This window comes from Melanaphis sacchari, unplaced genomic scaffold (assembly GCF_002803265.2).
Source record: "Melanaphis sacchari strain LSU unplaced genomic scaffold, SCAv2.0 Contig8_pilon_pilon, whole genome shotgun sequence".
Lineage (NCBI taxonomy): Eukaryota > Metazoa > Arthropoda > Insecta > Hemiptera > Aphididae > Melanaphis > Melanaphis sacchari.
This window is the reverse complement of record NW_020271635.1, coordinates 6,422,064-6,494,152: the sequence shown is the minus strand read 5'-3', so window position 1 is coordinate 6,494,152 and position 72,089 is coordinate 6,422,064. Positions and strand designations below refer to the sequence as shown.

The 72,089-nt window shown below is 26.3% G+C and overlaps 3 protein-coding genes and 1 long non-coding RNA gene across 15 annotated transcripts; 3 read left to right on the top strand and 1 right to left on the bottom strand.

Annotated features, from left to right (window-relative positions):
* Positions 1-2,570: 2,570 nt before the first annotated feature.
* On the top strand, positions 2,571-6,190 carry LOC112602692 (protein sel-1 homolog 1). 4 transcript variants are annotated; one of them, XM_025350902.1, is made up of 14 exons: positions 2,572-2,848; positions 2,918-3,006; positions 3,066-3,297; positions 3,361-3,598; positions 3,663-3,886; positions 3,951-4,146; positions 4,211-4,365; positions 4,433-4,558; positions 4,624-4,852; positions 4,912-5,060; positions 5,143-5,308; positions 5,420-5,670; positions 5,732-5,854; positions 5,933-6,082. In XM_025350902.1, exons 3-14 carry the CDS (start codon positions 3,088-3,090, stop codon positions 6,080-6,082), a joined length of 2,217 nt encoding a protein of 738 aa, XP_025206687.1. In that variant the 5' UTR covers positions 2,572-2,848; positions 2,918-3,006; positions 3,066-3,087. The 4 variants fall into 4 exon arrangements, with proteins under 4 accessions (XP_025206689.1, XP_025206687.1, XP_025206686.1 ...); XM_025350904.1 differs by having other exon boundaries at positions 2,571-3,006; positions 3,080-3,297; XM_025350901.1 differs by having other exon boundaries at positions 2,572-3,006.
* A 10,221-nt stretch (positions 6,191-16,411) lies between these two features.
* LOC112602590 (serine/threonine-protein phosphatase 6 catalytic subunit) lies at positions 16,412-20,013 on the top strand. The gene is made up of 7 exons (XM_025350755.1): positions 16,412-16,643; positions 16,704-16,799; positions 16,863-17,070; positions 18,285-18,364; positions 18,436-18,541; positions 18,636-18,797; positions 19,757-20,013. The coding sequence occupies exons 1-7, from the start codon at positions 16,575-16,577 to the stop codon at positions 19,945-19,947; spliced, it is 912 nt and encodes a 303-aa protein (XP_025206540.1). The 5' UTR covers positions 16,412-16,574; the 3' UTR covers positions 19,948-20,013.
* Positions 20,014-35,826: 15,813 nt separating this feature from the next.
* On the top strand, positions 35,827-53,493 carry LOC112602707 (dynamin). Of its 9 annotated transcripts, none has more exons than XM_025350927.1 (19): positions 35,829-36,386; positions 39,041-39,114; positions 39,660-39,809; positions 40,197-40,400; positions 41,648-41,840; positions 41,923-42,043; positions 42,102-42,190; positions 42,258-42,457; positions 42,523-42,668; positions 42,749-42,906; positions 42,982-43,147; positions 43,220-43,342; positions 43,570-43,689; positions 43,790-43,801; positions 43,874-44,080; positions 45,754-45,932; positions 46,000-46,215; positions 47,877-48,025; positions 48,463-48,520. In XM_025350927.1, exons 1-18 carry the CDS (start codon positions 36,223-36,225, stop codon positions 47,986-47,988), a joined length of 2,634 nt encoding a protein of 877 aa, XP_025206712.1. In that variant the 5' UTR covers positions 35,829-36,222; the 3' UTR covers positions 47,989-48,025; positions 48,463-48,520. The 9 variants fall into 9 exon arrangements, with proteins under 9 accessions (XP_025206709.1, XP_025206708.1, XP_025206710.1 ...); XM_025350926.1 differs by lacking the exon at positions 40,197-40,400 and adding an exon at positions 40,718-40,921 and having other exon boundaries at positions 35,830-36,386; XM_025350924.1 differs by lacking the exons at positions 40,197-40,400; positions 48,463-48,520 and adding exons at positions 40,718-40,921; positions 52,858-53,493 and having other exon boundaries at positions 35,827-36,386; positions 42,749-43,147.
* An 11,973-nt stretch (positions 53,494-65,466) lies between these two features.
* Positions 65,467-66,084, bottom strand: LOC112602741. The gene is made up of 3 exons (XR_003115124.1): positions 65,851-66,084; positions 65,585-65,777; positions 65,467-65,488 (listed from the first exon to the last, which is right to left on the bottom strand). It is a non-coding gene; the product is annotated as an uncharacterized LOC112602741 (long non-coding RNA).
* Positions 66,085-72,089: the final 6,005 nt, after the last annotated feature.

Here is a 72,089-nt window from a genome sequence, read left to right as displayed (position 1 = left end):
GGTATTCGTGTACCGTCTAAAAGTTGTGCAGACGAATCACCATCACAGTAACGGTTGTGTTACGGTGACAACTGATTTACCGCGATTTAAAATATATTTATTATAGTATACCAATATTAAGCCGTTAAATCAACCACAGTCCACGATTATAATTTACTATATTATATCGCATAATCACTGAGTTAAACCAGTCTAACCTTTAAAACTGTTGACAAAATATAATTTTACTACGTGAAAACTTCAACGAAAACTCGTGTTAATTTATTTGACTTGGTTGAAGAGTGAATAAAAAAGTGGAAAATAAAATGCATCCTAACGAAAAAAAATCGTATTATAACAAAATTATTTTACTAAAACTACAAACATTATACAGAGGTGCTAGTAATGAAATTGTTACTTTAGATAAAAATATAAATAATGTGTTATTTTTTCTTAATTAACTACAATGAGATATATATATTAAAATACCCCTCCCCCATACAAAATTCCTGTCTACGACACTGATTTTAAATTTCAATTTCGGTCAGATAAATCATTAAGTAGTGATTAAAAGTAAGTATTCACACCACTACCGATGTTTCTGAAATTACATAAATTACATCAGCGCTGAAAAAAATAGGTTTTACCATAAGACGAGTGACAAACATTAAACATCATAAATATAGAGTTAAATGTGAGAAAAATGCTATAAAAACTCCAAAAAAATTAACTTAAAATGACCAAAAAATCTATTAGGTATTTAAATGAAAAAAATTAATTTAAAAACAATAATTTTTATTAGAGATATGGGTATTATAATGATGGGTGTCAGAGTAATTTAATATTAAAAGTCTGAATTCATATTTAATATACAATAGTATACATTTAAATATTAAGTATTAGATATATTATAATATTATTAAAAAGTAAAATGGAAATAAAAAAAAAAATTACATTAAAAATATTCTGATTGATTTTCATGTTGCATTGTTTCACTGTACAAATAAAATATGTCTGATGTTTTCAAACAAAATACGACGACGTCGATTAGTTAATAAAATATTGGGTGCATATCAGACTCGGATCCAGAACATATTTACGTTGGAGGGAGGAGCATTTAGAATACAATTTCACCCAAGTCTAATAAAAACCGTGTAAATACTATGTAAGCTATAATAGGTAAATATTATTATTAAAATTCCAGTGTATTTGTACAATAAAATAAAAGATGAATAATTCTTAGATTAAATTAATTTTACAAAAAATGTAAAACATTTTATATAAAAAAATTTAAAAATTAGAGTCTACGATAGACGGGATAGGTCCTTTCTCCCCTTAGATCCACACCTAGTGAATACTTGAAGTAAATCATGTCATTGGTAGTTAGATCTTAGATTTCGCTTTCGGCATGTTTAAAATCGTTAAAATATAAAATTAAAAAATTTCGATTAAATAGTGGACGCCAGATCACTACTGAATATAGTTCCTTTTATTGCAATCAATATGTCGATCAATACGTTCATGTTAATTTAATCTTGTTTATCGGATTTATATTTCATATAATTTATAAATATAATACTTAATAAATGTGTATATGTAAAAAATCAATTGTTTTATTAATGTATAACACGCATACGGTAAAGTAAATTGTATCGGTATGCAATAAATTTAATCGCAATTAAAACCTCACAATAGTAAAATTATCTTTTTGAATAACATACAATTTTTCTTTAAAATCTAAAATTTGAGTAAAATGCCCCCGCATTGCACTAAAACTACAAAAAATTACTTAAAACATGAAAAAAGGACATAAAAATATAAAAAAAGGACGTTAAAAAATAAACATTTTTATCTAACAATTCAAAAAAATGCAAAATAAAATTAGTTAATTCAGAAACAATGAAGCATGAAACATGAAACAAATTTTTAGCTAAAATAACATTGTTCAGAATGAAAGAAAAAAAATTTAGAAGTCATCAACATTCTAACTCTAATCACAAAACTAAAATATCACTACTTACCTACCTCTATTTTTCGTTGATCTAGCTCCCGAAATTATTATTAAAGAAATATTTAACATATTTTTTCTGTTCGACACAAAAATCAAAGTTAGAAGAGCCACACAAACGCCATGATATTTCTCAATATCAAAACTGCCAGACTTATAAGCATTCAAAAGACTTCTGTTCGTATTCACCACGCTGTGTCAAATATGGAAAGTTCCCCATTCTACAAAAATGTGCTTAAAATCACCTAATTACAGAACTTATTCCTTACAAATGATAATAATTAATACCTACACCAATATTTTGTTTTGTATCTGTTTGTGCACTTGCTATCAAATGACAAATATCAATGCGCTTTGGTTGAGTGGTTTTTTTTAAAATTTTTGAAATCCTATTTTACTGTTTTTTGTGGAAATTGTAGTATTTATGGTCACACTGCGGTGTTTGCTGTAATGATAAATACGAATAATATGAAAATATTAAATAGCAATACTGGTGAGAATATCACTGTTATCAAATCCTATAGCGCCCGTCCACGTAGTGCATTGCAGTCGATAAGCGATAGCCTATAGCCACTTAAGGTATAGAAATTGGAACGTTGAAAACAATTTGTTTCGTTTTTGATTTTTCATTTATTTCACTTATAACGCACCATTGTGATTACATTACCAAATAATTTAACCCGAGTAAAAGTCCAAGACATCATTAATGCCTTGTACCAATTGATCACAATAATAATTTCCCCATCTAGTTGATTGTCAGCATACTAAAATCATAATAGCCAGTGAACATCTTATCAATGATATAGAATACAGATAAGGATTATGAATAATTTGAGATCTTACCATTTGGAAATTGGTGATGTAATGAATTTGATTTAAATTTTTTTATCATATTCATTACTCGAAATTCACGTATTATTTACTATATAGTATTTAGACTACACTGCTTCAATCACAGTCTGTAGTGTCGGCGCAACAATCAGGGATTTGGTCGTTTGTGCATTTATTTGACATAAATGGTATGCATTTGAACATTTTTAGAACATATGCAGTAAATTATGATCAATATGTTTGTTAGTGTATTGTTGCTAGATCCATCAATGAAGGAACGATTGTTACAATGGTTCATTTTTGTAATGGTAATTTCCTCTGCTGTTGGCGGAGAGAAAAGCAATTCTAAAGACGATGAGGATGACAGCTATGATTTAAGGACTAATGATGTAGATGAACATGATGATGCTACCACCCGTATGCTGCAGCTTATCAATAATGCTGCTATGAAAATTGTTGATGCTCCTGATTTATCAAAGGTAATAAACCTATTTAATTCTGTTGTAATGTTTTCATTGTTCTAAATATGAAAATTGTTTTAGGAAAAACCTTCAGATCAGTCTCAAGAACAACTTAAAACAGAAGATTTTGATGCTGGTGATAATTTACAGTTGGTTAAATTTCCAACAGTTGGTTTATTTAACTACTGGGCAGATATGTCAAATGATGACATTAGTATACAACATATGAAAAGTGATGATGATGTTGATGATGACATTGATGTTACTGATTGGAAAGAACCAATTAAAAATCCTCCGAGTTCGTCTAGAGAAGAAGAAGGTAGGTTATTTACTTATTTATTTCTTCTGTAAGCTTAATTAACAGCATACCTTAATATTTTTAGCTGAGCAATTATATCAGGCTGGTTTGAAAAAATTGAAATCAACCCTTGGAGATCATTTAGATGCTTATGAATACTTCTACAGAGCTCATACTTTGGACCATGAAGAAGCAAGAGCAAAATTTGCTTTTGCTCTATTATTTGGTTTGAAATACACTCAAGATATCCCTAAAGCATATGAAATATTCAATGAATTATCAAAAAAAGGAAATCCAGATGCTCATTTAGTAATTATTAGATTCAAATTTTTTATAATAATGTTTCTAGTAATATTATTTTTATTCATTTTAGGGCATGGGTTTCTTATATGCTGTTGGATTACACCTACCTGTTAGTCAGCCAAAAGCACTTGTACATTATGTTATGGCTGCAGTTGGTGGTAATGTATTGGCTCAATTAGCATTGGGATACCGATATTTTGCTGGAGCCACTGTGGCATATAGCTGTGAAAAGTCATTAGAATACTATCGGGCAGTTGCAAATAATGGTAATTGAATACTAACAGTACATATATTCTATTTTAAATAATTGTTTTTAATTTTGACTTTTAGTGGCAAATGAGTTATCTTTATCTGGTGGACCCCTTGTACAACGTATAAAGCTAATGGAGGAGCTGGATAATCCAAATTATAACAGTGGAATTGTAGATTCTGATTTGTTAGACTATTATAAAATGTTAGCTAATAAAGGAGATGCTCAAGCACAAGTACAGATTAATAACAATATGATTCCTAAATATGTGCATTAACACATTAATATTGTAATTTAAATAGGTTGGATTAGGTCAGTTATATTTACAAGGTGGTAGAGGTGTACCAATCGATATACAAACCGCATATTATTATTTTCAAAAAGCTGCCGAGAATGGTAATGGTCTTGCATATGGTTTTCTTGGAAAGGTAAAAATATTGTTTTTATTATTTTAGTCTATAAATCATGTATTAATAAGATTATTTGTTCATAGATATTTTTGGAAGAACGTGATGATGTTAAACCAGATTATGAAAAAGCTCTTGAATATTTTTATAAAGCAGCAAAATTAAAAAATCCAGTTGGTCAAAGTGGTCTTGGTTATATGTATTTACATGGACTCAATGTAGCCCAGGATTATTCAGAAGCCTTAAATTGGTTCACTCTTGCTGCTGAGCAAGGTTGGGTTGAAGGACATTTATACGTGGGAATCATCTATTACAGTAAGTTTAGTGCACAATTTAATTGTTTAAAAACTATTAAAATTGTTATTTAATTTCAGAGGGATTGGGTGTAAAACGTGATTATAAACTAGCCGTTAAAAACTTTGGTTTGGCATCTAAATCTGGTAATCTGTTGGCTTATTTCAATATGGCACAAATGCATGCATCTGGTATTGGTGTACTGCGGTCCTGTACAACTGCTTTAGAGGTACACTCATTATTATTTGGTTGTTCAAATTATTAAATTTAATAATATATAACAATTCTTAAAAAATATTCTATTCTTTAAGTTGTTCAAAAATGTTGCGGAACGTGGTAAATGGGGTGGATATTTAATGCATGCTTATAATTCATATAAAGAAAATCAATTTGAAGAGTCTTTTGTTTTATACTCTTTTTTGGCTGAAATGGGGTATGAAGTGGCACAAAGCAATACTGGATTCATATTAGATAGAGGTAAATTTTGTTTATTAAATATATTTTTATTATGTGTAATTGTTTAATATATTATATTAAAAAAATAAAAATATATTTGATAAATTCTTATGTTTGACGTTTGACGTTTAGGAGATGTTAACATTTGGGAAACTGATAAAGAACGCTATGTCCGTGCAATGATGTATTGGAGTAGATCAGCTGCTCAAGGGTATGCTGCAGCACAGTTAAAACTAGGAGATTATCATTATTATGGTCTTGGGACTAAAATAGACTTTGAGCTAGCTGCTAATCATTATCGACAGGCTTCTGAGCAACATCACAATGCCCAAGCAATGTTTAATTTGGGTTACATGCACGAAATGGGCTTAGGAATGGAACAAGTAAAACTATTTTATTTTTTGTAAAATGCATATTATTATAAATGGATTTTTTTTTCTGAAGGACATCCATTTGGCAAAACGTTGTTATGATATGGCTGCAGAAGCAAGCCTAGATGCAAAAGTGCCTGTATTTTTAGCTTTAACTAAACTTAATCTATTTCACATGGTAAAAGATTATTACACTGTAAGAATTTATTATAACTAATATAATTTTATTATAGTTTTAATATTGTCATTAATTTTAATGTATTTTTTATTGCAGGAATTTTTAAATTTTATTAATGTTCTTACAAATGATGTTGCCGAGCCGATGGGTTTCAATTGGGATTTATATCTAATAGCTATACTGTTTGCATTACTTTCCTACATAATTTATTTGCGAAGACCTAATAGGCAACCACAAAATGTGTGAAAACACAATAATATATATTATTTAATTTATACACAAAATAATAATTATTGAAAAACCTTGGAAGACTGTACAGTACTTGTTAAAATAAAAATATATGTATTAACTATATTTTTGTTCTCTGTTACTTTCAAAACTGATACAATTATGTGTTTAACTATTATTTTGGTAGACTAATGATATAAAATTTAAGTCCATTAACCAAATGTATAAGATCAGAAGAATTGATAAAATCTTATTAATTATTCGTGATACCATATTATTTTGCCAATATTGGTTGTATAGTAATTATTATTTATTAATTTTATTTGTTGAAAATTCGTTATTATTTCCATTTTAGTGATTTATAAAATATTTAAATGCTGTAAAATTATAATTTTAAATTATTATTTTTGTTTGAGGTAACTGAATTGTTATTATTTGTGTGTTAATTATTCTTGAAAATTTTACATTCCTGTTCTGTGAATATTTTATGATGCATTAATTTATTCTAAATTGAATTATTACCATACATTTAAAATACTGATCAACAATGCACATTTAATTAGTATTATACAATTTGTGATTAGGTTATATTTTAAACTGAAACTATTGTATCTAGTCTAGAAGCAAGATACATTAGTTGAAACAGAATCTTTACATTTTTTCATATAACGCAAATGAAATATACTTTTTTCTATGGTATAATTATATATTAAAAATTGCCTATTGATTTATATTCACAATGTTATCAAATCATTTTCAATGAATAGTTGATATTAAATTCACATACAATATGTCATGGGTATTAAGTGTTAAAATATTCTGCATATTCTGCAATCAAAAGCCTTTATTGGTCAAAAATTGTGCTACATTGAATTTAATTATTTGAATTTGAATGTATTTTATTATTTAATAAATTAATATTATATCTAGGATTTGTAAATATGCTTAAATGTTGTACATATATGAGTCATGATATTTTATTGTGTATTAAACTAATATTAAATTTATAGAGTGTTTATTTATCCCTAACTTAGAATGGTTTTGTAATAGATACAATGGATAGGTATAGCTATGCAGAAAACAAAAATAATAAATGATTACTGGCTATTAAAAGAAAAAAGTATTACCTATGAATATGAATTAATGTCTGTAAGTAAAAAAGTAAATTTATGTTAAATAATTATGTTATGAAGAAATATATAAGAACATTTTATATTTAGTTGCATATTCTAGATGCTTAAATGCTTAATATAAAATATAGATTTAATAAACATTAAAAAAAAATTATATTCACTATGTGAATTAAAAGTAAAAACAAATAAATTATAAATATGCAGAATGAAGATTTATAATTACAAAAAAAAATTTGGTCACTTTATGTAGGTAATAAACCATATAAGTAAGTTATGAAAATATAACAACTTGATTAAACTTTTGTTTACGGTTTGATTTGGAAAATTTTGTAAATACCACAAAAGCGGCTTCGGGTATTTCTTTATTTTCTGACTGGAGTATCCTGGTAATAACTTTTTTGCGATGCCTGACTTAAAGAAAATGTAATTTAACTATCTTTACTGAAATGTATCAAGTAATTATTTTATTTTTCAATTCATTTTTTTCTGTTAAAACTTTTACACTTTAAATCGGTGATGAGTAATGTATAACCTATGATTTTATTTGTTCAAGTGTAGGGATAAGGCAAATGTGTACTTCTCAAGTTAGTTCGTAAAATCAATGTTTTTTTTCGTATGAATTTTCACAACCTTTTCTTCGTCTGTAAATAAAAAATTAATAAAAACAATAATGTACGTACTTATTATAAACTTTATAAATTTTCAACTTTGATTATATAGTCGAACTTGGTTGACTCGAAGTTGAAGGGACCGAAAAAAAATTCGAGTTAAACAAAATTTTTTTACATTGTTTAAATAAAAAATTTTAGGGACCGAAGAAAAAGTTCGAGGTATCGACGACTTCAAGTTAAAGAAGTTCGAGATAACCAAGTTCAACTGTATAAGTAAAAAAAATCTAAATAAAAAACGTAAGAATAATAAACCTCGATAGTAATTTATGACAATCATTGTATTTAGGTTATCATTTATTGTTAACAGGAGCGTAACTTAGGGGGGTCCGGGTCTAGAACCTCACCCCCTCCCATTGATTAACTGATTGCTTAAGGTGCATACCACAGATTTTACTAGTAAATTAGATTTATATTAAAATAAATGTAATATTAAACATTTCGTTTAATTTTTAAGTTAATAAATCAATATATTTGTTATTTTTTTTAATCACATAATTAATTAATATTTTAAAAATGTGGACCCCTCTTTAAAAAATTTCTGGGTACATCCCTGGTTGTTAATATAGATAATAGATTAACTGTAGGTGATGCCTATCAACTTATTTTATAAAAATTTATCATTTTATTTATTCAACCTATAAGTATCTAGGTATGTAATATTTATAGAGCTATATCTGAACGCCTGAACATTTGACTTTTATTTTACATAGGTAATATAATGTATCGCACAATTTAATGATATTTGTACTGTTAAAATCTCGATTTTTCAAACTAAACATAAATAATAAAAGTTAATAATGAACATACAACAATGCTAATATAATAATAAATACCTACCTTATAGTATACCTATAGGTAAAAAGATAATGACCAACGAAAAGGTAGATAAATACTAAGTATACAACAAAATTTGGAAACTACCTATATAATAATTTGAAATAAAACACACAATATTAAAGATAATATTCGTTGATATGTTTCAATAAATCTATAATAAGTTTAAAAAATATATTAAAAAGTCAATAATACAACTTGGGAAACTTAGTTAATCGGTCAAATGCCAAAGTACTTAATAAAGAAGTAAACACATTAGGTAGTTATTATTCTCATTTCTCAATAAAGGTAACTTTTATTTCATCTATTGTCTATTGATCTAAATTTAAATAATAGTATAATCCAAGAATATCGACTGTTTTTCGTTTACATAATACAAATATATCCGTTTGTGTAATATACTAATATATACATACAATTTATTAATATTTAAGTAAATTTAAGTAGATACCTTTCTTTAATAAATACGAATTAAATTTTAAATTTAAAAAAAAAAAAAATTCTTATTTTATCCCTTACCCATGCTCACAATTGAATTCAAGTTTGAAATAAATTACATACCTAGAGGTTAGGCACCGAAAATAACTATTTATATTTTTAACTTCAGATATTTAAATATTCTTGGAATTTAGAAATATAGTATAACAAGTCGTCTTCGCTCAAAATCGTATTTAGTATAAATAGGTACAATAATTTATTGAATTGTATTCAAATTTGACAATTCATTACAGTGCGTACCCTGTTGATACTTAAAATATACAATAAAACCACTTTTCCTGTTATTTTTATTTTTTTTTTATCAAGAATATTTGCGTTAATTAAATGCATCGCCGTATAAACAAGTAAAAAAGTAATAACTTAATTGATGTATAATTTACATTTTATTTAAAACTAATATGTTAAAAAAGTAAATGAACCAATATGGAGTTATACCAATTCATTAATCAAAAACGTTTACATAAAAAAAATCACGAGTTTTTTCTTACTTTATAATATTGTTGAAATATTATGTCTGTGTGCTATTACAAAGTTTCAAGAATAAAAAATTATGTATGCTATGTAGTTTTATTTAAATTAAAATATACCTACTTAAACAACTGAATTCGATTTCTGACCCTCGTTTATACTTATGTCAATAAAAATAACTAAAATCAATTTGGCGTAGCATTGGTGAAATATTGAAAATAGTCATAACATTTTAAATTGCAGTTAAAGAGTAACAATCGTACGAAACCAAAAATAAAACAAAATTTTACGAGTATAATTATAAATTATTATTATCTTAATCTGTATTGCTACCTATTATTGGCTATCAATTCTAGTATACTTACGTTTTCGGTTGGAATGAACAATCGGATTTTGTACTCGTATAATTATTATTATGCATTTATATACACCATACACGATAATCAATTCTAAAGTACTTACTTGTTTATTAAAACAATAAATAATATTAAAAATATGTATAGTATATACATATAAGTATATAACCCAACAGTTATTATTATAAAGTTCAAAATTGATAATAAATTTAATGTTAAATAAAAATATAATATATAATATTATAACGTACTATAGGTTATAAGAACCATCATCACCCATCCAAATCATGTGTTCAGTGTCATTACTGACTATCATACACAAATTACAAGTAGGTATAACAACTTATGTTAGGTACTGAAAATGTATACGTTTTTATAATAAGATGTAAAATTTTATTTTCATATATTTTTTGTATTGTTTTTTAAATTTTAATTTATTCAAACAAATTATTATAATGTTAAAAAAAAAAAAATAAAATAATTAACAATTTAAAAATAAATAATTTTAAAAATACGCATCTCAAAGATGTTTAAATAATATAAAAAGAATATATAAGTACCTAACCTATTTAAAACATATGAATTACAATACATTTTTTTTTATTTATAAAGTCTTTAGACGTTTATGAAAATCGTTTATCATTTCTTTAACATCATTTAATTTTCTTTTGTGCCGACAATTAGAATTTGTTGAAACATTATTAATACATTTTTGATAAACAGCACGAACGATACATTTATGACGATCATGGTGGCCTTTTGAATTTGATTTTTTTTTGCTTAGCACAGTTTCATTTGAATTTTCATTAGTAGTTGTTTTTGGTTTTTTGAATCCAGCTGTGGTGTTAAAAAAACTAAAATGCAAAATAAAATATTTGAATTAGCCATCCAACATTACTGATATTTTTACTAAAATATTGCAGAGATTTATTAACTGAATATGATATAAATAAAATAACATATTTGTTTCCATCATTGATTGGCCTCCCTCTTCATATGATTTCACAATTACAATTTATAGTAATTAATAACACAATTATCATATTTGCTTATTGTGCTATTTCAACACAGACTGAAAATATTTTATTTATAAATGATAAAAAAAAATAACTTCAATAATCATTTAAAATTTTTAACTTTTTAAATTTTGATTGCAAAGCTTGATGGAACTTCAAAAATCAAATTATTGAAAATTTAATATAAGTTCCAACTTTGATAACTAATAAAAAAGTAAGGTGGGCAAGTGTGGGCACCGTTCTGCTGTACATTAGATTCTAATGTACAGGATTAGATATCCATTAAGTCACTTAAATAGTTAAATGGATATATTATGAGTATACAGTATGTCCCACAAGTCCCTTATCACCCTTAATATCTCCATGAAAAATCAATATATTTAAACGCGGTTTTTTTACAGTACTAAGTAGGTATGGAAATTCTGATTGAATGGCATAAAATTAAATTTTTTTTTTTAAAAATTCAAATATTTTCAAAAATTTTTTTATGCATTTAAGAATTTTAAATGTTTAAGATAGCCATTTGTTGAACATATTTTTTAAAACAGTTCAAAAAAAAAATAATAATAAAATAAAATAAAATATTAAAATTGAATAAAAATTGACTAAGTTAAAGCAAATTATGTTTTTTAATAGGTAATTATAATAAAAAAAAAAATAATTTCATATTTCAATAATAAAATAACTATTTTAGCATAACAATACTTTTACATACCTAATTTAAATTTTGATTTGAATAGAAATAAAAATAGCTGAGTCTTATTTTAACTCTACATAAATAGTATTTATACTTACTTCATTTTCAGTAAGTCCTCCCTCATTGTTATCTGGTAATTTAGAAAACTTTTTTTCAATGTTTTGAGTGCGTTGTTTTTGATTGGATCCTACTATTTTAATTTCTGTGCTTTTTTTTGTTTCAAATTGATTTTCAGCACTTATTAATTGGTTACGTACTTTTAAAATAGGCTTCTCTTTGGGTTTATTTTGTTCATTATCAAACTTTTTGCTTGTTTTTTCAACTGGTTTTTCTTTATTTTTCATTATATCTTTTAAATTTACTGTACAATTTTTAAAATTTGTTAATTTTTTTAAATTTTTGTTTTCGGTATCATTTTTTTCTGAAATAATTATTTACGCATAATAATTATAAATTTATATTTACCATATTATGTAATATAATTTGTGAAAATTATCAGTAATGAATCTTGAATTTTTATTTATAAAAGATTATCAAATAAAATTGTATAAGCTAAACAAATGATTTTGTTCTTTTAGTTGAATGTATTTTAAATAAAAAATAAAATTGTATCACTGCCTATTTGGTTTTATGTCTTTATTATTTTTAAAGATGACTTATATTATAGTTTTCATAAACTGAAACAAGTATATGATTCATATTTAAATATTTTTACTACAATTTCAAGGTATTTAAACATTAAAATAATATAGGATTAAAAATAAGTACCTATTTATTAAGACATCACAGTGTCATACCCACTATAGTATTGTAGAAGATTATCTGTATTTGTATACCTACTGGGTTTTTATAATCATTAAATTTTTAAATAAGTTATAAATATTTTTTTTAATTATAATATTTTACATACTCTTAAGTCTTAAGTCATAACTTGCTTAAAAATAAAAATACCGCAAATAATCCATATGAAAAAATAGATAATTTCCTTACTTTTAAGTTTCATAATTTATTCATTTAATCTAGTGTTTAGTCTAATAAGATTAAATTCTATTACAGAAAGCAATTTTACGATTTGCTATAATGTACGTTTATAAGATGGAAATAACACATTTAGATGAGACATTGTCATAAACTTAATATTTTTTAATATTGATAATATGAGTAATGAGTAATATCTTTCTTACCTTTTATATCTAAAATATTTGGTATACCCTTGAGATAATTTTGTTTTGAGTTTGGTTTATTTTTATTTTTCAAAATTGTACTTGAATTTTTAGTGTGGGAATCTATTTTTGTTTTTTTATGCTTCATGACTAAAAAACTAAAATGCAAAAATAAAATATTTGAATTACATTAAAAATACACGATATAATACTTATATAATATCTAGTATAGTATAGTATACAATGAAATTAATTTATCATGTTTAACCTATACTATTTGTTATAAATGTATATCTATTAAACAAATTATAAATTATTTCAATTAACTTTTAAAATTGTTAATAAGTTCGAAACAATTTCAAAATTTGAATTATTATTTGATAAAAATAAGCAATTCTATACGATACGCATAAATTGTATTAAATTTCTAATTAATTTTATACTTACATACAAATAAACGTATTTTAAACCAGGTATATTATTTTTTAAATTATATGTTGGATGGAACTCGGGAGAGTGAACAGTGAATGATTAGATTCCTGGCACGTCGAAAAGTGTGCAATGAAATAGATTTTAATATTATGTGATGACTGGAAATTAACTAAACTGCAAACTCAAAAAGCTTATAATTTATACTTTAGTGCGAAGTCACCGTATGGACATTTGATCCATATGAACATAATACGATTATAAAAAAACCCCACCATAAATTCCGAGCTTCGATCAACTTTGATTGGCTGGCTCGTTTAATGTGTTACAGTTAGCGCTGTCACCAAAGCAATTGTGTATACCTATTATTATAAGTAATAAGTAAGTAATATGTAATAACTAATAACTATAATATCATTATTAATAAAATATTATTAAATGTGTTAATTAATTATCGGCTGTATATTGTGTGTATAATATAATATTCATACGTCATGGATATCCTCAATTCTATAAGTTCATTTACAATATAAAAGACGGTTTAAACGAACCGTCTTGGTATAACTAGTTAAGATTAGTCAGTCTCAATACATAAGTAGATTCTTATATACAGAATATTTGTGTGTAATTAGATACAAACCATCAACCAGAGAGAAAAATTAATTGGAAAGCTTGTATGATAGTTTTTAATTTAGATGGTTTGCCACAACCCTAAAGTCCAAACGTGAGCTCTGTGTGCCTGTTTATTAACATAATCAATGGTTTATTACAGTTTTAACCATTAAAAATTTTGTTTTCATTGATATGTATTTTGGATGGACGAAACTTTTTATCCTAACTGTAACCTGCAATTACATATAACCGATTTCGCATAGGTAACACTATTTATTGAAATCTGTTACTAAAGCAGTAAAGCGATTGAATACCCATCGTTCTTGGGCGATCTAAATATTGATTTAAAATCTATTCGTGGCCAAGATTTCATACGGTTCATGATTTATACCCATTAACATATCTATGATTCCTCAATTTTTCTTGTTGAGGAAAATATATCTAGTAGTATGCGACTACTACCTTACTACTACTTTTAAATTTAAAATAAACAAAAAATTACATTAATGGTACATAATTACATATTATAACTATTTATGAAATAAATAAATAAATAAAATTTATTTAAAATTACTTTTTTCAATTAACTTAATCATTAATTAGGTATAAAAATAAACAATTTATGGTTATTGAGCCCATGTTCCAGGTACCCTAATATCCTATGGATTTGTTCAAGGATATGGCTAGAAATATATGTGTGAATTTAAAAGTATAGTAAATAATAAATATGGTTATTAGTAAAATTGCCTGTATTTTTATTTTAATACGTATGAATCGTTTGGTAAATGGTTATAGTATAGAGATTATGATATTACCTCAGGTCAGTAACCTTAACTTTTCTATTTCTAAATATACAATGTTAGACGCAATAATTTAATTATTGAAGATAAAACTAATAAAAATTCATTTTTAAGCCAAAAATAGTAATTTATACCTATAGGTATATTATATTTTCTCGAGAATAAACGAAAACTTTGAGTTCAAAGTCCGCAAGATTATAGTCATATCAGACATTGTCATTTGCCACATTATCTAGGTTCCAACTACAATATTGATTTTTCAAATTTTAACATCAGTTTCGTAAAATGTTTAGTAAGTCCATACCTACTTACTTATATAAAATATACTTAACATGATTTTTATATTGTTTTTAAAAATTATTTAAAATAGAACAATTATAATTTAGAACTAGATGATGATTCTTATTTTAACATTGTTCAAAGATAAAATATTTTTTAATTTTTAAACAAAATCTGAATGATCTGATAGCACAGCTGATATATAAGTTAGTTACAAGCTAGTAGCTACGTTGCTAATTGTTGAGTTTTGGGAATTAATTTAGCTTGATTCGTCTTGGTACAATATAGTGGTGTATCATAATATTATGAATTTAAAAAACAATGAGAAATTGATAAGTGTCAGAATTTCGAAACTAATCGACTAGTGACTGCTAAATATTACTTTTACAATCGTTTATCTACATAGTATATTCTACATAATATGTTAAAAAAATTTGCTTCTATAAAAGGTGTCTACTGTCTGGTAAAGCACAAAATAGAAATATATCCAATCGACTAACGAAATATATTTCGTTAGTCATTACTAGAGAGGTTAGAATAATATTCTTTTAAAATAGCCAAAATAAGATGCTAATATCCCCTAAAAAGTTAATAATATTTTTCTAATATTCTTAAAATACTGTATTTAAATATACAAAAAATATGCTTTTATAGTAATATATTCTCCTAAATTCAAAAAATGCTTTTATATTTAAAAAAATACAATCTAGTATACACAATATCTATATGACATAAAGGTCATTAATTATGATAAAATTTTATGTTTACTGAAATATATTTATTTTTTTTTTTTATTTAAATAAGCAATTGTAGGTTGTAGATAGGTATCTAATAATTTAGCTTTAAAAAAATGTTAACTTAACATTTTATTTAACTCATTCTATATTGTTATTCCATTTATAGTTAGCTCAATAATAACGGATTAAAAACTTATTTAATATTATTAATAATTTTCGTCCCTACGTCACAAAATATCCAAATTCTATAAAATTAATCGGTATATTCTATAATATTCTTTTTTATACAAAATATTCTCAAATATGCAAAAACAACTTTTGCCATTGAATTATATGATTCATAATTTTTATAGATTTCAAACCGACATTTAATTGCATAGACTCAAAAAAAATATGCTTAATAATATTATTCCGACCTCTGTCATTACTTATTACTTATTAACTATGTTTTTGTGGATAGCTAGGTATTTTCATTTGTCATTCATCAGTTCATCACTCACCAACCATTCATGAAATGTAGAATAATTATTGTATAATATAAAATAAAGATAGGTATTACTGGTATTACATCACCTGTACTTCAATGATTTTTTTCTTAAGTGTCAGACAACACTGTATGCAATGTAAAAACAACAAGATAATAGTGATAAAAATTCTTTGAAAATTGTTTTATTATTATTTAATTTTTTTCAAGCGTTTTTAACAACAGACCGAGCCCCCTTTTTTGAAATAATTTGTTTAATATACCCTAGTCGGGTTCTTATTATTGATGACTAATGTAATCAAGCAGTGTTAGAATTATTTTTAAAAACTTGAAATGTCCGAGTGGGAAAACTGGTTCGAGATCGCCAAACAGTGCAAATATTTGCCAGAAAACGATTTAAAGGCAAGATTCTCCCTCAACGAATTCTAAGCCATTATTAATTTAATGTGTCTGTTTGTTTAGAAATTGTGTCAGATTGTATGTGATTTGTTAATTGAAGAAGCTAACATTCAGCCTGTCAGTACCCCGGTAACTGTTTGTGGGGACATCCATGGACAAGTAAATATTGCAATATGTCATGTGTTGGGATTTCACTGTTGAAAATATCTGTTGTTTTTTTAGTTCTATGATTTAGAAGAATTATTTAGAAATGGAGGTCAAGTCCCCGATACCAATTATGTGTTTATGGGTGATTTCGTTGACCGTGGATACTACAGCCTGGAATCTTTAACTAGACTTTTAACTTTAAAAGCAAAATGGCCACATCGCATCACATTACTTAGAGGCAATCATGAATCCAGACAAATTACACAAGTTTATGGATTTTATGGTAGGTATTAAAATCTATATTAATAGTTACCAATAAATTTATTTTAAAACTGAATATTAGCTAATATTTTATTCATATACATACTTAAACAATGCCTATATGCATCGAATTATTTATCTGTTTTGTATTTTATAGTGACTCAAATAGTATGAAATCTAATTTCGAGATTAAAATTACATTTTTAATAACATCAATAGTATTAACTTTTTATAAACTATTTAATTTATGTTTAAACAATTAAGTTTTTATAATATTATTTATGGTTTGTTAGCATTTTTTTGATAAGTTTTTTAAGTACAATAATGAAATATATAGTAATGTAAACATGAAATAAATAAGTTTAGAATAATAACATATTAATTACATTGAAGTAAAAAAGATAAACAATAAAAATAAATTTTAAAGTCATTTATTATGTTATATAATTTATAACTACTTAAGCATAATAAATAAAACTGTATTATTATACATTAGGTATATTTTTAATTTTTAATTTAATATAATTTTTAACATATTAAGTTAATGTAAATATAGTTTTTGCAGATTGTATGTGGTATTTATTAATACATTACTTAGACGTAAAAAGAGGTGCCAAGTTTACAAAATTTCATATGACATATAGTTACGTCACTGACTTTGTGAATTCAAGACTCATGGATATAGGTTGTAGGTTCAATTATTTTCTATAAAATCCCATATTATACTCTGTTTTCTGAAAGTATGTAGTTACGCACAAACTAAAACATGCATCCGCTACAAATCTCCACTCTTCTAGTCGTATGTGTAAAACCACATTTTCTTATCTTAGTATAGTTTACTTAGAAGTATAACATAGCTTAGTTAATTTTTACAATGTTTTGTGCAGTTTTCCTGATAGCCAACTACAATTTATGTTATGAATTTGAATTTTTATTTCATATAAGATGGTTATTTTATAACAGAAGATAAAATTTCAACACTTAAATCTATATACATGTACTTAGGGACTTTGGTCCCAGTTTTAGGTTGAGCTCTCATAGTAGTACAAACATACAATTTGTAAAATTATTATATGTAATAATAATAATATAGAATTAACCTAAAATTTATTAAAACTATAAAATAAATATAATATTTTTAAATAATAAATCTTACTTAAAGATAGTTAAATTTATTACTATAAAAAATATTATTGGAAAATAAAAATTTATGGAAAATATTGTTTTAATTTTCAGATGAATGTATGAACAAGTATGGAAATGCAAATGTATGGAAAGAATGTTGTAAAGTTTTTGATTTATTGTCAGTTGCAGCGGTATGATTTCTTCTACTAAACAATTAAACCCATTGAAGTTCTTAATTTTTTTAACTTTATAATTTTAATAGTTAATAGATGAAGAAGTATTTTGTGTACATGGTGGTTTATCTCCAGATATTTCAACATTAGATCAAATCAGAGTAATTGAACGCAATCAAGAAATTCCTTATAAAGGTAAACCAAACATGATATTTAATTAAAATATATTATATATTTTTAAATTATTTTTATAATTTTCATTAATTTTCTGTTTTTTTTTTTTTTTTAGGTGCATTCTGTGATTTAGTATGGTCTGATCCAGAAGACATTGAAAAATGGACAATTAGCCCACGCGGAGCAGGCTGGTTATTTGGATCTAAAGTCACTGAGGAATTCATGGAAAAAAATCAATTAGAACTGATTTGTAGGGCACATCAATTGGTTAATGAAGGTATTAAATGTTTATAAATTAAATACATTAATTTTTTCTCCTAGCTAATCACAATAATAAATCTTTTGTGAATTTAATCCTGTGTTTTTTGTTTATTAAACTAGTGTTGCTACAATATTTAAAATATTATATTACCATCATAAATAAAAAGACATTATAGTCATAAATAATGTATAAAACATATTCAAATGTATATTTAAGTTCTACTTTGACCACTATTCTAAAAAGTGTTATATTTTTTAATCACTCTGCTCTCTTATCATAAAACTTATAAATAATATTAAATATCCACTGAAATATTATTTATTACAAAATAAATAATATTTTATAAATAATAAATAATATTTAATATTAATCACTACAATCCGATAACAATATCAAAGATATAGAAATATTAAAATTTATAACTGCTATATTTTTTCTAAATCTAATGTTACCTAAGCTTACCTAACTATTAATTTAGTATAACTTAAGTAATTTTTATTTTACAAATTAACACCTAATATTTATAGTAAATACTATAATTTTGTATGTTGGAAAAAAATATTCACACAGTTGTCAACTATTAACTTTGTGTGCACGCTTCTAATATCATATAATTTTAAAATTATCAGCTATATTTAAGATAACTAATAATCACTGAATTTTTTTTTTTTTAATCAATATTAAATTTAGAAAAATAATTTGTGCTTATAGTTTATAATATTTTTATTTAATTTTATATTTATGGAATAATATTCTTATTAAACTCTAGATATTTATTTTACTCCTAAGTGTTTATTTCAGGAGATTGGTTGAATAGTATTCCCCCCCTCCCCAAAAAATGTGTACACCTGTTTACAATATTCATGAAATAAACAGAATAATAAAAATGTATTTAATATAAGTTTGACTACTATTATAATTATTTTTATCACTACTGTATTGTATTTATTTTATTTAATAAAATTATTTTGCAGGGTATAAATATATGTTTAATGACAAACTTGTAACTGTATGGTCAGCACCTAATTACTGTTATCGATGTGGTAATATTGCATCAATAATGGAATTTTCTACTGTTCATGACCGTAAGCCAATATTGTTTAATGCCGTTCCTGATGAACATCGTGTTATTCCAGATAAGGCTGCAACACCTTACTTTTTGTGATAAGTAAAACTAATAAGAATACAAATTTTAAAATAAAATTTTTTAAAAATTGAAAATTTATTGTTAATATATAATTTATTTTTATTAAATATCAGCAAAAATTATTTGCCAAATTGTCTATTCCTATAGAAAATTATTTTCCAAAAACTCATTAAAATTAATTATTTTTAAAATACTGTGTTACATTGATTTTAATTATCAGTAAAACCTTGTACCTATCCAATTTATTTACTCCATTTTAGAATTATGAGTACTACTCACTGTTATGCTGCATGATTCACTCATTTTAAGCACACTTTCCAGGTGTATTGATATTATAAGATAATGTTACGGTGTTATTATAAAAATATATATATTTGTGAAATTAAGTTTTTAATATAATATATTTTTTAATAGTTTAAAGATAATTATTGATGTTATGAAAATAAATTTTTTGTAACCATTTATTGTATTGTTTTAATTGCTTCATAATTAAATTAGTTTTTAATTTAAAAAAAAAAAAATTGATCTTAATTCCAATTATATTTATAATATTGATTTAAAGTTAAATAAGGTTAATTATTAGCAACCTTACTACTAAAACACATCGAAATAGCAATTGATTATATATTTTATATTGTCTGAATTGTCTTCCATAATAACAATAAGGCTAAGGGTTTATTGTAATCTGTAATATAGATTTTAAATATAATAATCACTAGTGCCTTGACTCCATAAAAACAATAGGCTGATTGTCAATAAATTTGGTTCTAATAGTTTTTTTCTAAATATTGACAACATATTAATATCATGTCAGAATAAAAAAAGAATTAACGGTTCCAACATTCCACCACCTTCCCCCTCTTCAATTTTAATTTTAAAATATACTTTAATTCTCCATAACATATTAAAGGTGACTACCATGATATTTTTAGTTTATTTATTATTTTTTACTTAAAAAGTTGTAATTTTTTTAAATATTTGAATCATTTTTACAATACTATTAAAAAAAAAAAAATTAAAAAAGGTTAAAAACGTACTCTGATCAATGCTAAGTTCTTAAAAATCTCTAACTGTTTATAAAATTTGTAATGGATTACATAATTTAGAGAATGATTAAGATTAAAGAGAGTTGATTTCGACCATAAAATTGCTGGTTTAGAAGCTCTTTAATTGAGATATTTTTTTTGAAAATTTTAATTTATTTTAATAGAAATTTAAACGCCAATATTCTGAATTATTTAACTTGGTATCTTATTATAGATACTTAGAAAAATAGTCCATGATAGGTTAAAAAGTTAAAATTATATTAATTCATATTAATTTATTAACTATAATTTATAAAATGTATTGAGTACCTACTATACAATTAAGATTAAATATTTTAAATATTACATCTACATCTCTATCATATTTTATGTAAAATCATTATTTATTAAAAGGACTTTTATATCCTTAATATCTAGTTAGTAGTTAGTAGGTATATAAGTTAAATAGTTTATTTACATAGTTACTAGATATTCAAAAAAAAAAAAAAAAAAAATTGTTAAATTAATAATTTACAAAAAAATAAAAATAATAGTCAGTTTAAATTTGAATTTTTAAAGATTCCAGTCTTACCTAGAATTAAGAATATTCATTAAATTTTATCAAAATTAAAAGTTTTCAAAAATATGGTTTAGAGTAAATTTAAAAATTTAAAAAATCAGATTATGAACAAAAACTATATTATTAAAGAACAAATAAGGTATGGACATATTACATAAAAAAAAATTTGTTGGAAATTATTTTGATTGTTTCAATTTTGAATTCTATATTCTGATGGGAAATCATGAATTTGAATTTACATTGCATGATAGAGATTTTAAATGTCTGTCATTACTTTTTAGTACAGTAAAATTAATTATTACATCAATCTTTAACTTGGAGATTGAATTCTGGTGGGGCGTATTAGGATCTAGTTGGTACCTATTACCTACTAAATTGCAAAAGTACCTACTTTTCAAAATAATCAGGAAAAATACATAAAACATGCTATGAAAAAACGAAAATATTACACACAACCAATTTTGACAATTCGATTTTGTTTTTAAAATTTAATTCAAAAACGAATAACTAACTGTAGCCTATAGGGACTTACAATTCTCATTAAATGTAATTTATTTTATATTTGTATTAAAATTTTCTAAACATTATTAAATTTATAAAATATTTTACGTTACGAACTTATTCGCACGGTTCTACGTACCATTACCATGTGTTATTAACTTTATAAGTTGTTAATATTTATGTTGCTATAGGTAATTAATTTTAATGAGACTGATACACCGTCTCCGTTCACAATCATTTTTCGTATGATGCATGTAGCAATTATTTATGATTGAATTAAAATTTAACACGTCTGTCAGTCATTACAATTATCACAATGACCTGCTCAATGATGATGTATCTAAATACACTCGAAATCTACTATCAATGAATTTTTATACGGGAAATACAGTTGCACTGTTGCATAGCAACTTCCTTCCTTGTTTTTTGGATATTTGTGATATTTATTCATTCGGAGTGCATTTTTTTTTTTTTTTTAACTGCATTCGGAAAAATAGCACAGTAGCTGGTAGCCGATAAGCGATATTATAGCGAGATAAGTGGGTCAGGCCGAGAGCAAACGATGGGTGCGCAAGCATCAGTTCACCACCACACCTAACCATCAACCACCTCGCAGTTTATTGATTAAACAGGGTTTCAATTCTTCAAGGTCGAATATTATTTAAACTGGGTCATTAGTGCTTTTCGCTTGATTTTTCGTTTACACTACTCCTTTTGGTCCCATAATATTTGTTTACTTTTTAAACAATTTTAATTTCATCTAATCGTAACGTTGGACGAAATATATTTCTGATTTGTGAAATAATTTTGTTTTTACTCGTTTGTAGCTGTGAGCCCTAGAATATGTGAACTGATTATTACTATTCTTAATTGGATTTGAACATCTTCGACACCACAGTCCACATTGTTATTTATTGTATTATTATTGTATTATTTAGGTATCTATGCCACTACGTCAGGGCATGTGAATTATAAATTAGTTTCCATTAGGTTATAATATAACAATACGACGGTTACTTATACCATATATAAATATATTTTTTTGAATTTTTATAAAACTATTTTGGGTTATTATACTCTGTTCAACAAAAATACTACACATAAATTACAAGAGTTTAATTTATCTTGTAGGTTAATACATTGCCACATTGGCGTGTGTACAAGTAAAAGGTAACGTTAAACTTGGACTCCAAGAAATCAAATTGAAAACATGTCTTCATAATTTGTAAAATTTATAATACACACAAATAATATCAAATATACAATAAATACAAATAAGTTAATGTAGTTAGGTACGCATTTTCCGAAATGTTAAATAAATTATTACCTATCTAAATTCGAAACAATTAAATCTTAATTTATAATTTATGTATATTATGTACAGCCGTATAGGTAATTATATTTATCATGTATGATTATAATTAACGGTTTATGAAATACATATCCATTCGCACTCTTTTTCCTTTAGAAAACTGTACGAGTGCTATAATAATACGTACACATAATATACTACTAGTGCGAACAGTAGGTATATTTATGTAATCCGATATTTTTGTGTTATAATAATGTAAATAGCTAGATTCGAACGTGTGATTATTTTTGATTTATGAGTGACCTAACAAATTAATATACCTACCCGAAGCTAGTAAAGGCACTGTTAACAAACACAATAATAATATATCAATATAATATTTCATGTGTATGCGAAAAAAATTATTATATAAAATAATAAAAATACCTACTAAAATATTTTATTGAAATTTTTTTACTATTATTAATTAGGTAATATTATGACTACGATAGGTAGCTGTAAATATAATTCGAAGATTGGAAAAGATGATTTAAATCAATAGAGCTCATCGATCATCATTAAAATACCTAAATAAGTAGGTAATATGCACATATTATTATCGTGATTCATGAAGTGAAGTGTTACTTTTCAAATTTAATTTAAATATGTATTATGTATAAACATGGTTATTCAAAATGATTCATCCGATTTCAAATGTTTATTTGTTTTTAATTTTTAGGTTTAGTGCTGTAGGTAATATTATATGATATATTAAATTAAATAATAATACTTCACATTTATTTAGATAATGGTACAAATATACATGTTTCATATGACTTAATTTGTTTATACGAATAACATCTAGCCGAAATTTAAATTCATTCCATTCATATTCGCAACATTTCTCTGATTGATGTTATGTATCTTCAATGTACCTATCCATAAAAAAATAATATAATCATTAATATTTATGTATATATTTATATATACATGGCAATGGCATAAGATCATGTTGTTTTAATTGGTTCTTTGTGACTCTTTTAGATGAAACTGACTAATGTTAAGACGTTTATTTTAAAATAGAAACATATTTGCTTTGATGAACATTATAGTTACAAAATATAACACATGTGTGTTTTATGCTTAAATATTATATTTTTAGTTTAGATAAGTTAGTTTACAAAAATATAAAATAATAATAATAAAAACGGATGATAACACTAATATATTATATAGGTAACCTAAGAAGCCAGGTGCAAAGTATTGGGTGATTAATTTTAAATAATCCAGTACATCCAGAATACCGATCTCTCATTTGGTATTTTAAATATTGACTAAATAAACACGAGACAAGCGTGCAAAAATAGGCTTTAGTTCAATCTTCGAGAGAATATTAGGCGTCAGCAAATTTCTTTTTTTTTGCTTTTTGGTTCACAAACAATAAAGAAAATTTTCATTTAGCAGAGCTAATCTTGTGTTAAATGTGTTGTTAGTTGTAGTATTAGAGCGAACCTATTATCAAACTAAAATTAAAAACGTCCTATGTGTCTATACGTTGAATCTTATTCATAACATTTTAATTTTTATGTAGTTAAGTTACAATAACATATAAAATATTTTAATTTAAAAATACTCATATCTTGCTTTAACATTTAAAAATCATAAAAATGCCACCAGACAAACACAGATAATGTTCTTGAGTTTAAGTTTGAAAACAGATCAATTAATTTTAATATCTAAAGCTAAATAATAAAACTAACCAGTAACCACACAAGATTGGTTCTGCTAAACAAAAATTTGCTATGTTGTGCATGGGTCAGAGAATGAGAACAAATAGTGTGCACTGTGCTGACATCCTCAATCTGAGAGTTATGAGAACTTAAAATGTTTAGAAAGTACAAACAATTTACGATTTATTTAAAATGTTTATTACTCACTTTAAAATATTCTGTAAAATTTAGTAGATAATATTCTTAAATGATTTTAAATTTGATAATATGTTTTTTAAGTCAGTGTCGAAATTATTGAAGGTGTAGGCCGTGTAATAGGGGATATAGTGTATCTACTAATGCTTCAAGACTGAGATTGTTTCAAAGACTTCGGGTTGATGTCCTAGATTTTCTAACTTCGTAAGAAAATAAATCATAAATAATATTAAATAATGGTTAGAAAAAAAATAATTTTAAGAAATTATCGTTATCCGTTTGTTATTCTAAACTGTTATGGTCTCAGTTTTAAACCTACCTGTGATTTGACTTTAAAGAACACGTGAACCATGAGGTACCCACTTGCTTTTTTTTTTTTTAATCCATCATCACTTTTTTATAGTTTTATTAAATATCAAAAAATATGTCATTAAGGGATCATATGTTTTTATTTTATAAACAGCATTTTTTTTTTTTTTTTTTTTTTTTTTAAGGAAACTCCACTATTAATAGTTGTACCTCGGCCTCCCTAGACTTAGATCTGGCACTGCTCTAATATTAAACATAACAGAGTTAAATGGATTATTCAGAACGTACAATTTACTACCTATAATACACGTTTGTTAAACGGAGACTACGAATGCGGGTTTTTTGTCTACCATCGACCATCGTGCAATATATTTTTCGTTTATCAAAGTTCAATATTTAGTTGACTGTTTCAATATGGATAATCAATATTCAATAAAAATGATAGAATGTCATAGTTTTTTTATGAAACATTTTTTAAATAAGTGCTGAAGTAGTATTTAATATCTATATATTATTACAATTTTTTGATATGTTTACGACAACAAAAATAAATATGTGTAATCAACTACGTCATTTTTAGGCTTAAACAACTGCTGTTTGAATTTATTGTCGACTATGGATTTTTCTGGTATTTTCCTTTCTCTGTATACAATTGTACCTACCTATCTAGTACCCATACAGTGTGTTCAACGTTAATAAAGGTTAAACGAAATATTTCAAATGCATGATCTTGAATATCATTCGAGTTTTTTCTATATAAAGGACTTAATATTGATCTAATTTTTATAAATTTTAAATTTTTAAATGTGTGTTGCAAAACCAATTTTTTTAAACTGGGAACTCAATAAAATGATAGATAACATGTATAAATCGCAACTAATTCACTCGCAATGAGTCAATTTTTAAGATATAGATAGAAAATAATGTATTATGAAAAAATTTAATTAATTCGAATTTGAACTCAAAATGAGGGTGCAATTTAAATTTTTTATTTTTGTTTTACACCCGTGCAAATTTTTTCGAAAATAACTATAATATCAAATCCTTTATACAGTAAAAAAAAAAAACTCAAATTTCAGAACCATACATTCAAAGTATTTTGTATTACCTTTATTGTTGAACACTTCATAATCTGTTTAACTGTGTGCATGTCAATATGTAAAAAAAAAAAAAATAATAGAGCTCCACGAATGTTTTCACTCAGAATCGTGTTTAAATACTTAATTTTTTATGTCAAACTTATTATATTGTTTACTGCAGATGATGATTACATTATGTCAATATGATATGAAGTTTCTGCTACAATTTATTATACAAGTACTTACTCTATATCTTTATAATTTTATTTATTACATCGAAACGCACTCCGACCACCGATAACATTGAAATATAGTTAATGGTTAATATTTTATTCACAAGCTTGAAGGTTTTTCGGCTTGTTATTAATCTTGTTAAACTACTATGATAAATGTATCGTACATTTCTGTGATTATTCGAAAATGATTATTAAAAATAATAGGTAGTAGATACCTTTATGATATTATATTAAAATATAATTAATAATAAAAATTATATAAACACAATAGTTGTTTTAAAAATTAGTAGGCATTATTGCCGCATTAGTTACCGTAATAGTAACCTACCACATAACTAACAAAAAGATAAATTACACGTACTGACAATATCTTTACTCAAAACGTTTTTCTTATTAATTGAATTCAAATTTAATGTGATATATTACTACGAAATCCTATACTTTGTATCCGGAATGGGCAACTCAAAATTACTATATAGAGCGCCAATTTTTAGAAAATTAAAAATCTAACGGACCAGAGCCTAGAAAGCAAAAACAAAATAAGTCATTCAAAATATGCATTTTAATTAGCATTTATTTTATTTATCAATGCGAATTTTTAACCATAAAATTGTATAATATAATTTGAAAATGTAGCACAGGCCAGATAAAAAAGGCTCGCGGGTCGCCAGTTGCCCGTTGCCCACTTATGTTTTACATAATAACCTACTCGATGATGAGGATCACTCGAAATGTACTACGCAGCTTACTGTAATTCGTAATATGACCAAGTTCTCGGGGTTTAAAATAATATGCCGTTAGAGTTTAGATAATAGTATAACTCGATTAAACAAACACCTGAATTGTAAAACTAATGATCTGCGATCTTAATATAATATTACGTACAAACATAAAACATCTATATTTATCTGATATTAATTTAACAGGCGGTAGTACAATAGTACTGTAAACTAGTAAACTTATATGATACAATAAAAACCAAATATTTATGATCTAAAAAAAATTAAAATAATAATAATAGAGATTAATAAATTTAACTTAACACATGCTACATAACAGTGCAACATAATTCAATAACTAACAAATTTCAAACTCATTAGTTATTAAAATATGTAGGGTCTTCACTACTTGAACGCATCGTGGATTGATCGGTTGGTTTTTCTGCCGCAGAATAATTTGATTTAATACGTAAAGTATATGAAATATGATTTTTTAATTCATTGAGTCGCGTTAAAAATTCAAAATTACACATTTGTCATGAACTTTGTTATAATAAAAATAATATGAGTGAACAGCTTTTAGATTTTTTTTTAAGTTGTTTTCTATACTAATATTATAAAAATTAAAAAAGTAAAATTGTGTATTTGTATTTGTTTGGATAATTGTATGGTGGGAATAATTTCTGGAACTATTAATCTAATTTAAAATTATGATATTTCTAAATGGGAAATACTATTCTGTCTATAAAACAATTGAATATCTATGAATAACTCAAAAAGAATTAAAATATTTTTTAAATGTTATCATATTATGAAAATAAACACATAAATGTTTGATAAAAAATTCAAGTGTCTACAGCAAATTTTTTCTGTAAAATTTCTGTTTTCCTTAACTTTTTATAAGTTTTTATCTGATTATTATATTTGAATTTTGAATTTTGACCTCTTCAAAGTGCAAACTAGAACTATCTAATTTTGTATAAAAACCCATCCTCAAAGTTTAAAATAAAAATATTGTTTCGACTATTTAACGTATAAATACATAAAAAAATAAATAAAAACCACACAACATTACAAAATCAATACATTCGTTGCTTCGTTTAAAAACTAGCTTTAATGTAAAGTTTTAAATAAATATGACAGCTGAATTCCAAAAATATATTTTTAGGACTCATTTTGAAATTATTTTTTTATTATTAAATAACTAATAGACAGTTGCAATTTACGTTAAATTTTAATTTTATGAATCTTATAGTGTTATTAGTTCTTTGTTTCAATTACAACTTAACGCATATGTGACTATGCTATTTTAGGTAAAATACCAAATGGCAAATTTTTAAAAATTTAGTATGTTGTAATAATGCAAACGATAAACTTATTTAGTTCTATATAATTTCATGTATCAACTATTTATTATGAAAAATAAATAATGAACCGTAACACAGTTTCATAGAAAATAATTAAAGTATTTTAGATTAAAGGATAAAAGTGTTTTTTAAATGCTGGTCTCTACTAGTTATTAAAATTAAGTTTCTACGTAAAACTAAGATTTAAAATAAAAAAAATAAAATACACTATAACACTTTTATATATATGTATAGAGTTGTTAAAAATTTATTTTAAATTAATTTTGTTGCATTAAATATAAACTAATTTAATTTGAAAATGTAATCTCGAAGACTGTACGTTATTTTTATGTAGAGGTTATAAGATTTATTGAGTAAGCGGGATAAAAAACGCGAAACACGCATAATGTACGTGAAATATTTCAAAAATCTAATTTTAAATATTGATTTTTAAAATATGAATATGTTTATACACATATTACTATGGATTGTTATTAATAAAAACAGTTCATATTAATTACGATTTGTAATTTTTATATCAGTAAAAATAAAGCATTATTAAAGTCAATTATAAGGGCTTACAAGTAAATTTGATTCTAATTATAGATTATTTCTCTATTATTTTTATTTTTTACTGAATAATTTTGATTTATAAATTTTCAGAAAATTATATATTTATTTTAATTATATTCAGAATATTAATTTTTTTATAGTATACTTTTATACCATTTTTATTCAATCCGGCGCAGCAGTCACTATAGATGTTAAAATATTGGTATAATGATAACGGATTGTTTAATTTAATTATTTATTTTACACAATACCTACCGTCAGTACCTATAATAATAAATTGTTTATGAAGTATAATAAATCAAAAATTAAAGAATATTTACGCAATATACATGTATGGTCTACGAATACATAATTTTATAAGCTATAAAATGTATAATGATTCGTAGTTTAAGATATTGCATACATTTTTTAAAAATTGGGAATTATTCCTATTACGAGTACCTAATGTACCTATAGTACTTATAGATACACACCTATATTAGGTATTTATTTTTAGGGTTAAAGTAGCAACTGCGTAAATGTTTAATCGTTTCTGGACGTTTTTGATGGTAGAAGAGTTTGTCTCTTTATTTTAGACTTAATTTAATCCTTCTGAATCTAACAGTCAACATATGTGTCTAATGTATCGATATAATTATTTCTTTTGATAAAATAATTTTATTTGCGTTTGTGTTAATGATTATACAAACTATAGTAATATTATTGTACGTTAATAAAACATATTTTTATACCCAATTCTTTCTCAGTACCTACTATATAGATTATAGATTATAATCAGTTGTTACCTGTCCATATTCTTGTACCACTATACTGATTTTGTATTTTACCTTCAATATAGGTACATAGTATTTATACTATAAAATATCTACGGTAAAAATATATTATACAATACATGAATATACAATAAAAATTATAGTAATTATAATTATTGAAAAATTACTAGATTATGCACGGATAATAAAATATTTTAAAATTTATTTTTGAATTATTTCGAAATATTTGTATTAAAAATTTAGTACTTACAGTCTTAGTTTATCTGTTATCTGTTTATAAGTCTGCACACGTAAGTTAATTCACGCTCCATTATTTGCAACGCGTGTTTCGCACGTATGGTCCAAACTCCAAAGTCTATCAATTCTTTAATATACCATTGGTCGCATTGTCTATTTCTTCTCGTCTCGCAAAGTGCTTAGACATATGGAAGTATCAAGATTGAAACTACATCGAGACCTAAGATACTCAAAACTGAATTTATTCTTTACGTATTTTTCTCCAAGAATGGATAAATAAATAAATTGGCAAAAACATTTAATTCGCCGAATCACGTGTTTGAAATTATTAAGTTGCATTATTATTAGCTGATGAAGACCCAAAATAAAAATTATTTGATACTTCTAACTGCAGTGAGAATCACTAAACAATATCTTAAACCAAAATATAAATTCAATAAAGTTCAGCTCATAATTTTTAAAAACAATCAACTAATTATTCATAATTCATATATATTTTAAAATAAATTATTACAATTTAAAAGTAGCCGAAGTACTTAATGATTTCACTTGAAAATTAAAATTCAATGCCATTTTTTTAAATTTTTTGGTAAAACAGGGGTTGCAATTATTTCAATAAAATCATCGATAATTTGAACAATGTAAATTCCGAATACCCGAATAAATCATACACATTTTTTCCACGCAGCTTATACCGTCCGTTCAAGACTATAATCAGAAAATCACATCATTCAAACGCCCCGTTCTAATATTTAAAATACTTTAGCTGAACTAGACTTTAATTCACTTATTATTGTAAATGTTATAATTTAAAAAAAAATGTCTATTATTGATATTATTTTATGTAGAATTCAACACAAATAGCAATAAATGAATAATAATATATATATATATTAGTAGATATTTTTAATATTGCTAAGATAAAGTTTAGCTCAATGCTTATTAAATCTTTCATTTTTTTTAATTAATATTTTTTTTTACAATTTTCGAACTTTTTGAACTTTAAAGCACGTTGAAAACATTTTCTGAGTATTTTAAAGCTTATAAAATATACATCCTTATAATTTATTAGAATAAATACATTTTAATATGCATTTACCATAAATAACCCAACTAAAATGTAAATTTTTTTTTACTTAACTTCAACATATTATGTTAACTACGTATTATGTTTTACCAAAGTATAGTATGTGGATGTTCCAAATAATAATGGCCATTCATTGCGACTTCACAAAAGTTTGATAAAAAAAATTTTTGTCACTTGCAAGTATATACAACCATATAGGCAAAGATAATAAATGAAAAACATATATTATGTACATAATACGGTTGTTTTATTTACAAATTGAATCAAAACTAAAAAAAAACATATGTTTTTTAAAAAATAATTTTCATCATTGTTTGTAAGATCATATAATTTCACGCTCTATTTGTAAACTTTTTTTCGGGATTTATATTAATACCTTAACACTTCTATTTTTTAAAAATTAGTCAAGTTTTTTTATTAATCCCTTCCTAAACAAAAAATGCATGTATAATTTACTATACCGTTCAATAAAATATTGGATGTTTAAAAGTATTTATTGTCACCTGCAAAAATAAAAATATGCCTATAATATTATATATATATTAACGTTTTGGTTTTTATATATTTGGTTAATTGTAGATAAGTATTTATTTAATTTGTTGTATAAATGTTGAGTAAGATCGTGAATTATAATAGAAGCGCTTTTTTACTGAAAATGTTATAATATTATTATCTATATTATATTTAAATTACGATAAATAAGCAAAATCTATTACTATTTTAAGGATTTACCTATAGGTTAAATACTGAGATAGAGAGATACTCATCTCTGAAACGATCTTGCACTTGTGCGAGTTATTAGTTTATTATAGTTATAACTTGTTGAATACATTTATATACATATTATAATTTATAATAAGGACAAGTATTTTAACAGTAATTTATTTATTGTTTTAAAGTTATTGGTTTAATTTATTGATCTAATATAAAAATTAAACTTTAATGAGTATCTATACATTTTGTATATTGCATTATTCAATTTATTAAGACAAAAATGATGAATACAAAATACATTAGTGTAATATAAACGTAAAGAATTAAGACTAATAATTGAAACTTGAAACCAAAACTGGAAAAATTCATAGTTGTAGTTCAGCTTCCAAAGAGAAAACTATAAAATGGTTGTAGCCGACTGTTGTCATAGGTAGATATTTTTAAATGAATTAAGGGGTGACTTAAATCTTCCTACATAAAATAAATTAATAAGCCATTTAGTAAAATCTAAATAATAATTATAATTTTTATTTTTGTGACGAATCTTGCAAGTCATAAATATAGCTTATATAGGCAGTGATGTAGTTGTAATTTTTTTAGTGAGTATACGCTTAAATATGATTGAAATATAAACGTGGGAGGCTTTGCCACCCACACCCCCCATATAAATAACATTTAGCCATGCGCTGTGCAATAGATAATATTAATGTCTAATTACAGTCTTGTACTGTCGTAATTTGCACTGTTTGTAGAATAAATGCATTCCCATTTCCCATACTCATATACCCGCGTATATAGATACAACTGGTACAAGACTTGTTTCGCCTGCAGAATTGAACAACAGAGGCGTTCGCGCACGCGTCTGTAAAGTTGTCAACATTTAGCGGTTGGAGAAACCGATAGGTACTTCCTATCTAAAAATTAATGGTTGAATAAAATGCTTTTTCTCCTCTAGACATAATTTTTTTAGGGTCACCTCTATTGTGTTATGGGTTAGGTTACACGAGTGTAATTTGAAATATGACTATGTAGGTATTAAGCTAACGGCTAGTTGTTATAGTTGCCGGATGAGTATAATTACACCTGAGAATTTTAGCTAGACACACGTCATGTCCTACCTAACTATAATCGTGGAGATTAAAATAGCATCTAACTAAAATCTCTCCCATCATAAAAAAAAAATAAATACATATATTATTATGTATGATAGCATTTTATAGAGGATCGTCATAACGGTATTTCATGGATATGCAGGTTGGTAAATGCTGGTAGATGAAAATCTTAACTTAGCTACACTAGAAAAATATAGTCCGGGTGTCACTAAACTGAATAAAAATTCCTATTGAATCTATGTACAAATAAAACTTCATACAAATTAGACTTAATATTCTTTGTAGGACATCGTGATTCTATATATAATATTATGTAGGTATGAATACGACAAAAATCGTCTCCTATATGTACTATATATATTATAATTTATATTATAACGGCGATTTGTGACGATTATTAATTCATTTCGTTACGGACGTTTATGTAGCCGATTTTTTTTCCAGCGCATCGTGTTATGTTTTTTGATTTTCCCGAAACGAAGTATTACGGTTAAATTTTTTTTTTACGTTTCAGCTGTCACGAAAACAACTATCGTATAGGATGTGGATGAAGAGTTTAGTATACCGGAGTAAAATCCAGTTCGTACCTCTGACAGCATAATGTAAACCCGGGATGATCAACTTTAATAGACTTGTAATCGACCTCTGAATTTTTCGCGATCTACAAAAAAAAAAGGTTTTTAATAAACAAAAATATATTTTAAATACATGCGTGTTACAGATTTTTTATTTCTTTTATTTAGGATATTGATAAATAATAATAACATTTAATTTCATAGTTTTACACAATAAGCGTTTTAATATATTTGGTTACAAATTATAACTTTTGACTTATTATCATTTGTTTTCTGAAAAAATTTCAAGAAAAGACGAAAGAGCGCCGCGATCGACCTGTTGGCCTGCACCTGATACATAGATCATAGATCACATACCTCCCTAGTGCTAAAAACAACCATAGACTAAAATATCATACGCGATACAATTAACGACCAAATATTTTGTACAAATTAGTTTTTTTTTGTTACCGAACAAAACAATACCATAACAATAACAGATAATAATAATGCAATGCACAGTTCTGTATGTGTAATGTGGATGACACACGTAAATAAATGTTATGTATATAAACATTATACATGGAAATATATTATGTCGGTCGTCAGTACTAGCATAGGCACGAGGCACCACTCCTCGCGGGGACACTTGTGCAGTTGTGCAAATCTGTCCGTCTATGTAGACATTAGGTACACACTATACGGCACAGGCTACAGAACAATAAAACTACGGTCTGCGGTGCCTATATAATATATACGCACATAGACATTATATGAATCCATGTTTAAATTTTTTTATACACGTTTACGTACGTATTTTTTTTTTTTTTTTGTTCATTGATGGTGTTAGCAAATAACTCGTAATAATATTATAATAATGCAATACACTTCACCCGCGCGCTCGAGACGATTTAACAATAATTTGGTATAATGATGACGCACGCATGTAGCGTCTGTGTTCTTATAATTAATTTATTATACGATTTCACCAAATACAATATATCAATTATGTTTTCGATAAGCGAGAAGATTCGACGTTTTGTATATTTAATATGATATTTCATACGACATTTGGTGGGCGTTTGGAGTATAAAAAATTGACACGATAATATATTATTATTATTTATTACAATCGCGTATGCTCTGCGCTCGTGCATTATGCAGTGCGATATAAATAATAATAATAATAATAATAATAATAATCATTATGTAATAATTGCGGGGCAAGAATTTTCTTCGTTGTCGATATTATGCCATGTATATAGCACGCACCGAGCGCGGAAATGCGGAATGGTGAAAAAGGAATCGATAAAGGGTCGACATCGTGCGTAAAGTATAACTTAGTGCGGTGGCGTCGTCGTTGGCGCAAGAGCTTTTTACCTCCTCATCGGCGCGGCGGCAACGAGTCGACCAGTGACTGGTAGGCTGGCGGTGGGGCGTGGCGCGCACTGGTGTGACGACCGCTGTTCGGCCGCCGCCGCGCAGGACCGTTTTCGATCTCTAAACAGTCGAAACACTCTAAACCCAACGGATTTGGCGGCGTTTCTTTTCCCGTTTCGAAACGTTTTACTTTCGGTAGAAAAGTCTTGGGTATTTTACCGGCTGAAAATTCGGCTTCTTGTATTTTAAATTGCAGCTTGATCGTACACGCTGCGGCCAACGACCACACGGCCCTGGGACCGCGCGTAAATGTCGTCTGTAAGGTTGTTTGAATGCCCGAAGTGTTTCGGATTTTGAAACGTTTGGGCCGCAACGAGGTTTCGTTTGAATTCGGGCGCGCTCGGACGCCGAACAGCGGCCCGTCGATCGGCAGTCGCGCTCTGTACCGCTCGTACTCGGTCGGTGTCATTCGTCGGAATCCGAAAGAGCCGGAACGTTTGACTGTAATCGTTGCCACTTGCCGCCGCACGCACACTCAGACACACACACACGGCAGTTTACTTACACACATGCTAGTGCGCGCGCGCACACGCACAATCATTCGTATTCGTACGAACGATCGCTTCCGTCCGTATGTTTTGCTTCTGCTGCTGCCAGTGGTGACGTTTATTGTCCCGCGGACGGTGTGAAGAGTGATTGTGGGTAGTGCGTGTGTGTCGTCACCGCCGCGATATCGTCGCAGGTGTATTATATAGAGTCCGCCGATTGTCCGTCGTCGTTTATCCGACGTTGGACCGTTGTCGTCTTCGGTGAGACACATTCGTCCACACTAGCTCTTCGCTGCTGTCCACGATGGCCGGCAACATGGGCATGGAACAGTTGATACCCATCGTAAACAAACTCCAAGATGCGTTCACCCAGCTGGGCGTGCACATGCAGCTTGACCTACCCCAGATCGCGGTGGTCGGTGGTCAGAGTGCTGGTAAAAGTTCTGTGCTGGAAAACTTTGTGGGAAGGTAAAGCAAAACACACTTGTCTTGGGTTCGCCGATGCGCGACTTGCTTGTACCCTACTGCCAGAACTTTATTACTGTTTCAATTTATGCTCAAATATGTTCAGTGTGAAACATTATCTTAATTAGTAAAAAAAATTTCTGATGTTAGACATCATTTTTTTTTTACATCAACCATCCTATTATTTGTTTGGCGGTGTCTCCAAATTTTCCAATTACTCTTATACGATAGTAGTCTTCTCGTTTCATTTCAAACAATATTAAACATCTCTTTTTATAATGATGAAGCCTATGGCTAATACTAGTTTCATATTTATTTCTATAGTAACACGCAGAATGTTTTCGTCATTTCTATTTGCGCTATTTATTTTATGTCTTGTACCTATTGGTTTTTTCTGAATATTTGTTCATTAAAAAGTAAATGAGATTAGAGTCAAATTTACATATTTTAGTAGCTACAAGAAAGGGATCTACCTACCTAGGTATTGTGATTTCATCATTTGGATGTTGAGTTGTATGAATTATATAGTAATATTTATTTAAGAAATACCTCTAGTTACACAAATGTAGTGCATCTAGTAAATACTAAATATAATAAGCATGTGCTTATTGGTGAAATATTCAAATGAAGTACATATCTCAGTTTATAGTTATGACATGTATATTATATTATGGCAGTTGGGTATGGGTTCATTTACATATTGATAGTTAATCAGTTGATGTTTAAATGTATAATATGTTTTACATTGATTGTTAAATATTGTTAATTTCAACATACATATATTTCAAACGTCTTTAGGTACTATGGTTATAAGTTATAACTGTAATTGTTTTTAATCTTCGTTTTAATCTAAACTAATGAATATTTTGTGTCTATTCAATATTTTTTAATCTTTGGAGTATCTATAGTACCAAAATAATAGTGTTCTGTAATTATTGATTTAAGTAGGTACATTTAATTATTTAATTGATAATTAATTTAACTTGATCTATAATTATTATATAAAACAATAAATTTGAAAAGATTTTGATTAGAATAATTAAACTCTTGAATAACGGTAATGGTACTAATTAATTTCTACTTACAAGGTGTACAAATCTAGAGGATATAATTTTACTGTAAGGCTGTTTAAAGTTTAAATTGTGAGCAATTTTTTTTATTTTATATACAAATAGGTACATAATTAAACAATTTATGGTTTAAAACAACATAATGATTATTGGTTTCAAGAGACATGATGATAAACACATGTACATTTTTTAACATAACACCTATTGACCCTGTTTGAAAAATAGCATTACTATATTACTATATTTAATAACTATATTAAAGCATTAGTAAATTAATTTACTTATAGAAAATAATACATTAAATCAGTTCTCATAAATTTATTTTGTTGATAAGATAAAAATGTATGTTATGAAAAATAGTAGATTCACTAAAAAAAGTATTTTTGTTGATTTTAAATATTTCAACAACAGTTTTATCGATAGATATCTTACAATTTTTTAAGGTTTGTGTTTCCTTATTAGATGTTTGAATTTTATCTATTTTCTAAAATTTTGACTTTATAGTTAATCATATTAGTTGTAACATTTTTTTGGTACTAATGTTTAATAAATAGTTTATAACTATTAGATTCAATGTTTTATAATTATAAGTATATTAAATATTTTGGTAGGTACCTAAATTATTATTTAGGTTGGTTTTTCACTACCTATGTATAATTATTGAAGTATATTTCATTCATCCCCACTTATTTTACCTATTTAATAAAGAGAAATCTAGTTATAGATTTGATTCACAATTAGAAATTTTGTTCAATGGTTTTTTTTTATTTTATAAATTAATATAATGTTCCATATTTACTCATGTGTAACTTTTAAAATTAATTTCAACAATTCACTTTCTAATAAGTACTTAGCTTAAAATATTTTAAAAATTAGATACACGCATAAAGTTATAAGTAACTATTGATAAGAAAATATAATATAAATAATATTATTTGAACTAGATACAAATACAAGTTATTTTACTTATTATTCTTTAGTGCCAAACTTAATTAGATGTGTGAAATTTATGCCCCTTAGTGAAAATGAATTACAACTGTGGCTTTAAAAAAAATTAACTCAAATTCAAACAATGGGTTTTTTGATAGGTATTTTAATTTTGAAGTATTCTTATAGTCTTAACTTTAAATTTAATAATAGTTAATTCACTCAAATATTAAACAGAGCAGAAAAAAACTGATTTTTCCAAATGTAAAATTTGTTGTGTTTTGTATTAATAAGATGAAAGCACACATGTGAGTACTACATTCTTTTAAGATTGTTGAATCCCTTAAAAAACAAATTTTTCAAAAAAACATATTTTAAGAAAGATTTTTAATATTTGTATGACTATATCTGACAAAGACAGTTAGCTGCTCTATATTATTCAAAATAAGTCATTAGATACAATTTATGTGTCATAGTTTTGCCATTCTAGGTATATACTTATTCAATTAGGTACATACTAAATGATAATTTACTAGTATTTTTGTAAAAAATGTAAACTCAAATTATGTCGTTTCAATGTTTATACTTATTCTTTGAAAAAGTTTTATATTTTAGTTTTTTAACTTATATTGTTATTTAAAATATACTTTTTAATTTTAGGGATTTTCTTCCAAGAGGTTCTGGAATTGTAACTCGTCGTCCTCTTATTCTTCAATTGATAAATAGTACATTGGGTAAGTTACATTATTTATTATGTAAAGTGTTAAGATTTTTGGTGCATAACCGAGTTCAAAAATTTATAAGTAATTTTTCTTTTTAATATTAATCGAATCAAATAATCCTTCCTTACTATCAATATGTATCAAATACCTTATAAAAAAAGATATTTTATTAAAACAAACTTGAAAACTCGTACCTAAGGTCAATACCAATTTTAACTTTGAATTTATTGAACATAAACATTTCAATACATTTTTAATAAATTATGACCTTTTTAAGTACCATTTAACTTCTATTGCATCCCATTTATTAAAATCATTTATTTTTTGACATCATTAATAAAAACAATTATATTCATTTCTAACCTTCATCTTAGCTTATAAAAATATATTTTTATTTGTTAAATCATCTAAAAAAAATGTAATAATTGATATATTCAATTTGTACTATACAATTAAATTAAATCAAGTAAATCAAAAAAAAGATTTAGTTTTAGTACCCAAATAATTAAATACTTTTGGTTATTTATTTTTATAATTTAATTTTTTACTTTTTATAGAATATGGAGAATTTCTTCATTGCAAAGGAAAAAAGTTTCCAGATTTTGATGAAATTAGACGTGAAATAGAAAACGAAACTGATCGTATGACTGGATCTAATAAAGGAATTTCAAACATACCAATAAATTTAAGGGTATATTCTCCTAATGGTAAGTACAGTATCTATAATATCCTACTTGTATCATTAAGAAATTTGAAATACATTTATTCACAGAAATTTTATTTCATTTTTCTTATGTAATATATAGAAACATTAAAAAAAATAGTTTTACCTTTGATTTCTATAGATTAAATAGTTTATAAAATTTATTTAATTCCTATATTCTTCATTTAATGTTTATTTGGTTTTTGAAAAAAATAGATGCTCGGTATCCACTGAGTAAATAATACTGTTATCTAATAGTATTATTTAATTTTTTTTTTATTATGATCTAAAAACTGTTAGTTTTATTCATTAATTTTGCAACTAATTTAAAAATATTGTTTAAATGTTATACCATTTTATTATGGTTATTATTTATAACGTCTGTAAACAGTTTTAAACATCACTATGATCGACTTGCCTGGTTTGACAAAAGTACCAGTTGGTGATCAACCACCTGACATTGAACAACAAATCAAAGACATGCTGTTCCAATTTATCACAAAAGAAACTTGTCTTATATTAGCTGTTTCTCCAGCTAATGCTGATTTGGCTACTTCAGATGCCTTACAAATTGCAAAACAAGTTGACCCAGACGGTAAACGTTAATCGGCCAGTAGTCTGCTCGAAAATATTGCACCAAGTCATGCTATTAGCAATTTTGTCGTTTTTTAGTATTCTTTAGAAGTTCTTTGTACATTGCTTAAATGTTTTTTTTTTTTTTGTTTCTCTAAACCTCAAAGAAAAATGTTTTCTGATCTAATGGTTTACTCCTGACTGAAGACTATAATAGTACATAAAAATAATTAGTAATTGGTTATAAATCAAGGTATAGAGTTAGGGAACGAGTCATACATTTTTCAATGTTATTAGTTTTCATGGCTGTTGTGTAGTTTTGCTAGTATTATTTTTTAGTGTTGAACCTGACCCTTGTTGATTTGCCTGGTATGACCAAAGTACCTGTTGGGGACCAACCTCCCGACATAGAGCATCAAATAAGATCAATGTTATTCACTTTTGTTAAACGAGATAATTGCCTGATTTTGGCTGTAACACCAGCTAACCAGGATTTGGCCAACAGTGATGCATTAAAAATTTCTAAAGAAGTGGATCCTGAAGGTAAGAAATGATAAGTTTTCCATTTACCTATATTTTATGGAATAATAAACTTTTTTAAAAAATCAGTATCTACCATACCAATATAATCAATGCAAAGTGATTATTTATAAGAAAAATTATGAACGCTATAGAAAAAAAAATCAAATTAACCTATTAAAACGATTAAATTTGTTTCATTTTATCCCTATATTGCTGTGATGATTTTTGATATATATTGTCAGGTTGTACACTTTATTTTGACATTTAATAATTTTAAAACAATAAATAATTAAAATTTTAAGTGTTGATAACATTGGAATAAGAATTACTATTCACTGGTTGAATTTATTATGTCAATTTTGAAGTTATTAATCGATTTTATAAGTTATCAGACACTTATAAATGTGTTTATTTAGAAATTTATCATGACGTATAGTAGTGAAACTGCATGCTATGTATAAAATCATAAATCCTACTTTTTTTTATCATTATTACCTTAGATTTATGCATATTTTATTTTCATTAAAAAATGAATAATTTACATCCACTATAGTTTTTTAACCATTGCAACCATTTACCTATCATAATTTTAAAAAAGCATGTTCATGTCTTATCAACAAATGTTGTATGCATATTTTTTTAAATTTAAAATTTAATATGTTGTTATTAAAATTAGTTAAATGCACATTTTACACATAATTTCTGTATTTTTACATTATATTATAACATACTGCATTAATTCTTTAGGTATGCGAACTATTGGTGTTATAACAAAATTGGATCTGATGGATGAAGGAACTGATGCTAGAGACATACTGGAGAACAAGCTTCTACCTCTCAGACGTGGTTACATTGGTGTAGTAAACAGGAGTCAGAAAGATATCGATGGACGTAAAGATATAAAAGCTGCTTTAAGTGCAGAAAGAAAATTTTTCTTGGGGTAGGTAGAATATTTTTTATTTAGTTAAAAATTTTAATCTAAAAGAGTATTTATTCAAATAAACAATAATTTTACTTTTTAGACACCCAGCTTATAGACACATGGCTGACAGACTCGGTACACCTTATTTGCAAAGAGTTTTGAATCAACAGCTCACAAATCATATAAGAGATACATTGCCAGGACTTAGGGATAAATTACAAGTATGTTTTGTTTTATTTTTGTATAGCTCATGGTCACTTATTATATGATTATTTTTAGAAACAATTACTTACATTAGAAAAGGATGTCGAACAGTTTAAATATTTTAGGCCAGATGATCCAGCTATTAAAACCAAAGCAATGTTACAGTAAGAAATTTAAAATCATTTAGTGTTTAATCATATATTATAAATTATCATTTTCTTGTGAATGTAGAATGATTCAACAACTTCAATCTGATTTTGAACGCACAATTGAAGGTTCTGGTTCTGCTCAGATAAATACCAATGAATTATCTGGAGGTGCTAAAATTAATCGTTTGTTCCATGAACGTTTCCCTTTTGAAATTGTGAAAATGGAAATTGATGAAAAAGAACTAAGGAGAGAAATAGCATTTGCCATCAGAAACATTCATGGTGTGTAATATATTAAAAGATAATTTTTCAACAGTCAGAAATAAATATCTATATATTTTTTATAGGTATAAGAGTGGGTTTGTTTACACCTGATATGGCATTTGAAGCTATTGTGAAAAAACAAATTGCTAGATTGAAAGAACCATCACTGAAATGTACCGATCTTGTTGTTAATGAATTATCTAACGTAGTTAGAATTTGTACAGATAAGGTATGAACATAAATTTTATTATATACATTTTTGATTTGTGTAAAGTTATTTTAAGATAATTTTATTTTTTGATTTTATAGATGTCCAGGTATCCACGTTTACGAGAAGAAACAGAACGTATAATTACATCGTATATTCGTAATCGTGAACAAATGTGTAAAGAACAGTTAATTCTATTGGTTGAATGTGAATTAGCGTATATGAATACAAATCATGAAGATTTTATTGGATTTGCTAAGTATGTAACAATTTATTGTATATTAACCATATTAAAAATTATTAATTTATTATGTTTTATATTATTGTATTCAAGTGCACAACAGTCATCTGATAATTCCAACAAAACTCATAAGCTTGGCAATCAAGTGATACGTAAAGGATGGATGTGTATACACAATTTGGGCATTATGAAAGGAGGATCTAGGGATTATTGGTTTGTTTTAATGTCTGAAAATATCTCATGGTTCAAAGATGAAGAGGTATTTACATTAAATTAAATACATATTTTTTATTAGATAGTTTATGAAAATAAATAATTGTTATTTTTAAAGGAAAGAGAAAAAAAATACATGTTACCATTAGATGGATTGAAAATCAAAGATGTTGAACAAGGTTTTATGTCACGTCGTCACACTTTTGCGCTATTTAATCCAGAAGGCCGTAATGTTTACAAGGTGAATTTTGAATTGAATTATGTGAAATATTAAGCCTACTCTTCACTGGTTTTTTTATTTAATGGAAAATTAATTTCATATTCATTTTTTTTTAATTAATAATATAGTATTATGTTTTATCAATGTTACTAACAATTATAGTTTATTTTTATATTTAACTTTTCTTAAAAGATCAGTGGAGATTTGGTTTTTAACATTTTTTTAATTACATAAATATATATTTTCAGGACTATAAACAGCTTGAATTGAGTTGTGAAACACAAGATGATGTAGATTCTTGGAAAGCATCATTTTTACGTGCAGGTGTTTACCCAGAAAAATCATCAGATGTATCCAATAGTGATGAGGTAAAATTTTATTAATTTACATTTGCTAATTATATATGTATTTTTAATTTTTTAAATGATTAATTATTTTTTTTCTATAATTTTTTTGCCTTTCGATCAGGATGGTCGTGAGGTTAGTGTCACATTTTAATTTCTCATTAATATTTCATAAAATATTTATCAACTTAACATTTTACTATTATAGAGCAGTACAGAATCAACTACATCTATGGATCCAGTTTTGGAAAGACAAGTAGAGACTATTAGAAATCTAGTTGATTCATATATGAAAATTGTTACAAAATCTTGTCGCGATCTAGTCCCTAAAATCATTATGCATTTGATTATAAACAACTCAAAAGATTTTATTAATGGAGAATTATTAGCTCATCTATATGCATCTGGTGATCAGGTAATTTATGTATAATAAATATTCTTGAATATCGTAAATATTAATTATCAATAAAGTGTATTGTTTAGTTGTCAGATAATTTGACAGAGCAATGTCAAACACTAACAAAAGCCTATTTTATTTTGTAAATACTACTTCAACAATTTATTGACTCATTTATTTTATACTTGTTGATATTTAAAAAAGTTTTCATTTTACATTATTATAAATAAGAAAAATTAAATATTTAATTAAAATTTTATATAGAAAAAAAGAAAATATTGTTTATTGTTAGTGTTCATTGTTCTTGCCATTGATTAACTGAAAATTAAAATAAATAAAAAATAGAAACTTTAATGAAATGATACAAATATTAAACTTCAGACAAATTAGTTACATTGACATCAAAAAGTGAGTGCATCACTTGTTATTTTCTATTTTTAATCTTTTAGAACAATGGAAAGTAGACATATAACTATACCAATAACACTTAATTACTAAATAGTTAAATGTATTTATTTAACTTTCAATTAGTAGTTGCTTTATATTTATTTTTTTTCATATTAAGTGTGTGGGATAAAAATGTTCCAAAATATTTTTATACATATATATGTATTCATTTATAATTATAGAAATAATTTTAAGTAAATTTAATTATTTTAATTCTTAGTAATTTTTAAAATCTGAGTGAATCAACAATGTATTAATTTTACAAAAACTAAGCATTATAACAAAAGCTACACTAAGCATATAATAAGAAACTTTATTTTCTTGTAATTATTATTTTAGATACTTGACTGATAGAAGGTTAATAATTAATATTCTTGATCATGTACCTATAGTTATTTTAGATTCTAGCAAGCATTTAATGTATTTTATATTAACATGGGTATTTTTCTTTTTTTATACGAATACAATTTTTAGTAGAAAAAATACTTTATTCTTCAACTTTGAGGGTGATTTCAGTTGTTTCTGAAAGTAAATTAAATCTATAAATGTTCTCAATACTATTTAGAGGTCAAAATTGAAAATTTCTAGTAAAAATCATCGTGAAAAATTAAACAGGATTTTTTTTACCAAATTATATGACAAAAATTATTTGGTTTCTTAATGTAACTCAAAAATGAATAACAGTAGGTAATTGAAATGTTCACCTAATGTATATTATATATTAGTTTTTTATTTACATGATAAAAATGTTGACTTACTCAATAAGAGTTTTATTTGATTCTTGTTATATAGCAAAGCAGTTATCTATGTTCTTATTTTTTTATATATATATTGCTTGCAAGTCTTACAGAGGAAACTAGGCTAAGATCAAATATGGTACCATACATATTATATATGTTATCTTATGATAATTGTAAAAATCCACCATAAATACATATTGTGTTCATTCTTTTAAGTTTGATAATTGATCAATTTACTTAGCTTAAAATTCAATGTGAATTCTTTACACAAGTTTGCCATGTTGTTTATTTGTATGATACAAAATACATTTGAGTGAGCTGTTCTTAAATAATAAAACTATTCATCTAAAAAATATTAACTTTTATATAATTCTTGATTATTTTGATCATTAAAGTTGTTAAAAATTATAATTTTTTTTCTTAATAAATTTAAATTTATTTATAAAAATAATAATATAAATGTATTTTAAGACTATACATCTAAATATTGATTTTGTATTTAAGTCTCAAATGATGGAAGAAAGTGCAGAAGAAGCCGTAAAACGTGAAGAAATGATGCGTATGTACCAAGCATGTAAAGAAGCATTGAGAATTATTGGTGATGTTTCAATGGCTACTGTTACCACACCTGTTCCACCACCAGTCAAGAATGATTGGCTTGCATCTAGTCTTGATAACCCAAGGTAGATTCGTTAATTAAATATTTGTGCGTATTACAGTTCTTATTCTTAATTTTTTGTAATTATTAAGGTTGTCTCCACCAAGCCCCGGTGGTGCTGGACGTAGAGGAGTACCATCTAACCCAACACCTGCAAATGCAGCATCAAGAGCACCTCCACCACCTCCAGCTACAGGAAGACCAGCTCCAGCAATACCTAATAGACCTGGGCCTGAGCAGGGACGACAACCTCCTGCTCCACCCGGTAGGCCTGGTGGCCAGGGACTTCCTCCTCCTTTAATTCCTTCGTAAGTCAGTTTGGGTATTTCATTGCTTTATATATTTATTTTTACAGCTCATAGAAGTTCCCATAAATTGAATCTAATATAAAATAGCTCTGTTAATTCTACATTTATTAAAATTAGTAATTATTTAGTGCATAGCTAACTACTAGCTTTACTAACAATTATTAGCTAGTTAGCTATGTACTTAATGATAGTACTCACTAACCGTAGTTAGTTTGAGTCACTAACATTTAGTATATAAGGCAGCAACGGCGACGGTGTGGTTTTTTTACATTTCAGACGCCGTTAATATGTATTGTCGAGCATGTCTTCAGTGGCCGATTAAATCTGCAACTTCATTAATAATAATCGCTATATTTATAACCAACTAACCTATACACATTAAATTGAAGCCAGAGTAAGCTAAATTTGATCCATTGTTTATTTCTTTTAATTGAGTGATTAATAATAGTATTTATTATCATTTTTTTGTTGTAAAAAATTATTTACTTATAATATATATTTGTTTTGTATTCGTTATGTTGGTTAGTCTCATTGTCTAGGTTAGCACATCAGTACTAGGTAATTAGATGTTATTTACCTAGGTATGTTACCTAATATTTGTTAAATAATTCACAGTTTGTAAGTCTTTAAGTACTAATTCTTATAATTTATAATAATTTCCTATATTAGGAATACTCACAGTCACCCTTTAACTATTATCATTGATAGTGATTGTGAATTACATTTATAAAATATTATTATTCAACTATTTTAAGGTATATTGTCTACTATTTTATTTTTTTAGCTCATAATTAAAAAAAAATTAGACCATGTACATTGTTATTAATTTATTATAATTAAGACAATTTAAGAAGTGATATCTGATTAGAAATTATTTAGTGTGTAAGCTCATTATTATGTGTTTTCTAGTTACATAGTCAAGAAAAATTTAGTAAATTCAGTTAGTTTCTTCATATCAAAAAGTATAATTGCTCTATTTTCATTATGTCAATAATTTTATTATTTTACTTCAATTTTTAAATGTTTAAACATTCAAGTAAATTATTATGTGTCCAACTCTTCAATATTTTGAAACTAAATAGTAAACGATTTAACATTTTGATGTTGTAATTTGTAAATTGAAAATATAATTATAAAAATGTATACAATTTATAATATATTATAATACAGCAATTTAAATTGCATTTTTAATGTTTGAAATCAAAATTTTTCTTGACTATGTATAAAATTAGATAGTAAAATATTTTAGATAAAACCAACTATTAACAACAAAATTTTATTTTTTCGAGGCGTAGTTATAGTTATATACATTTATATTAATGTTACTAAATTCAGCAATCAGCATATTATTCAATACTTATTATCCAGTTAAAATTATTTATAATATATATATATATATATATATATATATTTTATTATAATAAAAACTTACCAAAAATGCTTTTGCTGGTAATACTATTGGTGTCAGTTTTATACTAATTTATTAATGTTATACCAATGGGTTTATGGTACAATTAGATTGTTGATATTTATTCAAACATTTTATTATATCTTATAAAAAATAATTATCATAACTTGTATTAGAATTATGTGTAACTATAAAATAATAGCTATGCGCGAGTTATATATTCATATTATTATGATGGTATTGGCGATAATAGGCGAGGATCAATGCCGCAAATACCGCAACGTGTACAACAAGCGGTCGGCCAAGCTGTGGCACAAGTAGCTGTCAATGAGCTTACCAATGCTTTTGCCAACCGTTTCAAATAAGCTGTATATTTCACTTACTAGATGTATACATAGCATGGTGAGTTTATAAAAAATGTATTCATGTCAAATTTAGTGTATTTTTTGTTATATGTATTTCATTTGTCTTGCAATGCTTATTGAAAGATATATCAAAAGCCTACAAACCAAAAACAACAAAAATATTTGTGATCCCTTGTCTTTTTTATTATATTTGTTTAATCTGATTAGTATAAGTATCACCTTATTATAAATAAAATATACTTATTATAACATTTACTATAGACAATATTAATAGTTGAAAATTATATTCAGTCTATAATTTTTAAATATTATAAATTTCTGGCAATTTTTTACTTAGTTTAAAATCTATAAATTTGTTTACTCAATTTATTATTAAAGACAAGTGAAAAACATAATATTATTAGTAATTTTAATAATCAGAATTCAAAAACAAAGTAAATGTAAGCCAACATTTTTTTGGTTCTTTAATTTCAGCACGCAGAGAAACTGTCTAAACTCGATTTATCTTCTATTTAAGAAGCAGGCAAATGCCCAAAAAACAAGACATAACTTTTTCATTTAAAAATAAAATAATAATTTACTTTAGATTTCATTATCCATTCCCTCTTAGGCTAATTCAGTTAAAATGTTTAAAATATAGTCTAGATGTGATGTATGTATGAAATGTGATTCTTAGTAACTAAATATTTACACATAAACTTGATTTTTTTCTTTTGTTATGTATATAAAATAATAATATTATTACTAAAGGCCTCGTTATTTATTAATAATATTTAAGACAAAGAGGTCCTGTTATTGTTATTATTATAATTTATTATCATTCCATTTATTAAATTTATTTAATTTTAAGTGCAATTAGGGGTTTTTTTGTTGTTTTTTTTTCTAACATGAATCCCTATATACAATCACATTTTAAGTATGTAATATGTATTATGTAATCAGTTATTTTAATTATTGAGCGGCATTTATTTTTATAAAGTCGAAAAGGTTATATTTTTATTGTCAGTATACAAGAATGAAGCTATTTAAAATTAATTAATATATTGTTAATTATTTAGTTACCAGAGTTCCTGAAGTTAAATACAGAGACTAGTGTAATTATAATAAGTAATAACGAAAGGAAATTAATATAGTAAAAAAACAATTTTATTCAATGAAATGATATATTATACATTTATTTGTTGATAAATTACTCTTAGACGTGGAAAATTAATAATCTCAATTTTTTTTAAATATTTTCAGTTAAAATAAAGAGAATATATTATAATTAACTTAATTATATCCTACCTAATTTTCAATATTTGGCTTTGCACCATTGAATCCATAGTGTGATTACTTTACAATATAATAGTATATTGTATTATAAAGAGCAATAATTGGATGTTGTTTAAAACAAACTTATATTAAACATATTTTATGTCATCATTATTGAAAAAAATTGTTAAGTCTTTTCAATTGTATTAGACAAAGAAAAAAAGACTTTGAAACTTTTATATAATAAGATAATCATTAAGTGTATGTTACAATATAGGCATTTTTAGGTTATATATTCTGATATAATTGTATTGTTAAGTCAATTACTTTTTTGATGAAATACGACGTAAATAGTTTTTTTTGTGTTTCTAGTAATTTGATTGCTTTTTAATATTAAAATAATCATAAGTGATTTTTGTGAGTGAGCTAAAACCACAGTCGTCCACTTTAGCTTTTGTGCAATATAATGGCTTACATAATATAATATTCATACCCGAGGGAAACTCCCTAACCTCTCTTTATAACTTAACCATTACAATACTTTTTATAATACGATCTTTGAATAAATGTTAAAATAAATTCTTAAAAATACTACTGTCAATCTCATACCATTACAAGACTGAACAATTGTGAGTGGGCTATAGGTCAATTCACAATTCTCTGTCACTGCGAATTCGACGTAAATCATTAATTTATCGTTCTGTTCCGATACCTTGCAAGTAACCTAAAATTTAAACTTAACCCAAATTTGACTATACAGAAATTTGTTTGTACCATATTAACTGTCGATAATGTAAAATTCTATTTATGATTTTATTCTAATCCTGTAACACATACATGACTAAATTTAATATTCCATTCAGAATTCACCCATTGTTGCCAACCTTAGAACCTGTTGATACTTAGAAGTTTCAAGCTATGTAATTGATATTCGACGACTTAGCGTTTTTGTATTTAATATACCTAATTATATTTATAATAACAATAACGATTTTTGGGTATTTTTCTTACCCTATATAGTGAATGACCATGTGTTTTAGCTCCAACTCAAAACGATTGGCTTTAATATTATATGTAATAATAATAATAACGCTCATTAAATATTAACCATTTACCATCAATTAAAATTAATAATATTGTTATCTCTGAATATTATATATACAAGACACTTGCAAAAAAAAAAAATGATGTACCTTAGACAAACGTGTCAAATTGTAGCAATAAATGAAAAAAAAAAGAAAAATTGTACGTTATACGCATTATACGATATTATTATGTAAAAAAAATTGTAGTGTAATGTATTAATCAAGCACAAAAAACAAAAAAAATGCTTTTTTTATTCACCGATTATTGTGAATATAACAATATTATTTAAAAAAAACAAGTGAATTAATTATACGATATTGTTATTAAAAATTACCGATAAAAAAAAATTTTAAAAAGACTTGTTGCAATTTTTCGGAGTGAGCCTTCTCAGCCTAAATTTACCACAGTAACACCTATGTCTATATACAGTGTATTCAATAAAGATGACTAAATATTTCGAACGCATTTGATTTAGGTTTTTTTTAACGTATAAAATACTTAATATTACCCTTATTTTTTGAAAACTTATTGAAAATTTGAACTCATTAAATGGTAAGAAAAAAAGGTCCATTTGAAGTGCAATTAAAAACAATTTTGTTTTACTGTGCTGAAAAAAGGTTAATAATAGTGTAATATTAAGTCTTTTACTTATATCAACAAAGGTCATGCTTTCGAAATATTACTGTTTACCTTTTTCCTTATTAATATATCTTATTTTGAGGTATTTTAAATGTTCTTTCCATTTCATCTTTCTTGCTAAAATTCCATACGACGTTTATATTACTCATTAGTCATTACTATATCAATAGTAATAATAATAATTATTATTTTAATATTAACACCATTATTTGCTTTCTGCACGCTACATAAATGGGTACATAATTGCATTCGCCTTGGGTCGCGCTGTGCATAGTCTCAAATGGTGGCGTAAGTACTGGGTATAACGGTGTCTATATACGTGGTCTAATCAAAAAGTAATGACTGTTAAAAAATGTATATATTATATTTATTTTTAATATCCTTTGAAGTAACTGATTACTTTTAAATCCATTTAGACATACAATGTCTCTAGCGATCCTGCCACTTTTAGAAGGCCCTTAAGAAGTATTTGAAAATTTCCCGGTTGTTTCAAATTATAATATACATATAAGAAACAGCATTATAATATACAAACCGCTTACTAGTAAGAAAGACTAAAATAATAAAATAATAGAGACTATACTATCAGTAGTCTATGTTTTTTGATTAGATTTCGTATATACATAGATCAAATACATAAGCACCGGAAATATTAGTGAATTTTTAAAACTATTTGATTATATAAAAATAAAACAAAATTCTTTGCTTAAAAACGCCGGTGGTGTTGGCATTTGTTGAATCAACAAATTAGTGGAATCGTTTTGCGTATTGTAATAGATCGGAATTAGCCTTTCCTATTGAGAAACGATGTTAGCCATCTGGGGACTATACGGGATCACTGGGGCATGGATTTTAATGTATCAAAAATTAATTAATAAAATTGACATCTGTATGTAATTGACCGGTGGTCGTGTTACAATATGCTTATTAAGATAAATTTGAAACTCGTGTTATTTTAAAATCAATAACTACGTGATGTGTTATAATAGTTTAAAAATACATATGTTTATGCTTAATATATGTAATTTTTTTTTTTTCGTCTGGCCATAAGCCGGAGGTGACATGTCTTACCTACTAATAAGCTATTACTAACTTTTTTATACCTTGAAACATTGAAAACAAAACGATTTTGCCTTGACCTCGATTTCATTATCAGATTACTTATTGTCCAACTTTACTTACAAAATTGAATTTTCTGATTCTCAGCCGTAGTAATACTAGGAAATCTAATATTCTTTATGTGCCATTTCTGTTAATGAACTTAAGTTAAAATAATTTTGTTATTAGATATATGAAATAAGTTAATAAGTATAATGTCTATTTATCACTTGATGTAATTATTAATGAATTTAATGGATGTTTAAATTTTTTACGGTTTTAATCTGTATCTTAATAACGTATACTAAAATAATTTTATATTATATTTGAGTTACAGCCCGTCAACATTTAAAATAAATAAATAATAAATATACCTGGAAAATCGTTAAGTAATAAAAAAAAAAATATTAATAAAAGAAATAAAAATGTTCTAAAAATAATTCTTTGGATAGTATGTAGATTGTAAGTACTTGAAACATATTTTTAGCTTGGAAAGTATCGTTGTCAGGCAATCAAAACAAAACAAAAAAAAAATGTGAATACAGTGAAATCCGTGTCCTATAGTGATCATGACTAATACCACTACTTTTAAATGGCTTAGATCGTATATCTAATATATGCCATGCGTCCAAGCCTGGTGTAAAAGTCAGCGTAAGTACGCGACTAGCTGCTTAAGTCATTCCCTCTTAAACATACTTTTATTAGTTTTTTTTATTTTTAAATTACGTTTTTTTTTTTTTTTTTTATACGCAATTTATCTTTATTATTTTATTTTATTATTTTTGTTTTTAGGCGACCTGTTAATTTAGTAGCCGCTCCGCGTATGCAAAATCGACTACACTTTCAACGGAATTAATAATGTAATAATTATTGTTCGTACATTGATTTGCGCTTCCCCTTGGCTTTTCATCGTTGAATTACCAACGACTAACGAGTACAACTATTGATTATTATTATCATTATTATTATTATTATTATTTTTATATCCTGTTTGTTTTCTCTCTACATCACCTTCAATAATAATATAATTTTATTATTTCTCGGAGAAGACAGGATGCGACTGCGTTATATCGTATTAAATGATACCAATGATGTATTGTGTCGCGAAAAAGAAAAATTCAATAACGAACGAAATCGTATTTCCCATTTCCGGTTCCTACGTATATTGTACAATCTCCTATATGTTATTATATTATAATTATTATTATGCTCACATATTATGACATTTATGTTTATTATTATCTGATGATGGCGATGATCGTGTTTGTTTTTACAATTTATTCTCCTGTATACACATGCAGACGCGCTATTAACCTACGGTTTTCATCAACTCGAGACGATCATCGTGCACATAAATATGTGTACATAATATAACATCATTATATATTATACGTGCGTATAATAATGCATACTTTTTATATTTTGCTTTTTAATATTGATATTAAATATATTATTTAATGTAAAAAACCATTTTTATTATTATGTATGTCAACATTTTTTACCGTTATATACTTATTTATGTTATAAATGTTTTTTTATTATTATTTATTTTTTATTTATTTTTATTTATTTTTTATACTCAACCCCCGGTTCCTTCAAACCTGTCCGCTTGTCATCCAAGCACAGTTGATAATATGTTTATTATTATGTTATTATGTTTACCTAGTTACTTAGAAATTGACTGAAAATTAAACTGCCGTAATAATGAGTATGTTATATATTAACTAGCTAATCCAGTACTGCATCGCCCGTGACAAATTAAGCTGTAACCATTTGTTAAAGAAAATATAAGTAATTATTCTAATTGGATATAATTTTAAATCTGTACTTCTTAGTTGGTCAAAATAACTCAAACAACTATGTTAAAAATATGTGCAGTTTGCATTTAACGGGGTTCAAGAAGGGTTAAGTACACTAGTATTTACTTTGTTACAAACAACGCTGTGCTGTATCAAATGGTATTTTGTAATTATTAATAATAGCCCTATAGGCTATTATAGGTACTTAATAACCACGGTACAGCGTATAGATGTAATTTTTTATACCGCGTTCAAACATAATATGAACATATTTTTTTAACTTTGTATTCTGAATCTTTTTAATACTATACGCTTATATTTCAAATCACAAATAGTCAAATATCTTGATCCGCGTAACAATCAATACGTTTATAGAATTTAATTAAAATACTAAATGTATACAATATGATCGTTATGTGGTCAACGAGCAATAGTGGTTATACACTTGGTCAAGCCCACAATGTTTTTAAGTAGTTTGGCGTCGAGTTATTATTAAACGTGCACTTGCGTGTGCTGCTGGTCCTGAAACGACGATGACCGTCAGATGATAAAAAAAAGTAATTGAAATAATAATGTCTTGGCCGAGTTGTTATAATAATATATCTCGGATGCGTGTACCTACCTATCGGCTACCGTTAAACGCTACTGTCGCGCAACGTGACAGTAATACATTTTTTTTACACGCCGAATGGAAAAATTGTGCGTAAGTTCAAGTTAATAGTCATAGAGTAATAGGATTCAACCCCTGTCCCATTATCGAATTTTTATCTTAATTATTATTTAGTTTCACGTACCCGTATCACAAGATATCTTTATTTTTTCGTATTTAAAATAAGTTTTTACGTAAGAAAAATCAATTTTCCTTATTGATCACAGGAACATTAAAATTACTGTAAACCGTGAGTCAACTATTCAGATAAATAATTTAATACATTAGATGATTGTAAAAAATAGAGCATTTAAATATATCGTAATAAAATTATTAGTTACTATTAAAAAAAATAAAAAAAAAAAAAAAGGTTTATTGTGCATATAGATACGGTAAAAACATGATAACAACTGCCCTTAAACGTGAATTTTAGTTTATTATATCTTTCTTCTTGAATACTTGGAAGTAATAATTAATTTTAAAATCAGATGGTTTATGTACTGATAAAATATTTTTTTAGGTCCTACCTTTAGTTTGAATGTATTATGTAAATGCAACTAACAAGAACCTATATGGTGCTTGCTATAATGAAAAGAAATAAAAATTTAAAGCACTTATGTAATAATATAACACAATATATTGTAATTGGATTAAAATGCCAATTTATGAAGTGTACCTATCGGCCTATGGCATCTATCTATATATAAACGTAAAGGAATATTATGTTCGATACACTCGCTCATTAACGCTCAGAAAGAATCGTTGGACTTAGACTTTGGAGACTTGAAATTTTTTTGGTACCTATCTACTTATTCTTCAATGGTGTAGGAATGAAATAAGAAAAGATATTACTCTAATCCTATCCCTAAACGCAAGTAAACGTGTTTTTGCGTTGTATCGATATCTTTGTTTAAGAGATTCGATTCGTTGAAAAAGGCCAGAGAAATGGGAAAATTATTGGTTTTTGCATCCCGACTACCATGTATCATGACACTCATCTTTTGCGGTTCGACAATTTTTAGCTGATAAAAAAATATCCACTAATTCCACAACCCCTGTAATCACCAGATATTGTAGCATGTGACTTCTTGCTATTTCTAGCACTAAAACTCGGACTTAAAGGTGAACGTTTTGCGATGATTGAAGACATAAAAATATTGCTATAGCAAATCTTAAGGCCATATCAATAGAGGGAAATCAAAAATGTTTTCAGCAGTTACAAATTTGTTGGAGCTAGTGTGTCTGTGCAGCTGAAGAACGGTGTTTCATAGAAAATTAAGTTAATTTAAATTTAAAAAAGATAGATTTGAAAAAAATCAATGTCTGTAGAAATTATTGAACTCAACCTTACTTGTATAATAGGAACCAAAGCTCATATTAAAAATAATATTAATTAGTTCGACGTTTATGCTTTTGTTTAAATTTAAATTAAATCATGATCTCAAAGCTTTTTTGCAGTATCATATAATAATAATGATATGTTGAATTGCTTAAAAAATTGATTTTAAGGTATCGTACTTCTTCAATATGATTTTGCGGAATGATTTATCACGCGTTAAATATATTTTGTAAAAATGAACGTATCTAGGTACCCTACCGCCTTTTATAATCGCTTGTAATGAAAATAATTAGTAAAAGTGAACTTAAAGTATGAAAATAATTAATAATTTCCGTTCCCTGCAGTGTTCTCCGCCCACTGTAGAATAATTCAAGAACTGGATATATTATTATATAATATATTTGAGATGATAGATAAGATACATCTCGACAAAAAAGATGGGCAACAACGCGCACTCGTGTGTGTGATGAACCAAATGAGATATCCGTTTTTGTGGCCAAAATCGCGTTTAAATTTAGACAGAAACATAATACAAAAATTGCATGCCGTCCGCCGACAACGACGTTTGTCTGTTTAAATAGCGGCCTCATATATTAACCACTACAAGGATTTGAAAATCGATTTTTGAAGATGATTTAACATCGAACCGTTTTTATAACATCAGAGTATTACACAACTAATTATCATCATCCTACATTCTTATCTAAAAAACAATGAGCCAATTACCTACTACTAATAAATTATTCATTTATTTTACAACACGTTTGAGAGAATACCTACATAGGTATAAAATGAAGTTAAGATAAAAGTTACATAAATCAATAAATTAATAAATAATGTCTCCTAACTTTATGAAATTATAAATTAATGGATATAAAATGTAGCATTAACTGGGTTGAAAGATAAAATTCAAAAATTTATTTTTAGTAAAAAAAATAGACAACTTATCTAAAAGATGAATTTCAATATTTTTCTTAAGTCAGAGTCGTATAAGAATTTCAAGATTGTTTACAAACGATGGGAAAGTGGAAGACTGTCGAGTTTGGATAACTGTTCTCAAATAGTGGTAATCTTAAATTAAACCCACCAATTATATTTTAACTTAATACAATCGTGTTATAAATGTTCTAATATTTTGTTCTTGGGTATATATTATATATTTATATTAAAATATTTTAATATTTGGGATATTTTATACTTTTATGCATAAATCATTATTTATATCTACATCCATAGAAAAATGATTATCACTATAAACATGAGACATGAATTTTAAATTCAGATTATTTGATAAATACTATAACGGTATAATGAACATAATTATAAAAATGATGATTGTACATTTTCGAAGTTATTGGTATTAAATCTTGGAAGTTTTTATGGTTTCTATAGCTTTTTAAATAAATAAAACTTAAAAGTATAGGTAAATAAGTACTAAAATACCGGGATGATTTAATTTCATTGAAATGTAGTTTAGTTATTATACTTTTGCATAAAATAAACTCAAAATTGATAAATTATAAACGTTGATTTCAAAAATATAGGTAACAAGTTAATTTATAAAATATATAAATATTAAATAATAAGTAAATAAAATTAATATATTTTTTTTTTGTAATTAAAAAACTTTATTTACAATTATTATAATCCACACAAAATATAGTGTAATAAAAAAAAACAGTTTGAAAATAGAATAAAGTTGGCTTGTTGACTTGAGGAAGTGAGCTGTTTAGCAACAGTACCTCTTAATTAAGATGAGTTTAGAGGAACTGTTTTTTTTTTCATAAAAGAGCGTCTCTTGGTCATTTTTTTTTTTTTTAAGTCTTCTCGGTAGGTTACTGGGAATGGTGATTGATGATATATGAGAGATTAGTGAGTTTTGGCTTGAGTGGAGTTTGGAATGAAATGTTTTGTAATGACGGATTGATACTTCATTAACTGTTTGTATTTGTGAATCATTATATATAACGTTTTTGATCATATACCACAGGACTCGAGTTATTCGTCTAAAACATATATTTAATTGAAATACTCGAAGTGGTCTTATATTTGAGAGTTTGTCTAGGCCCCAGATTTCAATGCCATATGATCAGAGAGGAGTTATAATTGACATATATAATATTAAAATTTTATTTTTTAGACTTATTGAAGAGAAAAGTAATGGGCGCAGAAGGTTTGGGCAAGTGTTAGACTGTTTTATTTTATATATTGTATGTTTGACCTAGGTTAGTCTTTTTCTCAAAAGGATTTCTAAATATCTGATTACATTTTTAATCGGTATGAGTATGTTATTGATAGATAGTTGAGAACAGTCAATTTTGTTGACAGTGAAATTTATTTGAACTGATTTATTTTCGTTTATCTTAATTTTCCACTTGTTTGTCTAGTTTGAGATTTGATTTAAGTGATATTGAATATCGAGGGCTGCAGCTAAATATTACTTAAAAAAAAAAAAAAGAGAAAATCGCTTTAGCTCAGGTGTAGGTATAGAAATAGTGTCAAGTATATTTTGTCATCGAGGTCACTGTAATGGATGTGTTAAATTTAATTCAATTAAATTTAATCATTTTATACCTGCTTGCGAAAAAGGATTTTGAGCGGAAACGACCTTCCACCTATATTTCTAATGATATTTAATTGTATGTTTATATTGACATAAGTAATTTATTTTTCCATATAAGTATAGGGTTGGTAAATTTAAACGGTTGAATATTTTTTGCCGAAGACAAACCACATGTATAATAAATCTATTATAGGTATTGTAACATTTTTCATATTGTATTACTAACTGATATTAACTTATACTTAAGTTAACACTGATGTATTGTAGAATGATATAAATAGATTCGTATTATTAAAAACTTAAATGTAATCTAAAATACCTAGTTTAATCCAATTTTCAACAATAAAATAATTTACTCATTTTCGTATTATCTTGACGTATTTTTTAACCTAATATTATTAATTGTATGACTAATAAGTGTTTTAATAACTGTAAGATCAACTTATGAGAAACTTTGTATTTTTTGCATGAATATTCCTTTTTTCATAGTTGTATTTTAGTATTCTTTTATTGTTTAGAAAGAACTGAGAATAGCCCCACCTCCACCAAACATTTTATTTGATACACAAAGTACCAATTAGATCTAATTTGCTACAAAATCACTCTTAAAGTTGAAGATTGAACATTTTTTTTTATTATTAGATTCATTAAGTGTCTTTAGAAAAAAAAAAATAAATAAACACAGTTGTAAAACCATAACCATTCATCGCCCCGTTTGGAATCTAAAATTAAAACTAACTTCACGTTGTAAATGTTTAACCTGGCATTTATCAAAAAAATCTGTGGATAATCTTAAAAAATAAAAGTGTATTGATACCTAGTTGATAATGAATTGCTTTACCAAAGGCTGATTGGCTTAGGACCAAGTTCAAAGTGGTAAGTTACCTCTCTAAAGGTAATAATAAATGTATAAAGTAATGGATAAATTTATCGTTGTTGTTATTATGAATCGCGGAAATCGTAGTCAACATAATTAACGAAGTCGGACTGGGCCGTATTTTATGTTGTTTGATTTATTTATAAGTCGTTCTATAAATCTGTTCTAATTTTATCTATTTATTTAGTTCTTAATTCTTACTATGATTCAGTTGCTCGGCCAATAATTTCGTCGCTGTATATTATTATGTTTTCAAGAGACACCAGACGAATCATCATTAAAAACATGCAATAATGTTTTTCCGTGAGGAGTATTTTAACAATTATATTTTTTAAATTATGTAATATATTCATACAATTTAAATGATACTGTTTTCTTCGTTATTTAATTAGAAAAAATATCGATTTTTTTTAAATACATTTTTTCTGGAGAAAAATAATCATAAAATTATGAAACTCTGCCACATATCATAATATAATAAATTGCTTAAAAATCCTATGTAGGTGAAACAAATTTGGAGCCTTCACCCCGCCATGTTTATTAGTCCGATCTCAGTGTGACGAGGTTAATAATTGTACTTTCAATGAGTTGAAAAATAGATATTATACTTGACTCTGATGATTTACCAGTTATTATTATATAGGTATAAACGTAAAATGATTTAGTGGAAGAGTCCTAAATCAACTGGAGGAGTGCGTTTCAATTTGTGCATGGTGATAAGCACTAATAAATGTTTTAATGAAAATAGTAAATCATTTATAGTTGATATACTTTTTGAGTAAAATTTTGAGGAAATTACAGATTAAATTTTTAATTGTATATATATATATAGTGATTGTAGTAAAAATTATCAACTATTGTCTTTTGTTCAATAAACGATAGGTATTTACATTTCATTGATTTTTAAACTGACCTATTACTGCAGTTCTCGACTATGGTATAGATCTCACTAACAACAAGATTTTAAAAATTTAAATCAGGCTGGTGGTTAAAACTAGAAAGGTCCACTAAAAATCTAATTGAAAATTATCTAAAGACTAAAGTTCCCGGATTATTTAATATTGTTGTTTGGTTTTACTCGTTTCTTGCATGATTTCAAATAAATTTAGTGCCATTGCAAATTATAGAAAAATAAAAAAAATATTTTTTTAACATTGAATGGCTGAAAGTATAAATTAATCAAATATTTTTAATAATTTGTATTTTTCTATTTTGAAAATTTGAATTTGTTTATGTTTAGAGCATAGACAGAAAACGCTTTCACGGTGTAAAATATAGACAATTCATTGCGTTTGAGTGTGCAAAGAAGTTGTAGGTCGTAAAAAATATGCGTGTGGAACGACAAGACGAATATTTTGGCGTAAGTAATTTTGTTTATCAATGCCGTGATCCGCGAGAATGGTACTGTCGCCTATGCGGCATCTATATTATATTTCGGTTAATGGTCATTTTTATTGGACATTCGAATATTTATAAGCGAATAAACATGAAAAAACAGTGCTACGAGTATTTCGTAATTGTTAAACAAAAATAAATTATAGTAACCGACGACATAATAATATCGAAATATCTGACAGTGTAAACATTTTTCATTATTATATAGGTGTTAATTAAGTGGAAAGGACTAATAAGCGGGTACTCTCTAACCAGTCTAACCCCTTTAATTATAGAAAAAAGTCCAATAAAAAATCTAATTTATTATTATTAAAATATGTAATAAATGTAAGTACCTTATTTTGTTTTATAGGTAACCTTAATCAGAAACGGCTTGAACATGTAAACAATCGGGCCTTTACCCTGGTCTAAATTTGGGGTAGGAAATGGGATGGTCATCGTTAATATAACTGATTTTTTTTTAAATAGCTGTAATTTATTTATTTATTTTTTTTTTTTTTGAAATATTTTAATATTCTATATCAACTAACATTAAATGTAAAGAGACGTTGTGTCAATACTATCACTATTATTAAATTTGTCATTTGATAATTGTATTATTATAAATCAACACCTAAACGCCAGAGTATATTAAGTTTTGTATATAATCGAGGAAATATAAATTTAACGAATTGGCAAAGGCATTTGGATCTATCTTATTCAATTAATATTAACTTGAACTTCGAAAAGATAATAATTGAAAATTTACCATTAAATTAAATATAATACTGACTATTATATTATATCAATTGATAGACATTTATAAAAATAATATCTTTTTATAATATTTTTATTGTTTAATGTTTAATAAATAATTTAATAATAAGTGGTATTTTTATATGTATATTATCTTAGTGTGTATTTTATTGTTTTAATATTTGTGTATTATGAGAAAATAATATATATTAATACATTATAACATAAATAATAACTTGGTCAAACTGATTTTTTTTATTTGGTAAAATATCAAATTTTGTGCCATGGTGGGTTGATGGATGGTAAATTTTAGGCTTGCCCCAATAAAATAAAATTGTCAAACTGCCACTAATCTTTATTAACTACTACGGAAAGGAATTATATAATGTATTTTTTGTAGCATAAAGCCATAAACTATGGAGTACTATAGGTACCTATAGCGGCGACACAAACTGTTTTACTAGTGAGATAAGAAAATTGTAATATAACACATGATTTATTATATTATTATGATATCTTTATCGTTTATACTATATCAAACGGTACTCGCATATTTTGTTCTGTTCAGATTATTCGTATAAAATATCATAAATCATAGTTAAATATACTTCCATATCGAAGCGGCGAAGACGAATTATTAACGTTCCTCCGGTGACAGTGCACTGTATTCTGTATAATGGCACAGGTATTTCTGATAGAATAAATTAATATTTACTCTTAGTCTTATTTCTACTCTTTTCAGACGAGTGATCTAATATACATAATTTATAAAATTGTATAAACTCGAACGTGAAAATATATGAAATATGAAATGCACGAGTCTGAAACAACCAGAGCGTTGCGTTGTCGTTTACTTTAACGCGTTTATCCCCCTTCCCTTCTGATCGTAAAACATAATAATAATAAAAATAAAATAAACAGTAAGTCCTCGTTTAACGTTGCCTCATCTAGCGTCATTTTCCTATTGCGTCGTAGAAGTTTAAGTCATGTGTTTCAGCATAACGTTGTTTGTAATACATGTGTTCATAAAATGTTTGTTATTTATATTTATATAGGTATACTCGTATATTTTGTATAAGTCGTTACTTTTAGTAATTTAATTTCGTTGACCTTTTTTAGACGATATTGTTAACATTTTGATTGACATACCTACTATAAATAGGCACTATTTTTATTTATTTTAGATTATATGTGCTCCGTAATCGTTTTTAATTTTATTGATAGTCAGTTGTTCGACAACACTTAAACTATCGATTATACAGTTTTTGTACATACAATACAATATAATATTTTACACGCTATTCAAAACATTGGAAAATCCTGGAGAGAAGTAACTCAGAAGTGTATGAATTCAACATGGTGATTTGGAAGGAATGTGTAGTTGATGAAACAAAAATCATACCGGTTTCTACAATAAATCAAGATACTCTAATGATTGCGAGTAATAAATGTCCTGAGCTAGAAAAAGAAGATATCGATGAAGTGATTTCTTCTTGTGAGGAAAAATTAAGTAATGAAGATTTACTCAAATTAAATCAAAATCAACATTACGACAGAGTTCAAGAGGAAAACATTAAAAAAACTAGATGAGAAAATAAAATTCACGAACCATGGTTAAAGGATTATCTAGCGCTTTACGATAGATTGAAGAAGGCCTTAAAAATATAAAATTTTAAATGAAGAAGATTTAAATCATAAAAGATTTTGGCAGGTTGAGCGAAATGTTTTGAACAGCTAAACGTGTAACTGAAAATTGTGTCGTGATAAGAAAAATACAGCTAAACAGCCAACACTTAACTCATGTGTTAAGAAATAAATTGTAAATATGTGTGTTAATTTGATTATAAGTTTTAGTTAATTTTTATTATAATAAATGTAATTTAATATAAACAATTAAATCATGAAATTATTATAATTTATATGTACATTATTATATATTGACAGGAATTCATTATAATAAAATTATGTAAAGTGTTTTGATTCGTCGTTTTTTTAGGAATCTAACCTCGACGTTAAATGGACCTACTGTATTAATTATTAATAAATTTGTACATCATTAAACCATTGATAAATTATCTAAAAAAAACAAGACATCATAATATTAATAAATCCCTAAATTGATTCTTAAGATAAAAATTAAAAATCCATTAATTAATATACAACGAAACCTTTGAATATCGGACACCCTTGATCGCCGAAATATTGTCCTCTATTCGGAGGTTTCCGCTATTTAGAGTGAGTATATTTTTGAAATTCATTAAAAGTAAATGTTTAAAGGTAAAACATGAGCTAGGGCCAAGGATAAATTTAACTATAATATTATTTTATGTTTGAATTATATAATGATTTAATATTTTAACAATCAATACATATTTAAATGAATATAAAAATTACAGAAAAAATGGAATGCATATATATACATAAATATAATTTAGTTTGGTGTGAAAAAATAAGTTTTGTATCGTAAGAGTATTTTTTTGTCCGCTATTTGGAGGTTTCTTCATTGAAAAGTACTGAAAATGCTTCTGTTTCCAAAAAATCTTCCACTAGAGATGTTCGTTAAGGGAGGTTTTACTGTAAATATGTATAATGTATATAAAACATTGAATGTGAAACAAAAATTATTAGATACTCCAGTGATAACTGATGATACTTAAAAAAAAACTCACCCGCTATTAAATAAAAAATTTTTGTTTCGAATATTCACATTCCTATAGTTACCTAATATCTACAGTCTTGATCCACAGTCCCAAACAGGCCTGTAGATTATCTTTGCATAAAATTCTTGATGCAGCAAGGATATTCCATATACCATAGTATTGCCCACTGTGCAATGGAATATTTCGGCAATATTTCTACAATATTAATTTGTAACTTGTAATGTTACATTTTAAGTGGCATTTACGTAATTGTAATGTGTATGGAACTGCTTATGTCCCGAGAAAGTAACTTCAATTGTAATATGAATACAATGTTTTATATTAACATTCCATACATGTTACCGGTAACATTTCATACAGGTTACTGGTAACATTCCGTGAACGTTACAAGTAATACTCCAAGCACGTTACAAGTAATACTCCATGCACGTTACAAGTAACATGAAATTAATGTTACTAAATAACATGAAATTAATGTTACTAAGTAACATGAAATTAATGTTACTAAGTAACATGAAATTAATGTTACTAAATAACATAAAATTAATGTTACTATATAACATTCATCTTAACCAATCCTTTAATGGCATTTATATTATTATTTTTTATAATAACAAAAAATATAAAAAGGAATAACAAATTTATTTAGTTCAAAAACAAATTAATAAGTGTTTTATTTTACTTCATAACAATTAACATCAATATGGCACAAAATTTAACTTATTGATAATTAACATTATTAATGTATAATTTATAATAATAACTTATTAAACTCAGATATCATAAAATAAAATAAAATTAATTACAGTAAACTTAATATTTAAAAAAATAAACTTTATGCATAAAAATCATACAATTATATAAGATATCTTTATACATCACAAAATAATAAAATGTATACTCTTTGCCATTTTCATATAGTTTTATTTTATAAGTGATCCAATTATCTGACGGTTCCACAGCCTCTTTTAAAAAATCGCTAGTAACATGAAACGTTCTAGGCGGCCATACACATTTATCAAATGTGTTGCCATCATTATCGACTGTTTTTAAAACCCAATTTGTTGGTATAACACTGTAATCATTACTGTCAGGAAATGTAGCGATTACCCATCGTTTTTTGATTTTCTACAACAATGTATGCAAAATTAATAATAATAAATTATTAATAAAAGTCAATGTGAATGATACCTACCGATTACTACCAACTAAAAAAGTTACAACAGTTTAACTAAAAAATAACAATCTTAAACTTAATTTTTAATTCTTAAACGACAAAAAATGTTATACCTATGTAAAAATATATGAAAAAAATATTAACTACAAAACATAAGCATAATTACTGTCTTACAGCTAAGGAGTAAGAAATTCACTACTTTGAAATTCATTTCTTTCTGTAGAGACGACTGAGTATAAATAATAAAGCTGGTCGCGAAAAATATGTTAGAGAAAAACAATGGAGAATACGAACAATCTTAGAAAATAATAATTGAAATACTTACATGGATTATTATGACTTGTATATATTGTAATTATTCTGAACACACTCTTCGGCACTTGACGCAAAGACTAACAAATAAAATAAAGATTCACATTGCTAGCTATTATTTAGCGCGCCGGTCGTTTTGCGGGTTCGGCTTCCCCGAAATCCGAATTGGAAAATCCAGTGATAGTGTTTATAACAATGGGATATAGCTATTTAAAGATATTTGTAAGATTATAAATAAAGTAATAATATTATAATTGAAGAATGTATTGCCCGTATTACCGCGTAAACAAGATTATTTCAATGCAATAATAATTAAACATTGAATGAATATTAATTTGTAACATTGCATAAATGTGTATTTTTAACATTTCAGTAATGTTACTTGATGATATATTTGGTATTATTATTATGGAACAATTATAGGACATCGCATTATTGTTACTTGGTAACATTTCATTGTGATCGAAACTTAACATTGCAGCAACATTTTGTAACTTAGATTGCACAGTGGGTGGTCATGTGTTATTTTAGATATGATATTCGATGCCTCTAATGTAGAATGCAATTACATGTCTGATGGTATGAATGTTTTCAATGTCGAAGTCGTTTGAAGATGACATTTTAAGGTAAATCTTGCTAATAAAATAAATTATAAAATTGGACATGACATCGTGCGGATTCAAATATAATGTAGTAGCTAGTATTTACTAATTATTATTTTAGTAAGAATTTATTGTAAGTTACTGATTATTATTGAATGACACTCATAGTATTTTTATTGTCGTTAATTAACGGTGATGTGAATGTGAAAACTGATCGAAAATTGGATAGCGTGTTGAAATGATACGTGTCAAAAGTTTGGACGTGTTAAATGAACATGAGAAGATAGATATAAATAAAGTTATTAACACCTTCGCTTGAAAAAAAGGAGAAAATGGTGTTGGAAGATTGGTCAAAATGACTAAAAATAGTAAAAATTGATATTTATTTGTAGTTTATTAATTATTATAACAAATATATTATGTGATAGAATTTAAATTTTTTGTCTTTTTTGTTCTTTGAAACATTTGTAAGATTAAAATTCATAAGCGATAGTCGCGACGTGTTAGCTAACCACGGTATAAGACGTAATATCAATCAATATTATAGTGATAGTGATGGAAAATTAAATGGAAACAAAAGTATAATAAGCTCGACCACGGTTATTGTTATTGAAACTAAACCGTAAACAGATCAAACATCAAACGCTGGATCAACTATACCATTTAGTAAATTAACTGCCTGAATTGTTGGTTTTCAAACGTTATTAAGCTTTAACGTTTTACGTCATTAAATTTTCCCTAAAGCCAAGTTCAAAGTTACGTCGAATATCGCCGAGTGTTAAAAAATTGAGTTCGGCCCGACTCATGGTAGATTATGGTTAATATTACACCCGGCTATAGTTATGAAAGAACAAGATACGAAACCATACACCACGTACACGGTATATAGTGTAAATTAACCATTGTATGGACTCCAGCGGTCACTTTGACCGTGATAAAAATTTGAAGACTGGTATACATTAGTACTTGGTATACAGTATATTAATATTATTAATTATCGGGTAACCGCCATATTTTCAATTTTCGTCGATCAGTTACAGAAAAATGCCGATGTCACAAGCCTTTTTATTCGCATCAGTTGTACCGTTCGAATCAAACCATTTTCGCGTCGTCATCTACGAGAACGTATTAATACAGTGGTGCAGTTCGTCGGAACCCCAATGAATTGGCTCTTAAATATAGGTATGTTAGCTTAATTTATTATTTCTGATTCGACATAATAAATCGTTCGTTTTTCTAAGAGTAAATGTTGTAGGCGGTGAATCAAGGTAAATCATATCATGACATCGTGTCACTAATATAATATTTAAAGGTTTCTATTGTAGGGATAAACAGTTATGCATAGCAAAGTAAAGCGTTTAAAACAAAACACATTTTTTTTTTTTTGAGGAAGGAGAAGGGGAGATTTTGAATTTTACACCGACTATGTATCTATATGGCGAAAAAAACTGCAATATCTACCGAGATATAGAATTTTGAGGGTTTAATCATTGGGATTTAGAATTCGTCACGGTATTTTCGTGCATTACCTTATAGGTACAGCAAGTAAACACGGGTGTATATTATATTATTATACGGCGTGGCGCATCACAGACAGCGATGATGCCGCGGCAAACTCGAAATACCTGCAGCTGCGAGCCAAAAAAAAAAAAAAATCCACTTTTATTTTAAGAAAACTATTATTGTGTTGTTTGTTTTATTTATGTGATACAGCGATCGGTTCGCGTGGTTTTAAAATAAAAATTATGAGTTAAAGCAATATATATAATATATATATTATATATATTTATAATACCTATTAAGTTATTCACAATAGAAACTCGAATCAAACACCTTTTATGGACTATAGTAATACAAGGTAAATGTGGACTTAAAATTTATGTGCAGGAAAAAAATGTTGATGAACATAAGAATTTACTGTACTATCCTGTAACAGTAAGAGTCTTTAACAGAGCATAAAAAACTTAAATTTGGAAATAAGAGGACGTGATCGTGATAATATGTTATGATTATATGTCGATATGAATACACGATCATTAATTGATAATCAATGGCTACTAGTGCTATCGCAGAAAGGTCGAATGTTTTTGTTTGCATTTTTAGGGAAGTTGTTATTATTTTTTTTAAAGTACAAATAACCTCGAGTTGTATATGAAATAGCCAATAAACAGGTATTAGTGGTTGTGGGACGTGCGAAAATCGGGTCGAAAATTTAATGGGACCGTATGCAAAAGTCCTCGTACGCGCCCCCGCCCTGCATCCACGGTGTTCGTCCGGAAGGCGATCGAAGCGTTCCGCCGCCACATTCTTGGCTCTTGTCACGGAAGCTAACAATAGATCTCTGCGTCGACGGCGGCCTAAATCTCCGGCACACAACAGGACGCAGCAATATACCATATACCGTATTTTTTCTAAATATTGTTGTCTGCATAATATTTTATACATATATTGCTCGGCGGGTGCATATATTATTATAGCATTATACCTATATAATATTATAAAACGATGGCATTAGAACCCAAATACCTGAAACCTGCAGAGTACGTTTTCAACACTAAATTTATAGCATTTCACATGCACTTAACTACAACTGCTAATCGTCGTTTAAGGGCAATTTTGTTTTTACAGTTTCTAAACTATCTGCCAAAACCGTACCGTGCGGACAATAACATACAGATAGGTTATCGTACTGAAGTGGTAGGTACAAAACTGCAATCTAGAACAACATATTGTTATGTGTTAGTAAATTATAACACATTAACGTCATTAGTTGTGGGCGTCCGTGTGGTATGAAAAATATAGTTATACTTAAGAGCGAATCGGCCATAAAAAACAATTTATGTATATTAAAATAGTTTAGTTGTTGTAATTATTGTTATGTTTATTGGTTATAGTGGTTCTACTATTTAAGTCAGTTTTAATAATAATGTAACGATGACACAGTTTTTGCCAAGGTTAACACGGTTTTGCCCCACCATTTGTAACATATTTATAAATAATAGATATTTTGGGATATTTTATTATTATTCCGAGTCGACATTTCGATTATAATATTAGTTAGTTTTTTGTCATGGGTCACCATGTTCAACGTTAATCGTACGCGCCTGTTCGTGGTAGTTATTATTGTTTGGAACCTTAAAACTTTAGAACTCTGAAAAGTCCAAGTAACAAACCTAATACCTACACTTACGCTTATATTTTAATATGGTTTTTTACAAAAAATCAATCATTTAAATACCATAATCTAAAAAATGTAAGCATTTTATTTCGCTGTCCTTAGCCTATAAATTGTTTGATCTCACTAAGTTATTGATTGGTAATTACAATCTATAATATTGTGGTATGAGAAGTATTTATTATGTAATGTAATAATCAAATATAATTTTCAAATTACGAGTTAGCATGTTGATGGACTTGGGTGGGGGAAAAGGGTAAACTAAAAATTGAAAAATTCTAGTTTTTGCACAGTTTGAATTGTTTAAATCGTGTGGTTTAAAAAAAAAATATTAATGAATTTTAGATTTTTGTCTTGAAATTTGTGTATATCACTGAAAACAAAAACTTAATTGTTCGACACGGTTTGTGATGTATGTAGTGTCCCTCCTATCCACTTTGATTAAATAGATCTATTTTTTAAGACTAGGAGAGACTACGTGTGTATTTTAATTGTACTGGTAAATCTTTTTCATACTCATCGACAAGTGCCTAATAATTCTATAACTAACAACATAACATATTATACCTGTGCACGATCACGATGAACATAGTGTATTATGTCATAGTGCATCGCACTACATTATATATGGTAATATCGCATATATGCCTATCGTGGCGCACTATATAATTGTCAGCGTACCGGTCGTTGCCAATAACGCGGGCGTTTAAAAATAAACGGGCGCGAAAAACCGTGTCAACTGTGATCGCGTTACCGGGTAATGCGTGTATATTATAATATGACTGTCCACCGACGCTCGATCGTGAAAATGTCAATGGGTCAGACCTATATACGAAATAATATTATTAGAAGGCGCGTCGTGTGATGAACGTATATCTATAAAACTGCAGGTGATTGGGGGCAATAGTAATATCATATTATATTAGTATGTTATTATTATCTTCATCGAAGCATCATTTTGACAAACTGACAAACGTCGTCGACGACGAATAACGACTGTAAAATTGTAATAATATTGTATCGTTGTCTATATGAGCCGCGCACGAGGATCGTCGATTGTAATATCGTACGTCTGTCTCATGTACGCAATCGCTTGCGTTTGATTCGTTTTGCACGTTTCAAAAAACAATTCGTTTGAGCTATAAAACTGTTATAAGTATCGAATACTATAATATTATATTGACCGAGGTCCCATAATGCAAGGTGAGAGCCTTTCCATTCTCTGGAGAGATAAGACTAGAATAGGTATTATATAACTCTTAAGTCTGAACGGATTAACTTAAAGTCCTGCTTTTATTCAAATAACACAAATAACTCTGACCAAATATAAAAAACATTCTTAGAATTAATTTGAAAACCATTTCTCTAACTTTTTTATATTACTGTAGGTACTACATATCAAATGACTAACCTTTAGTCAGATTATATACGTACCTACCTACTTGTTTTCGGCTATAGATTTTTCACACGTCTTGTTGAAAAAAAAAAATGAAGAATAGCGATTACATTATCTAATTCATTTTTATTTTTATTTATTTAAATAAAATGTTGGGATTCATTGAACATGCCATGTCAACTGTTATACGACAAAATTATTATAGGCCATATGGATAAATGTTAAATTGTGATTTTTAATTAACATTTTACCTAATCAAATCCTAGATCTTTAAACTAAGTTACTGTTTTATACATTTATTTTATAACATTATTTTCACTTAAATAGGTGGAATATATCATAAAAAATTCGAAAAACTAATAGTTGAGCAATAACTTTTTTATGTACGAGAAGTCATTAATTTTTAAATTTATTAGTTTTTTACTAATTATAACTCGATGACTTATAAAAATATGATCATATTAAGTTAAATAATTCATGCATAATAATTATTGTGTAAACATATACATCTTATAGTACTGCTAAAATTAGTATTGTATTAAATTGACTTATTTCTGTACCAGCGTGAAAGGTGTGCAGGAAATGTGTCGATTTTTAGTGTTATGATATAACATAACTTAAAACTAACTTAACCTAACCTTTATTATTATATTTAAAAATCGGATAAATAATTAATATTCATGATATATAGATACATATTGATACCGTTATGTTGTATTTAAATAAATTTATCTAAGTAATTTAACTATTTATTTCAGATAAAGACCCTCATAACTTTTATTTTTTTAATTGGATAATATAAAATATGAAAATATATATTTGTTTATTTATTGAAATAGTACCTTCACTTTCAATTTTCAAACATCAACGTAGTATTTTATTTTCAAGTTCTAAAATAAAATGTTTGTATGGTAGAATACACAGTATATATTATGTTTATTTAGTTTTGTAATGATTAGGCACTACCATTAAAGAATATTTATTTTTTCTTATTATTTATTAATTTTTATTATTTCAACAAATTTATTGTTTTTACAATAAAATTGCAAAATTGTTATCTTCGTTTTACTTATATACAACATACCAAATTTTCGTTCAGCAGAATCCATTTTATGTTGTTAGCTTTAATATTAAAATAAAATTTACCTATTATCAAACTTAAAGATAAGAAGTTTATCTAAGCCATCATATTGGTTTTTATTAATATTATAATTTTAAAGTGAGTTATGAGCATTTTGAAGTTGTAATATTTTACATAGTTATAACTCAGTTATAAGACCTATGCATTAATTTTCTATTTCGTATGTCTCTAGATATCAATTAATTTTGATTAATAAGCAACAAT

What these genes read in the sequence shown, in the direction of transcription:
- LOC112602692 (XM_025350905.1), top strand. Translation starts at nt 3,088, where the DNA reads ATGAAGGAACGATTGTTACAATGGTTCATTTTTGTAATGGTAATTTCC. An exon ending in GAAATCCAGATGCTCATTTA is followed by an intron (nt 3,887 to 3,950) that starts GTAATTATTAGA and finishes TATTCATTTTAG; the next exon opens with GGCATGGGTTTCTTATATGC. An exon ending in TGGATTCATATTAGATAGAG is followed by an intron (nt 5,309 to 5,419) that starts GTAAATTTTGTT and finishes TTTGACGTTTAG; the next exon opens with GAGATGTTAACATTTGGGAA.
- LOC112602590 (XM_025350755.1), top strand. Translation starts at nt 16,575, where the DNA reads ATGTCCGAGTGGGAAAACTGGTTCGAGATCGCCAAACAGTGCAAATAT. An exon ending in TGCCAGAAAACGATTTAAAG is followed by an intron (nt 16,644 to 16,703) that starts GCAAGATTCTCC and finishes CTGTTTGTTTAG; the next exon opens with AAATTGTGTCAGATTGTATG. An exon ending in ATTTATTGTCAGTTGCAGCG is followed by an intron (nt 18,365 to 18,435) that starts GTATGATTTCTT and finishes TAATTTTAATAG; the next exon opens with TTAATAGATGAAGAAGTATT.
- LOC112602707 (XM_025350924.1), top strand. Translation starts at nt 36,223, where the DNA reads ATGGCCGGCAACATGGGCATGGAACAGTTGATACCCATCGTAAACAAA. An exon ending in TAAAGAAGTGGATCCTGAAG is followed by an intron (nt 40,922 to 41,647) that starts GTAAGAAATGAT and finishes TTAATTCTTTAG; the next exon opens with GTATGCGAACTATTGGTGTT. An exon ending in GAAAGAAAATTTTTCTTGGG is followed by an intron (nt 41,841 to 41,922) that starts GTAGGTAGAATA and finishes TTTACTTTTTAG; the next exon opens with ACACCCAGCTTATAGACACA.